We start from the raw sequence: 72,089 nt of genomic DNA on the forward strand, positions 1-72,089 counted from the left end.
CAAGGCCTTTATCGCTGTAGTGATGAAACACGGTGGGCGAAAAAGGTTTTCGGCAGTCGTCGACCATACTGATTTCCGAAAAAGTGTCCGTACGATTTTAAATATAACTCTGAACAAAATTGTTTCCCTCGTGACTCCACGACAAAAAAAATTTCCCCCTGGTAACTGCAATTCATTAAGGCTGCGAACTGGGCAAGTTGGTACTGATTCATACTTGAAGAACGCAATAAACCTTAACAAAAAAAGAGAAGTTTGTGCTGGTGCCTTCCACACATGGTGTGGGCCATGGTTTAAAGAATGTGGCGGCGAGATACGATGTTGATGTGGTGTTTTCAGCGCCAACGAAACTTAGAGATGTGTGGGCCATGGTTTAAAGAATGTGGCGGCGAGATACGATGTTGATGTGGTGTTTTCAGCGCCAAGAGAACTTAGAGGTGTGTGCAGGCATGTGGAAGCGAAGGCAAAAGCAACAACCGCGAAGAAAAAGAGTAGAGGCGGTCAGACCAACCATAAGATCCCTTTTGTGCTCTGTAATGTCGGTGTTGTCTACACGACACCGTGCACTTGCGGGGTGAATTATATTGGCCAGACTGGACGTTGCGTTAACGCTTGTCTAAGTAAGTGAGCACCTCCAGTCCCGAGATAATGGGTAATCTTGAAACCTCGCCCGTTGAAGGTACCTGCACCCCTCTGTTTTCTAACACCGTCATCCTAGGTAAACATAATGACAGCCTAACGCGTGAAATACTGGAGGCTTTTCACATCCGCTAAGAATGAGGTAGGTGCGTTAGTGATCCTTCTGTCGCACTAACTGATAAAAAGATAATGTACTTGTCCGGCCAAGATCTGTAGCTTTCGGCTCGTGTCGATTGTCACCGTTGTGACCATGATGATTAGGTTTTGTGTTTTTCTTTTGTTTTTCCATTGGTTTGTGTTTGGTGTTCTTAGTATTTAAGATACCTTTGACGTGCATAAAAATCTAGTTGCGAGTTAGCGCTCGTGCTGTCTTTCTTGGTTTTCTTGGTTTTATTGCGCTGTTCAAATATAAACTGCAATTATACCTGAAATTCAAGCAACCTGGCATTAAGCGCAGCTGCCAGTCGGAAATATTTCTTGCAGTCTAGATAACAAGTCCAGATAAGAAGCCGCTGGTGCTACTGTGGCGCCATATAAGAACCGCAGTGTATGACACCCGCAGCGACTAGCCCAGCGGGTTATCGTTCAATATTTTGTTGAATCGGTGTTTATTGCCTCAGGGCATAAAAACTATGAAGTGAGAGATGAGTAAGATGCTTAAATAATTGAAAAAATGTGGGTTGATTTCATGAAATCAAGAAGTGAACGATGATATGGACCCTGTGTCCAGGCAATATAGGAATTCGGATTGTCCGGTGAGAGACCCACTGCCGCCAGGTGCCGAATTCTTGTCGGCTTCAGCGCCGGGAAGTCCCTCAACAGCTGGCGGATATCCGCCTCACAGTCTCTGATCTTGCAGACTGGACACCCGGGGCCGGATATAAATCTTTTAAATGCGGCCGCCTGCGTGTCACAGCTGGAGTTCGGGCAACCCCGACCCGTATCCTCCGAAGCGCGACCTCTGAACTGGTAAGAGCACGGGGGAGGGTTACCGCACACATAGGATTAGAGCACGCGTGCGGTGCCGGATATGTTCCTTTCTTGTTAATAGGAGGGTTTTGTCATCCAGAGTGAAGACTCGAGGCAAAGACGAGGTTGGGGTCGAAAGGCGGTTCGCAGAATCTGCGCGGCTTTGTGCGCTCAGGAGGTGACGCGGCACCCACTCAATACGGATTTGCTAAGGGATGCATGCCGCTAGACGATGGATGTCTTGGCAGACTTCTGGGGTGTGACTGACTCGTCGTAGTATACGTGTAACTTGAACGCGTCGGTGGGAATGACAATGTGGGCCGTGGGTAGCATGGGAACAGCGGCCACAGAGCAAAGTGCCTCAGGAACCGCTAGCATCTCCGCACAAAAGTAGGAAGGAGGTGCTTTTAGGCGAAACCTTGACGTTTTCTTCAGAGCAGGCTTGCAAGGACAATAAACTGCCGTTGTTTCGCAGGCCTGGATGTTTGCGCCAACGTACATAACGATGGAGCCATGCGGCTGATTGGCATCTTGCTCTGTAATTCCGTCGCGAAACGACGCTGCCGCGCGGGTAGATGATGGTCGACGTAGATCAGTTGGTTTGTTGTCGCTTAGTTGCACAAAACGCCAGGGATTAATAAAAGACGGGGCGGCTGTAGAATGGAGTGCGTTGAAGCATATGCCCTTAGTGCACACGTTGTGTGTGTAAGGTTTGACTTAAGGCGGCAAGCATCGCGTTGTTGCTGCACCTGCTCATCTAGTGTATTCAGCTGCGCATGTTCTTGGAGCCCCACGATCGGCGTAATGCGGGAACGCATGTGATGAACCTCATTTCCTCTCGATTAACAGCTTCTAGACGATCCCATTGAGCACTCGTAAAATGCAGGAATTTGGCTTGGTAAACGAGGCGCGTTTGCACAACCGCCCTCCCCAACTGTCGTGCAACATGAGAGAGGACTCTGCCTTTGTTAGGATCAATGCATGTAATCAGACCAAACGCCTGAATTCCTTGCTTTTTAGCCCGAGAAAGCCAAGCAGTACCTTTTCCTGAGTCTTGTATTGTCAAGCCCAAGATTTTTACGGCCGAACTTTCTTGAATTAGAGTTCCAGATAGATGGAGACGAATTGATGTTGCAGCCAGTTTACGGCGCTCCCAGCGGTTGGCGACTGACACGTTCCTGGTTTTGCTCACTGAAAGTTGCAGACTAATTGAAGAAGAAAAAGTCGACATAATATCTATGGCTGGTTGCCCATACAAAAATGTCCTATGGTCGGCTATAGAATTTTGGCTCAAATAGCTATAGAGCTTTCCTATTTCTGTCTATAGCTGTCTATACAGGCTGATATATTTTTCTATAGAGAGCTTAAGACAATTGTATGGTTCCAAAGCTGTAGGTTTAGTGGCATATATTTTTCAATAGCTGGCAATAAGCACCTCTATGGGTGCTTATATAGATTCATAAAAGGCCATAGACGGACGTAGCTTTTTCTATAGACGCCCATAGGACTTTTTTGTATGGGTCTAGGCCTGCTGCTTGAGTCATAAGTTCATTGTGAGTGCTACACACGGTTATGTCATCAGCATACAATACGAACTTAATCTCAGAGACATCATGTAAGCGCCAAGCAAAAGGGATAAAAACAATATAAATAAAGTTGGCGATAACACCGATCCCTGGGAAACGCCGTGAAGAGGCACAAATGAACCGACGGCCTCACTACTGAGACGTAAGGTAAAGTGTCGGCCTTCAAGGAAGAATTTAACAAAATTGCGCGCGCTACCTGGGAAATGAAGCATGTCAAGCGATTCCAGGATGGCAGCATGACTGATATTATCGTGCGCCTTTTCAACGTCCATGACCAGTGCAGTACGTACATTGTGGCTACGAGTTGAGGCCAGAGCTGCTGACGCCAAGACAGCCATTCCATCTTCTGTGCCTATGGAGGTATGAAAGCCAATTTTGGCGGGATGGTAGAAATCATGGTGCTCTAGCCACCACGAGAGTCGTGCGGCAAGCATTTTTTCGGTAAGCTTGCATAATGTTGGCGCAAGCGATATAGGCCGGAAATTTCCGTGGTCTGTCGGCGGCTTCCCCGGCTTCAGTATGGGGACCACAATCGCCAATTTCCAGGTTTCTGGTACAACGCCTTCTATCCATACCTTGTTAATGGTGGCGAGGAGTTGAGGCAGTACAGCGGAACTTAAGTTCCTGTAAAACTCGCACGAAATAGAGTCCGGACCGGGCGCAGTCTTCCGACGGGCCTCGTCTGTTGCTGCAAGCAACTCGGGCATTGAAAATGGGATTGCAATTCCCTCGGCGTCGGCTGTAGATTGGAGCTTATCGACATATGCTGGAATGGAAGCCAAGGGGTCCTCTCTGGCGAAATCATCCGGAGCTAAGTTAGCTGCGAAGCATAATGTGGCCGCTGCGTCAGGGCGAAGGGAACTATGTTCCATTGCCCGAAACGTTCGCCAGAGAGCAGCATTCGATGACTTTGTCAAGAACTGCTCACACCACGCATGCCACTGCCGTCGCGAGAGATCGCGTTCATATCTGCGTGCCATGGCAGTAAGGTAATTCAGCCTTGTCCGTGCTTGCGCAGAAGTTGGGTCTTGGGAAGCTGCCATCTCCGCTTGTCGGCGAGCAGCCCACAGGTTAAGCAGAGACAACATCCGGCGCCGGGCGATTCACGTCCGTCCAGGTGACAGCAGTAGCCTTATTCAGCGCAGTTTGTATGCAGTCCACAAGTAGTGTAGATGATTGCAGACAGAGATCTTCGACGGCGGTGTGAAACGTGTCCCAATCGACCACAGAACACCTACGGCATAATCGGCGGGCCCTTGTTGGATGGAGACCGATGATGATAGGCTGATGGTCACTACCCCAGCAGTCTGGCTCCAATTGCCACGGTGGAGTCCCGGGTCCTGACCACCATGTAAGGTCCAGAGCACACATATGTTGGACTGCGAGCATGGCGCACAGTCCGCGTTGCTAAATCTGGATGGTTGAGTAAAACAAACAGCGCATCCGTGAATGCATCCCGCACACGCCACCACGGGGGCTTGAAGTGGGGTATCTCCAGTCCGGATGAGGGGCGTTAAAGTCATTACTGACTAAAATAGGCAACCCGTGTGCTGTCGTCGTAGAGTAAACAATCAACCCAGATTAATGCTGGAGAGAGCTCCACCGGTGGGTCTTACATAGTATGACATGACCACAACAGTTGCCGTGGGAAGCTTCACAGCCACTGCGACTACCTCTTGATATGAGGTGCACTATATTTTTCTGGAGAGAGGTGAACTTGAGGAAAATGCGCATCAACGTACACCGCCGCCTTTCCCGGATTGGCAGCAGTGTGCACACGACGGTCGCTCAATGAAGGAGACAAGTATCAATTAAAGCCCGAAATGGATGGCACAGCATTGGTCTCCTGCAGTACCAGGGCCCACACTTGGAGCTTGTTCATGGGAAGTCGAGATTCAAGCTATCCCAGCTTTGTGGAGAGGCCTCTGCAGCTCCATTGGAGCACACCACATCAACGTGTACTCGTCATTTTCGATTAGGCTTCCAAGCGTTGTTATAGAACTGATGTCATTTAGATAACTGGTTTACCATAAATCGAAGGAGGAAAGTTGTTGAGTTTTCCTGCAGTGCTGCAGATGACCTGGTAGAGTCTGCGAAAAACGCATGAGGGCTGGGCGTAGTCGAAGGCGCTGCAGCATTGATTGGCGTGGATTGGGATTCCGCTGGTTGTCTACGGCGAGCAAGCAGTTCACGGCATGGCGTACCTTAGAGACCTCTGCTAAAAGGCGTGCACTTTGGTCGTCAACTGCTGCCATGTCCTCACGCAGAGGTTCCAGTATGCTGTGCTTTTGCGTAGTTTGAAGGCGACGGCGATACTTGCGCACTTTATCAGTGTACGACTGCTGGGCAGGGGCTGCAGGTGGATTGGGCTCAGAAAGCTCCGGCCAGTCGTCCCTCTGAATTGCCGCAAACCTGTTGGATGTCTATCTCGGGTCCCTGTTTTCTTTCGGAGGCACTTGCTTGCGGATCCAACGTCGAACCTGCTCAGTTGCTTTCTGTTTTGTTGAAAAAGTTGGAGAGGTGATCTCGTGGTCGTCTGTCTTGCAAAGTCCGCACCTGTAAGACGGTGTGCCTTGTGGCCGAGCCTCATCTTGCGTTGCAAAAGGGCATGATCGGCGCATGCGGCTAGGTCTGAAACAGCAGTAGCAATAGACAGCACTCGGTTTGTAAGCACGACGCCGCAGAATACAGCCATAGCAGTCATGTCGTTCTCGGAGAATTGGTGGGCCTTGTAGTGTGACGATGCACGAGCGACCGTTTCCCATATACCGCGCTTGGATGACACAGTGGGTTGGGCAGTACAACTCACGCTGGAGGGTGGTCTGGTCTTCGGCAACGTCGACGTTGTAAACAACACAGCGTTGCAGGTCCGAACCTTCTACTAAGCGCGCCTGGACCGGCACCGAGATCTCGCTTGTAATCGATATGCTATTAAGCGTTTGCAGATGCTCGACCGCAGCCAAACTCGGCAGCCTCACAACGATGATATTAGGTTTCGCTCTAGACGTGAAGCCACGAAAACCTTTGGTCCCAAGACACGCGTCCTGGTTCGCCTGAAGAATGCTGTTCGGAATGTCTGTCAGGCTTTTCGCTTGACAGAGCTTTAATGGCCGCTTTATACGATACCGATCCCAAAGTCGGAACAGCCACCTGGCTGGAATACGCTGGGCAGGAACGCTTGCCTTGCGGACTGCAGTTGGCAGAAGACGAATTATGTGCAGTGTCCCCTGATGGGCGCTTTTGAGAACTGCGGGAAGCCGGTGGCACGGATCGAGGTGCTGAAGAAAGGTCCATTGGAGAGCTCTACTCCTCACGCTCCACGGTTGAAGCCCCACCCAGCAGTGGAGGCTGGGCAGCCATTGCCGAGTTCTGCCCAGAAGGCAGATCGCTCAAGGGCTGAGGTGCATTTGGAGAAGGCGGGATGTGCGCTGCCGCTGATGGACCGGGAGCAGGAACCAAGAGCTGGGACCCAGGCTCAGTTGTCAAAGGAGGTGTTGCTGAAGCCGTGATGACCGACGCCGGCGAAGCCACCTCTGCCAGCGCGTCACCGGTGGCTTTAGGCATAGCCTGGGAGCCGAGTCCAGCTGCCGGGATGACTGAAGGATATTTGCTTACTGCCACCCAGTCAGACGGCGCATGAGCTTTGGTGGCTTCTTCAGATGGTGTTAAGTCAGTTCTCTTGATATAAGGAACGTATTTATGCGGATGGCGAGATTTTTCACTTGAGCGATGTGCACCCACCCTAGCAGGGACACTTAGCCTTCCTGCCACTCAATTGCTTGTGAGTCTCGCTCTTGGTACGTTTGGTTCCCGCTTGTGACCGCCTTTTTCTTCTTTCATTTTACGTCGCACAAACTCTTGGATCATGACAACGAATCCTCATTGCTTCATCTTTTGAGACACTCGACGCAAGGTCTTCTCACCGCATTTCCTTGGTGGCCTTTGCGTCACAGATTGCCCAGTGTTCATGGCAGCGTGTTCTTCGCTGTTTGAACATCGTGTTCTTGGCTGCACAAAAAGTGGAACTTGGCATGGTTTCCTTGCCTTGGGGTCATCCTCTATTCTTGAGAAGAAATTTTTCTTTTCTCTGGCCGTGCGGCCAGGAAAGTCTACTGAGGAGAGCAGTGAAAAGGATGTGAACGAAAAGACGCGTTCGCAGGTGCACAGTGCCGCGAATTGGTAGCCCGTCTCCGACTTTCCCAAAGGGAAAGCTATCCCGTGCAGATACGAAGAAGTGAACAAGAGAACAAAGATATAAAAAAAAGAAAATGAAGCAGTATTTATAATTTATAAGGATGAGGGCCAATTGGAAACTCGCACGCCAACAAAAAAACACACACTCAACACGCGTACAATACAACAAAATAAAAGAAAAGAGTTCACCAGGTGCTGAGCGTCCCAGGTGAAGCAGGGATGTCTTGCAGACAGGGCGTACGGGGGTCGATCTAGTGCGATGCGTCGAAGGGAGCGGAAGAAGGGAGCCAGGTGCTACTAGGGGCGGAGAGGAAGACAGGGAGACGCCGCTGGTTTCCCGTCAGAAGCCCGAGAATCTTGGCAGCATCAGAAAAACCATAGCCACGTCTCGTCTACGGCGTCACGCAGCGCCGGAGGCTTCAAGTAGGCTATCCAAGAGTTCCTTTTGGCAGCACGGACCCTCAATTCATCGGCTACCACCTCCACACTTGGAAAGAACGCAGGAGGCTTGCGTCGGTGATCCAAGGGAAGTCCACAACAGCACGGACCCAACGTTCGACGGCTGCCACCTACACGCTGGAATGGCCCCACCTCCGCTGCGCTGTCACCCTTCGCACCTCAGTTTTCTGACACATCATCTCTCCGCTACTCGTGCTCGCCACGGTCTTTGTCGCCGTTGCCTCGCACACCCCTTTCGCACGTGCACGCGCGCAACACTAGGCTGGCAAGTGCAGCACTCTGCTGTCCGACGCACCACTCTCGACGCACCGTGTTCACAAATCCTCCGAGGGTCTTTTGTGCCCTTCACACACAGCATTCAGCAGTGGGCACCGCCTTCGCGCCCGTTGCTGGCGGTCCAATAGTGTGCCGTTCTTCACACTTTCCTGGATTCTTTAGATGCCAGGGACGGAATCAGTATATCAAAAAATAAAGCACTAATTCCTGTCACTGGAAAATATGCTATTTGACCAGTCAAGAATTAAAATGCTAGCTTCAGAGCACCAGTAGAAGGCGAGAGTGCCCCCGATTGCCGTTTCTGATGCATATAAAGAAACCACGGTAGATGTCTATTTCCAAAAACAGCGAGCTAGTTAATTTCATCGCAAGTTATAAGCATCAATTCGGGAGAGGTCTTGGTGGTTCTTTAACACGAAATATGTCCATTACAGGTCAATTCGGAGTTTATAATTGAGTACGAGCCGTTTGTTTAGCAAGTTATCGATAACGAGACGTCCATAGATAGCGCGACTTGCATCATGAAAAATGGCAGTCTTTGATGAGAGCATACTTGGTGTCTCTGATAAAACTTAGAAACATTCGCCAACTTACCATTGACAATCTCAAGCGGAGAAAGCTCTTCATCTATTGCTCCGTGCACAATACTCGTCGTGAGCGCCAAGGCTAGCAGAAGAAGCCTTATACAAACTTTCGACATTTCTTCACTCTCCTGGAAAAGGGAAATTATTTGAAATTTGTGACAAATTATTTTCCTTGTTTTCAAAGGTTTACTCAAAATACCCCGTCGTTTATTGCAGTTATCAGCACCGCTGGTAAATAACACTTTAGTATCGGTTTATTTCTCTCCACAAAAACAAAACTGGTATGAAGAGAGTGATACAAGGGTCTCAAAACAGAAGTTTTGCATAATTTTAATTACGAAACAACATATCTGGTGTCACCTGGAGCACACATGAATTCTAAACAATGCCACATCTAATAATTCACCCGCTTAAACATAACTTTAGGCTTGGAGCGTCGTGTATTCAGACACTGGGGCCAATGTAAATTACTTCGGCGTAACTAATTATTTCAGACGTGGCTTAATTCGCTCCTGCCCCAGCCCTAGCCATTCTAGTTAGCTTAGTTGGTACAGCGACGTTCGAGGTGAGCCGGCAGTCCCGGATTCGAATTTCGGATAGCGACAAATTTCAGTTCACCTATCATGTCTCTGTGAAAGTTATATAGGCTTCTTTTGTAGCCTTATGAGTGCGCTTGGTTGGTTGTCTTTGAGTAATTATCTTTTATCAAAAACGAAAGCCTCCTGGAGAGTTTTCGTAAACATTGCGCCAATACCCACTACTATGTAACCGCTAACCAAGAATGCAGGATGCATTTCCTACACTACCTGATGGATGGATCATTTTGTAGGCCAGAAATTTGGTTTGTATGAAACTCGAAACCGCTACTATGTGAAATTTCCACCGCGGGGGCTCAGTTGTCAACGCACTCGTCTACTGAGGCGGAGTACTGGGGTTGGAATCCGATCGTGGCAGCCTTATTTCGATAAAGCGAAAAACATAAGGCGCCCGTTTGCTTTGCTATGTTAGTGCTCGTTAAAATCTTCATGTCATCGGAATTATTCCAGAAACCTCCACTACGGCACCTCTTTTTTGCTTTCCTTCGCTCCCTTCTTTATCTCTTCCCTTACGACACGGTTCGGATGTCCACTGAAAAAAGTGAATCAGGTATTGAGCAATTTCCTTTTCTCAAAAACCAATTTTCAATTCGCTATGCCAGCCAAAGGGCAACCGAATAGAAGAATACAACTGTAGGTATGCCTCTCTGCTTTAGCCGCTCGAGAGAAATCATTGCTTTTTCATTGCTTCTTATGTCCACCCCCAGTTTAATAGGTGCCTATAAGTTTCGCAAACTAAAGACGCAATGTTTTCCACCGAAGATTTGAGTATATGCATTCGCATCGTGCAAAACACTTTCTCTGGTAAGCAGTTTCCAGCGTTTCTGTTTTAGCGGACTATTCATTTCAACTTGCCAAGTTTCTGTCACATGAGCATGTTAAACATTTACCATGGATGCAACGCAGATGGGAAAAACGATGTGTATCCGGAGCAGCTAGTGCCGCCAGATTCCCTACTATCAGTGCTGTTCTTAAACTGCAGAGAAACTTTCGCTCGCCTTGAGCTACCGGCAGATACGAGAATCCGCCTCGGAAGTGTTCGTAAAGTTATACACTACACGTAGATTTAATTAGACCACAATCTTCGAGGCATATATCAGGGAAATTATGATGACCGGTCACAGCCAGTTTGAAGGAATGTGCGCTTGTAATATGTGCGTCAGGCTATTTTCTGCTCAAGTATATCTTATGTTTTAATTACGCTTTGAAAACTGAACTGAACAGTTGAAAATAATTTAAGAGGCACTGGGCACTCTTATTTCTAATGACCTCACGCAGATGGCGCAAAGTTCGTTTAAGCAGCACTAAAGAACGTCGTCATATGCTATACACCTCAATAGAGATATCTTTGAAGAAAAGTACATTTGTTGCACGGTAAGAAAAATTATCTTTGTCTAGCACTGCTTATGAATTCCTGAAAAGGAAATGTAATACTGCAATCGCAATTGTAGAAAGAAATACGATGCGATCTTTCAAAGTAATTGGAGATAATTGAATGTGTTTAGGCCTCTTAATTGCGAGAGGTTTGTTAGTATAAATGCGTACAACTTCACAGCGCATCGGTCACGGGCCGGTGGGTCGAACGTAGCTGCCGGAAACGAATAGTCTTGTTGGAAGGGTATTCCAGAAGCAGAGCGAAAGATAGCACTTAAGAAACAGACAGTAATCACCTAATAAAAAAACACACACGTTCAATGAATAACTAGTTCAAATAGATTACTTCTAAACTGCTGTGCACTGGTAGAGCCGCCTTGTTGCGACATCTAACCTGCTTTTCGGTAGCGCTGTGGGTGCTAAAATTTGTAAAAGTTTTAACAATGGAACCAAAAATTGCACGTGTAACAAAATTAGGAATATTTAGAGGCCAAAGAGTACTCACCCGTCAAGCGGCGAGATATTTTTCAAACTGTAGCTGTGGTGCACCGCAGCGGTGTAAATGTTGCCTCGAAGCACCGTTTATATATATTAGTTACTAAACGTACTGCAGTGTTTGAAATTCTAGTGACGGCATGCATACGTTTCGAATCTGACAGCCACTACTTATAACATTTTGAAAGGGTAAGCAAGTCATCACCCTTTACGACTCTAAAAAGAAGGAATAGGTCACATGAAATTCCGGTAGCGAATTTAGTTCAGTCTCGGCGGTATAGTAACGGCACAATCATTGCTTACGACACCCTTATGTGACTTGCTACAGCTGATATGACGTGGTAACTGAACTTTTGGTTTGGAACAGCAGTAGAAGCGCTAAAATTTCTAATGACTAAGCCATCATAGGTCGCGGGCTGAAAAGTGAAAAAAAGAACTTCAACAGAGGAGTTTGAACCAGTACAACAAATGCTGCCGTCTTTCTTGCACCGCTTTTTACAATACTATATTCTTTTTTTCGGCGGCATGCTTTCAGAGTGACTTGTTAACCTGTTTTCTAGATTTCATTTTGCAACTACACCAGTACGAAAAATAATCCTAGTGTTCATGAGGTATTTCTAAGCTCTTCGATACCGTATTTGTACGCAGTGCACTGACCACAATGAGAGGAGTGAAAACCAATACTAGATAACTTGCGATAACAAATAGAGGGCAGTCTGCATTATAAAAGGACCGTTAATAATGACGCTATCGCAGACATTAGGTGGAGGAAGGAAGGTTCAGCAGGCGGAGCATTTACTGCGCAGGCAAAATCAATTTAAAAGGCGGAAAACGACCGCCAGATAGGCTGTGGTTGCGCAATTTTTGCATTGTGGACACGGAACAACTGGGCCAAATCTTTTCTGTAAGGCCGAATACAACGATTTTATAGGGACAGCAATGTGCTAAAAAAATGATGTGTCGGGACGGGTGGAAACAACTAGTCGGCCTCAAAAAACTCAGCTTTTGAGTTAGAATTCAGTCCCTCCGCTGGCCCAAGAGAATGCCTTCTGTAGACCAATGGGGAATTCTTTGCTCCTTCAGGGAAAGTAAACTCCCTGATACATAGGATGCTGTGGCTGTTGCTGATGTAGTTATTTGCACGACGAACAAGCAGAAAAATCAAATGGCAATTCAAATAAAAAGCGTGACGTGAGCATTTAAAAAAGAAAAAAAAAGATGTGGAGATTCTTCTTGGCTCATCGAGCTAGATATTTCTTATCCGGTGTGGTGCATGCGATTTCATATTCGAAGGCACTTGTGGAAAAACCGCACAAAAATACCGCAATCGCAAGCTTTTGTTATCTAAATAACTCAGCAAATCATATATATCTGAAAGGCTATACTAACTGAAGTGCATGCATTCTTACGCTAAACCAATCTCGTTTCAGAATTTTTATCCATAGCCGCGGCGATCGAATTTCAAATGAGGTGAAATTCTAGAGGCCCGTTCATTGTGCGATGCCAGTGAACGTTAAAGAACTCCAAGAGGTCGAAATTCACGGAGACCTTCCCTATGGCATCCCATATATCCTGAGTCGCTTCGGGACGTTAAACCCCCCTAAACCAAACCAAACCATTTTATGCATTAAATTTTTTTCTCTCTCACTCAGAAGATACTTGCTGGGAAGCCGTTTACTTTTATTTCAGACGCCTCTCAAAGCTTACTAGAAACTTGTTTTAGTCAGAATGATTAGGTTCTCGTTCTGGGTCGAATTATAAAGTGTCGACAGTCCCTATGAATTATAGTAGATCTACACTGCTAACACTCCGCCGGCGTCACCATGTGGCCAAACCTTTTATTTTAGCGCGTGGCCGAGCGCCTTCGTCTCCAATTAGCACGGCTGTTCGGCAGCCCTCGACCCAGTAATCGCCTGTGCTCTCCTTATTCTCGCTACGTTTGTCGCTGAAATTTTGTGTAAGCGTGCTGAGTACCATATCATGTAGGCTGGCCACGACGATATCCTTGAGGCTCGTGGCCGACGCGCGGAAGCCAAACCCCACAAAGTGAGCCGTCTCTTGCAACGCCCGCAACTCGAGTTTAAGCCACTGCCAACGCCGGTGCGGGCCCTCACGCCCACCACGGGCAGCTTGATAGGCCAATACTCCGGCAGTGCACCGTCGTTCGTCTTTCTCCCACCTCTGTCGCCACCGTCCTCCCACGGTGGTAGGTTCGAGAACGTCGAAGATTGGCTGGTCAGTTTTCACCGTGTGGCCGCAATCAAGCAATGGGACAATGACTGGTAGCTGCTGAACACGCATTTCGTGCTGCAAGGCTCGGTGAAGATGTTTGTGGACAATGAGGCGTCTTTTTCCAACTGGGCATTTTTCCACTGAGAGTTACTCGCCACATTCAGTTCGAGAGAGATAAAGGGATACGGCGAAATTGCCCTTCGCTCCAGGTGACCGCACTTTAAAGTGATAGTAACTTCGTTTATAGGGAACATGACACAACTCTTCATTCAGGCAGAACCTGCCATGCCTTAGGAGACTAAAGTATGGCACTTACGCGCGGGGCCAAGGAACACCTGTTTTCTGTACTCATTCTGGACCCTGCGTCTACGCCTTCGTTAAGGATGACACGAGCATAGAACATGCATTGCAGGAATGGTGTGCACACTACGGCTGTCAGCAAGCGTAGCAGACACCAGTGCGCGATCCTGTCAGGCCTAGGAGATGAGGCGCCGCAAGAGCTTGTGCGGAGCATTGTCCGCGTAAAACTGCGAAACTTCCGCTTGAGTGTTTCGTCGGCAAGAATTGCTTCTACAGGAGACGCCGTCCGTTACGAAATCTGGCGAGCGATGCAGCCATCTTCATCACTGCTACAGAAGCAGTACGTCATGTATCATGGCGATGCCCAACGCTTGCATGCCTCCTCGCCGCAAGCGTACCGCCCTGTTGCCGCACCACCCCACCGTTACCTACTCCCCGTCGAGCAGCAGCAGGACACGCGCCCTGCTACAAGCAAAGCGCACGTATGAATAACGTCTAACAAATGAGCGCACAGCTACCACTGCTGACCGCCCAGCCATAGTCTTGGGAATTTCCCGTACCGGAGGGTGTGTTTGAGAGGATTCCCACCGGTCGCAGCTCGGCGCAGCTATGGTGAAGGACCATAGGACATTGAATAGTACCTAACCGCTAAAGTGCTGCCTCCATCCTCGCAGCAACGCTAATCCCTATCACCACCTCTGAGGCGCTTTGGTTCGCCCAGCGGGCCATCATCCTTGGTCAATTCAGAGGCACGTCTCCTCACCGGCAGAACTGAAGACGACATCCTCCGGGGGTAGGGCCGTCGCTACTTTGCAGTCACCAGCCTCTACCCGCTGTTTTCACGCAACGGCCCGAGCGGTGACGACCCGATCCGACTTCCTCACAGACATGCTGCGAACGATTAGTTTCTGCTGCAGCTTTAGTAACCCATTAGAAGTATGTACCGCGGTGGCTGAGTGGTTATGGCGCTCGGCTGCTGGCCCGAAAGACGTGGGTGCGATCCAGGGCCGCGACGGTCGAATTTCGATGGAGGCGAAATTCTAGATGCCCGTGTACTGTGCGATGTCAGTGCACGTTAAAGAACCCCAGGTGGTCGAAATTTCCGGAGCCCTTCAATACGGCGTCCCTCATAGCCTGAGTCGATTTGGGACGTTAAACCCTCATAAACCAGAAGTATGTAGTAACGGCACTCGTGGATACCGGCACTTATTGCTTTTTTTGTGAAGAGCAGCAAACTAGCCGCGACCCTCAAAGTTTCTTCGTCTGAACCAATGATCCGCACTGCTGGTGGATATGTCATGATGCCTATCTGCACCTGCAGATCCTGCCTATTCAGATCTGCGGTCTCACTTTCACTGGTGTCTTTGCCGTAATGCACGAGTCATCAAAAGATCTGGTACTGCGCATAGATTTCGTTTAAGAGTAAGGTGCAGTCATCGACCTTCCGGAGGTTACGGTATCGTTTTCCCCCCAGCGAGCCTTTGGTAACGACACCGAGCCCCGCAGAACACTGTTGCGCATATGTGACAACCTCATAATGATACCAGCCGCCGCGATGGCTGAGTCGTTACGGCGCTCGGCAGCTGGCCCGAAAGACGCGGGTTCAATCCCGGCCGTGGCGGTCGAATTTCGATGGAGGCGAAATTCTAGAGGCCGGTGTACTGTGCGATGTCAGTGAACGTTAAAGAACCCCAGGTGGTCGAAATTTCCGGAGCCCTCCACTACAGCGTCCCTCATAGCCTGAGTCGCTTTGGGACGCTAAACCTCCATAAACCAAACCAATCAGAACGATACCTCAGCAAGCTAGGGGGTTCCTCACATTCGAGTGTGATCACAGCACTGGCACTCAAGGCATCGCTGAAGCGAACATGCCGCTGCTACTTCCTCGGCAAGTTTGTGCAGCTCGAGGCCTTGTACAACTTTCCGATATTCGCACCGAGATCTTATTGACAAACCCCTCCTGTATATCTCAACAATTCACGAAGAAAGCGGCGGCCGATTATTCTGAAGCGCGGTGAGAGTGTAGCGGCGAGAGCTGTTTATACAACACGTCGGACCTTGACGAGGCGAATGCTACAGCCAGTATTACCGACGTGAACCCGCAGCTCTTCACAAGCACGAAACGCGGTGTGGAAAGCACTATCCGTTCCTTCCACGACTGCTTTGCGACAACTCCGAAGGTTCGACAGACGCCGCTCAGCAACCACCGATTTATAGTTGACGGCGACCAAAATCTCAGCGCCCTCATGGGGTGTGTTGACAAGAACGTGATGCCAAGGGCCATAAGTCCCACATTGTCAGCGCTAGAGGCGTTCTCCAAGCAATAAACGGTGCCTGCGACCGTTTCTGTGCCTCTGCACGTACGATCACCAGTTTGCTCACAATTTCTCTGAGCTTGCTGAGCCCCTGACTTGCCTGAAGAAAGGCGCCAAACCGTTCTGCTGAGGCCAGGACTAGGATTAAGTCTTCACGGAACTCAAATACCGCTTCCAATACATGCCTGCATTTGGCCATTCGGCGAGAAGGCCGCCCCGGAAATGCACAGAGAGGCCAGAAACGGTGGCCTCGGTGCCGTCGTTGCCCAGTGGCAAGACTGTATAGAAATCGTGATTGCTTACGCCAGTCATACTTCTTAAAGCGAAAGCTTTACCGGTCTAGCGATGCCGATTTCGCCGTAGGCTGCCGTTTGACCGTCACTTCACCGCGCCGCCGAGCCGAGTCTTCAATGTCGCTGTGCCGGGGAGCTGCTGCGGCCTGACCTAGTGATTTAGCCGAGCAGATGCGGCTTGGCGTCTGTAACATTGAGTGCGTTCCGCACACTGGATAGGCAGTGCGCCCACCCTGCCGCTCTATCAGGTTGCAGTTAATGGTTGATCACGAGAGGTTGGCCACCCAACGAACGCTGTGGCCTATTGCTGCAGTGCCGCGTGTCTGCCACAACGTTGTCAGCGCTTATGAAAGCAGCCCAGCTCTCTTTCTCACCACCACCACGTACTCTTGGAAGCTCGACTTGAAGCTTCCACTGACCCAGGGAGCTAATTATGCGCCCTTCATTTCCTCAAAATCATCGCCCTCTGAACGCTGTCAACGCCAAGGCCAATTAGCACAATGAAAGCTGACTGCTTTCGCTTTGTATATCGTAGATTAGCTGAGCTAATCTATATTAATTTTTGTTTGTAGGTGACAGTACTAAACAATTCGTCTCAACTATGACTTTCCAGTAATTCAAGGCTAACTGCCTATTAATGCTTCTTCCTCAAAATGATTCTCCCAGGCAACAGTGTATTTGATTCAAAAGCTGGTTTCAGGGCAATAGACATTGCAGTATTGGCATGAGTGGCCCTTCAGAATGAAGTTCCAGGGCTTCAATAGAGTTTGTAAAGTGTTGTCTGCTCTCATGGCCTTGGCAGAGTCGTATATTTATGTTATTCGAGTAAAATGTTCAGTTTTTAATCAGTGCTCGTGCCCTGAGTGTTTCTTCTGCCCGTTTTGTGTTGCGGTGTTTCATCTTCTGAAACTGTCTGAGCCGGTTTTTATTAGATGTTTACCCCGCTGGTAATTTCTCTATCAGTGCTGGTAACTGGTGTAAGTAATTAGCCAAATTACTTCTTTAGAGTATTGATCACAGTATGAGAATACACACGAAACACTTTGATATTTGTGTGACACTTTTTTTTTCATTCTGGAACCAAGTGGGGACATCAAATCCGACAAGCTTCTCTCAAAGTTCAATGGTCCGAAGTAACATTGTCTCAGGGAAATATTTTATCGCATGCGCGAACCTTGCCAGTTCATCGTCTTTAATGTCATTTTAATGTCAAGAGTATTTTAATGTCAAGCAGTAGAGCATTTTTCTTCTGTCCGCTTGAAATCGTCCAAGATACAGACGTCAGTATACTAACTTCGTCTTGAATTTAAGAACGCAGCTATTTAAAAAGGGCGGACATTTTAGACAGCAAGCAGTCACTGACAGGCCACGATTGCACAAATTGTCTATAAATTCGCTCTTCATAAGCTCCTTGAACAGTGCTGTTGAACCGGCCACAATTTGAGCAAGGGCCTGAAATAGTGTAAGTGAATTCTCCTTAAGGGGTGCTAGTATATTCCGTTCTTAGATTTAGTGAGATTTTTGTAAATGCTAGAGCCATGTAGAAAAATTCGTGTTTTACGTTAAGGTGCTCTTCATAAAATGGCGCTAGCTTATTGATAAATCGTCAATAAGACTTACGCAAAGGTGACAAAGGTCCCTAGGAACTACCTACTGTTGACGTTATTGACACGTTGGCGTAAGAAGACCACATCAGCTAACTATTATTCATTGCGGTATTTTCGCCCTAATTATGTTTTAGGTAGCTTCCAATATTTTAAGCTCTAGGTCTAAGAAGATGACCGGCTATCAGTGTAATAGAAGCACTCTAGATATTATAGCTAATATTAGCCCCTATGACTCTTCCTCGCTGTATTGTCCAGAAGGGTAATATATAAAGAACAGTGTATAGCAGTATTTACTATTGCAATGTAGGAAATAAAAATCATCAATGTTATCTATATTAATTACGCACGACATCATTTTACCCACTTTATCAGACGGAAGTGACATGCGACTTTTTGCACTTACGATCCGAAAGTTCAAAACAGCAGGCATTGAGGAGCGCAGCAAGAAAAGAGAACCTCATAACCTACAGCGTCCCGAAAATAATCATGGGATTATACCTTGAAGCACAAGGATAATGTAACGAGAACAGAGGAAAATTTGTGTTTTCTATAGCCCAACAAGCTTGATGTAGGAAGTGATCAAACGAGTGTGCGCTCGGCACAGCATTCAAATGCAAAAAATATAGTTCCCACACGAATTGAAAGAATATCTAAAAATCACAACAAACCTAGCAATTTTTTATAAAAATCGAGTCCAAATTAGGACATATTGGAGTAGAAGGTGCATAGAAACATTGGTAATACTAGCTTTCCCTGGTTCTTGAAAGAACCCGAACGTCCTGTTATTGTTCTCACAGGTCATAAATTTTTCTTAGCTGATTGAAACCTCTTTAAATGCATTGTGTGCGGCGCGTCATGACGTGATATTAGTATCTGGATAAAACTCTGCCATTTTACGAACATTATAAATTTAAGAACTGGCAGTGTCCATTGATTGTTAAGTTCTGAGAAGTACAGACGGAATCATATGTTATACAAAAAGCCGGCCAAGTTGTATATAAACATTATAAACAATCTGGCACTTAGCACGGGGATTCAGAATTGTAAGCTGTAAAGCGCGCCATTATCGCGCGTCCTGTCTATTTTTTAGTCTCTGTTCTCACCGCTACTCCTTTTATATTATGTGAAATGAATTATGGCAATCCCGAAGATCTGGCGCAGCGCGTGTGCCTTTCTCTTTTCTGAGATTGAAGAAACATTTAGAATGCTTAGACTCTAAAGAAGCTGTTTTTCTGGTGCATAAAAAGTCTGAATTATTAAAGTGTGAGATATCTGAAGTCTCGTGTAAATAGAAAGGTGCTGAAATTAAGGTCTTCGCTAAGAGCTCTCTTATATAATTTTTAAATGATAGATGTCTAGGTGCTTAATTTCAAATCAGTACTCCATGCTATGAAGCGGCGATTGTGCAGAAGTAGTGCGCATGCATCGCCCGCAAGAGGTCTGGGGTTCGAATCCCGGTGCCGCTCAATTCTCCACCGGGTTTGAAAAAAAATTGGCGGCGATTGAGCTCTGGTTAAACCTGGAGTGATGCGATAGCTTCAGCTCTCCGAGTGGAACTTGCTCAGTTGAATTGCAAAATCTGTTTTTCGTCGCTCTGTTTCGCTGGGCGTTCCTTCATATCTGTCCCACTTGACACGGCGCATGCGCACAGCTGTGGCAGCTCGGTTTCGCCGGCGAGCCGTGCCGCCGGAAGCAGCAGCTGCTCCGCACCACGTGATCATCCATGCCGCCGTGCCGACGGAAGCTGCTCCACACCACATGGCCAACCTGTGGCGGCGCTGCCACGCTCAAGGCTCGAAATGCTACCGTATTGTGGCCATCATTACAAAAAAAAATTGGCGGTGGTTTAGTTTTCCTTAAACTTTGAGTGACGCAATAGCTACATTTGGCCGAGTGGAACTTGGTCAAGAGACTAACCACGTGACGAACCACGTGATCAGCCATGGCGCCGCGCCACCGGCAGCTGCGGCAGGACTAAGGTTCTCTGGTTTCGGACAGGCCGCCATCAGAATCTGAATCTGGCAACGTTTAACGCTACAAAATGGCATTCCTCTGCACCAGTAGGTATGAATAAGTTTGGGTCAGCATGAACCTTGGGACGCACCAACGTAGATAGACATATTGAAACACGGAACAGAGCTGACTAAGAACTTCAATGAAAAAGCGCGAAACGCGACGAAAATTATACAGTGGGTAAAGGCGGACATAAGGATGGAGAGAGGGCAAAGCACATGAACAAATTTGCCGCAACAAAAGCAAATATAACAACAAGACCTTGAAAAAGATGACGGAACAGCCGTCAACGGGAATGCGAAACCAGTGACAGCAGACAATCTGAGGCCGCGTTGCAAATAAAATCAGTCCTTAGAGCAGTTACAACATAAGATCTAGGCCACAGACCAGACAGCGGAAGAACCGAAGCCGCGTCATAAAAACAAAAACACGAGAACAATAATACCAAATAAATAATAATTCAAAATACAGCGCCAACAAAACACGCCGAAACAAAGCTAAGTGTTTAAGCATGGAGATTTACATGAGGCTGAGAAAATTTTAAAATACCTTCCTCGCTTTCGAGTGAGACGAGAGTCGAGTTAAAACCAATAAATGCCAAAATTAACACGGCTAAACACTGCTAAAAAGACTAAAACTTGTTGTGGCAGATAAAAACACAAAAAACGGTGGCGAACAGGATTTTAAGAACAAACGGGGCGAAAAAATTGGTTAGTTCATGGGACAGGGCGAACATCATGGAAGTACGCTGTTTCTTTCGTTGACAGTGTAACTGATGTGGTGCTTACATAGACCTGTCCTTTCTTATGGATGGCAACAGCTTCGCTCAAATCCCTGGCCAGCATATCTTTTTTTTTTCTTCCGAGGATCAAGATGTTGTCCAAGTTGGCCTTTAATGGGTGCTCAGGCTGGCGGTAACGAAGAGCCAGGAAACCTAATGAGGCAGTTGCTCCTAATTAATTTGCGTGTTCTCTAGCTCTTCTATTGACGCACCTGCTTGTGTGCGCGATATAAGAATTACCTCGTGCTACAGGGAAATGGTACATGACACCCTCGTCGCAATCTGCGTATCTTGTCTGGTGGTTTACTGCGCAGGTCATCCTTCGCTCTTCGTTGCTGACTTGGCGGCACCATCTGAATGCTTTGTTGGGCGCATAGCAAACCACCTTGACTGCTTGTTTTGCGGCGATCTTTTTGAGAATGCGAGTGAAGCTATGTACGTAAGGTACAACAACAGTGTTCTTGCTGGTCCAAGTTTGTTTCCCCGTGGTGGCTGATTTCATGCGCGGCAGGTGGTGAAGCAACGCCTCACTCACCGTGGTCACCATTTCTTGGGAATAACCAGCTTCCCTTAATCCCCTAGAAATCTTGCCATGGTAAGCGAGGCGTTGCTTCACCACCTGCCGCGCAAGGAATCTGCAACCACGAAAAAAAAACTTCGACAAGCAAGAACACAGTTGTTGTACCTTACGTGCATGGCTTCACTCAAAATGTGAAAAAGATCGCCGCAAAACTAGCAATGTCTCAAACTGACCCTGTGCCTCCAAACTTCTTAATCTCCTCCGCACAGCTCCCGAAAGAGAGGGTCAGTTGGAGACACATTGGAGAGCCCTTTTCACTGCAGTGAACGTAGGATGATGGGGTTACGATGATCCCCCCAAGGAAAATTTAATGATCAAAGGCCACTTTTCCCGCACACTGAAATACGTAGAAAATCACGTGCATCCCTTTTCAGTACAGTTCGTGTGCAAAATATTTGACCATTGATTTCGATAATGTCATATCTTGAAATAAGCAGGTTGAAACTGTATGTCAGAATCTAGGGGTTTTGTCGGAACAGCTCTATAAACATGTGAAGCTGCAAAACCCTAGAGATAAAAAAATAGCTATATGACTTAGTGAAAATGTATTACGTTGTGTCATTACGCTGCATGAATTTTGAGTGGGCACTTTGAAGAATAAAATATATAGAATCATTGACATAGGTATAAATACTTGACATATAGTGTTTCAATGGGTGTCATAGATAAAAAGAACACAGCCAAGCTTATAGATGTTATACCCAAAGAGGAGTTACATGTTTACGCAATGCATACAAAACAATTTGTAATCCTTAGGTTTAGAGCTCTGAAAGAGAAAAGAAAATTTAACATAAGAAACCATACTTTTACACACTCAAAAATATACACGAAATATGTTAACAGGCGGACAAATTTTTGTGATTTTTCGTCAGTTATTCATCTGAGCACAAATTATGTTTTTCTTCGATTGCATGGGCAAAGACAGCACTAAGAAACATGTGCTTTTTACGATTTTTTTTTAAATTCCAAAGGGAACAATACTGATGCCAAGAATACGTTTTTCATCTTTTTTTCTAAAGGCTATAAAAAATTTAGAGCTGCGCATTACTTGTGTACGTAGCTGTCTTATGCTGGGTTGCAAAATATGTGCCACTGTGAGGAAGCTGTATATCCACAATTTTTTCTTCGTTGAAAAGTTTTTTTTTACTTGTTTGGAATGAAGAACCACTTACGTATGTTGCTGGCTGACAGTGCCCTACGTAAGCACAACATATTTAATCGACGCAGGACTGCGTAAACGTAAAACGGGGGAAATAAAGCGGTAACAATTAAAAGTATGACCCTCAGCAAATATAAAAGCATTAGTGAGTAAAATGTAGAAAACGGAACGCAACTTTACATGGTCTTTTACGGGACACTACACAACACTGACGTTTCGCAATTGTTCGCTTAACACGAGCAAAGTGCTACATTGTGAAAATAGGTATGGTGCTTGATTTTCTGCATGTGGTTTGGTTTGTTACGCTCTGCAGAGTCCAGAAAGTCCAACATGCGCCAGCTGCTTTTATTCTTTGCCCTATTCGGAGCCTTAGGAGCAGTCACAGCAAGACGATATTCCGTGTTGCGCGATCAGTCACTGCACACTCAAGACGGTAAGTTCACGTTTCTTTTGATATTGCATGGCTAATACACAGTTCGAGAAAGTTTATGCATACTCGCGACCTCTTCATTTAGCTCTAAATATCTCGCTCTACACCCAGTCAGGCATATGTTTTTTTTTATACCACATAGTTAATTTCATCACAGGTAACTGTGATAAAATAAATTTGTGTTACGCCGATGCGCTGACAGTGATTCCGCTTATATAAAAAACATGCTATTCGCTAGCAGGTGACTTCGTCAGTGTTCTCTGGCTGCTGGATGTTGAATTGTCTGACGGGAGAATGATATCTGCCACTCGCTCTCGCACTTTGGGTTGTTGGTGTCGGACACGAGAGACTTCTGCTTGTTGGCGTTCTCTCGTAGAACGCTTTGGCTACGGTATACGTGGATCATTTACAGCTACAGCGGCTCCATTTGGGTAGGGTGGAGGGAGAGGGAAAGAGTTTAAGTTCGGTTCAGATGCATTTTTACGAGTATATGCCCGGATGTGCGCCCACAGCAGTGTACATCAGGGGCGGAGGCTTTGCATGTGAACGCATGCACGCTTATACACACGGACACACGAACATACGCACGCGCACACACAGACACACAGGCCACGGCAATTTTTGAGAAAGAAGGCTATAATGCTAACGCAGTATAGAAAACAATTTTCATACTCTAATTCCCAGTGGTATTCCAACCAGTGACGACGTGAGAGAAACATCGTTTACATTTGGTTTAGGCTACCTGGTCGTCTGCGAAGCTTACTTTTGTTGTAGTTAGATATAATAACAGCAACCTCCATGACCCTTTTCGTGCCTTACTTGATCGGGTCAATTTCAGCGATCTCGAAATAAGGCCTCACACCACCATCACTCACTTACTCCGCCACTCATCAAAATTCTGGAAGGCGCACTTGTCAAGAAAGGGCAACCAGACAGGAGGTTAAATTTGCGCAGCGTGTACCTCCTGCGCTAAACCTTACTGTTCTCATGATAGAGTCCTCGTTGAACTCGGTGGCTTTGCGCCTTAGAGTGAAAGCAATACTTTACCTGGTCAGACCGGCTCACTTATTTTGTGTGAAGCTTGACCTTGAGGGTGACCTTAGCCAACTCCTAAGTAATTAAGAAAATACAATAAATATTGCCTCGACTGGGATTCGAACTCACGGCGGCTTCATCATGTGGCACTGCAGGAGAGCAAAATGCCATCGATGCAGCCGATCACGCCTTGTGTTCAACTGCAGCACAGTCTCGTGAACTTCATCAACTAATTTTACAATCGAACTAATATCCAGACTCTCGCTCTGTGTATTCCGCATGTCTTCTTCATAAAATCATGGTACAACGTCGCGAGACGTACCGACGGCCTAGCAAAGCAAAATTATGAGGCAACCATTCTAAACGCGTGGTTTTCAAAGTCTACCCGATTTCACTACCTTAAAACCCTACCACTTTTTTTATCCATGCTGTTTTTCCACACTCTAAGCACTACTTTTAAAATGAAAAGTTCACACGGTATTCGGAATTCTTTCATCGCAGGCAAAACTGCTGTAGCGTAGAGCTTTATCTTACTGTCCCATTCATGAGCCTGCAGAAGTAGGTCCTAAAAGAACACTGCATCACAACACAACGCTAATAATTTCATTGATCAATATAGTCGTTGATCGCACTGAACACGACAGAAACGTCCTATAGCGCGAAGGTATGTCCTTTCCTAACGCGTATGGTCCACATTTGAGCCCTAAAAGAGCTTCTCATGGCGTATTGAATCTATATATGCTGAACTCATTCTAATACACCGGTGTCAAAGAAGGCTGGCATAGCCAACAAGAGGTAGGGCGGCGATCGCCGTTACAAAGTATCGGGCAGATCAGAAGGGTTGCGGTGGCGTCGCGGCGGCGGCGACTGCGTATGCGATTCAGAGGTACAACTGCCAGCTGCGTGGAATGGGGTACACTACGCCGCTGCGCGCGGCGCCTGCTTTCACGAAGTGAGCGGTCGGGATTGCGGCTTCTCACCCGAAAGCTGCCTTAGCTGTCTCTGCCGACTTTATTTCATCACACTCTTCCATGATTACAAAAAAAATGGTGACCACATGATCATAGATAAAAATCTGGACCTTACACTTTAGTAGCGAGGAGGCATGATGAGCTGTATTTTTGAAGATATACGGAGTCGAGGTATATAACACGAGTTAAGAGTCAATGTCCAGCAGGAGATTTAAACAGAATACCTTTAGTAAGCACTTCTTTGTTAAGGAGAGCCAGTTTTCCAAGTAGGCTATTGTCTGGTAAAAGGTTAGGGAGAGTATGTGTGTTTGGGAGGGGGGGAAGGAGGAGGATAGTACTCTAAACTGTATATTGGAGGTATGCCGGCCGAGGAGGAGTGACTGCAAAATTGGTTTGGGGGTGATGGAAACGTGTCTTGCCTATACATACCTGCCGATACAGCACACCTTCCTATCTGAGTGGTGTGCGGTAACTTAGATAGCGCACTTGATAATCCTGACGGCGGCCGCGTAAGTACATTGCTTAGCAGAAATTCGCAATTGACACGAGCCGGAGGGGAAACGTATCACTCCCGCGACGGGCCGTTTGAAACTAGTGAAGCTTCGGGGTTTTATAAATTCAAAATCCACCAGCTTTTCACATTTACCTCATCATACGGATTCTGGCGTGTACATAGCCAATTTACACTAGCTTTCAGTTCATTTCATTTTCGGGCTCTTGATGGAAATTCCCATCTTTCTGCGCGAAGAGTAAATTAAAATGAGTAAAGGGAAAACACCTGGCATTGAGCCAATGTTGACATATTATGTTATTATATTACATAAAACGTGTTATATTTTAACATATATATATAGCAATGTCATCCAGAAATGTAAACATAATATTACGGTTGATGAAAGCCCATCCAAGTTCAGGATTTTTTTTTCTGCGTGGGGGGGGGGGGGGGGGGGGGTGCTGGACCCGTCTAAACCTGGTTTGAACCGGTTGGGTCCGTCAGAACTGTTTCGAGTGTCGATCCGGAGCCGATTCTGGAACTTAACCCGAAAGGCGTGAACCCGAATCCGAAGTGAACTAAAAAATATCCTGTTCGACACCCTGCAGACGGTTCTTGTTTTTTTCTCCTTTGGAGACTAGGGGTGAACTGGGACCAAGAAACTAAATTTTAAAATCAGAGTAGAAAAAGACAAGAATCCTACTTTACACCAGATAATTCAGAGCACCGAGTAAAATAGGTAATTTGACACATTTTACTCTATAGTGACGGAGTTAATAGTTCCACATATGGAGTCCAGAACCGCACACCAACCATTTAAAATCCCAGTTGGGGTGATTCTTGTTTCCAGAGGAGACCACGTAACTAGTACGAAAAGCCAAATTTTCTCCAGCTACAGAGCTGAGGGTAACATAGTTAAGAAATCTTTATTAATTCAACTGGCTATTACTAACCACCGACTGCAAATATCAGATTGCAACCAGACGCCCAAATCTAATAGTTAAAAGGTGACTATTGGAATCTAGGTGATGACCAGCGCACTAGTTATGACGATGAACCAGTTTGCTGGTTTCCGTCAGCACTGCTAATACTAATAAACAAGTCATTTTCATCTAAAAAAGCTTACTTTTAATAATTACCTCGAACCTTTTCAGAAACACATGATATATCAACATGAACGTGGAGCGCTAAGCTTGCATGCCAATGAAATTGGTGACATTGCATGCATTTCCAAAAAAGAAAGGCAGAATTTTCTGATATGTTAATCTTACATCTTGAACCGGTCGCGCATCTCTTTTCGAGCAACTTCGCATAATAATCGACAAATGAGTGCCAACTTGCGGAATCCAATTTCAGCTCGCAAATAACCTGCTTCCGCAGCTATCAGCATGTTTGGCAGTTAACTTCCGAGCACCCAATGATATCTAAGGGTTCCTTCGTGGTGAATACAATAAAAATGACGTGAATTGAGAATTACAAACCCTTCGGTTCATGCCGATATTCCTAAACACTGCCATATTTAAAGGGCATTTCAAAGCCGTTCGGAAGTCTTCATAGATGAATGAATGCCCAAAATTTTGCTCCAGTTTGTTCAGGAAAAGACGGAGGATCTCTATTAACCAGAGGAAGAGGAGGAATATGGGAAAAAAACAGAATGAAGCCTCAGAGCATCAGCAACCGTTTGAACTAAGAACTTATCTGAGTCTCTTGTTTTCCTTGTTCTTGTGCTCTGGCCCCCTGTCTGCTGGTCCCTGTCGGCATGACGATATATGCGCCACATATTTGCCTTTATGAGGTTTCACTACAGTCGATGCTGGCGGTGTTCATAGCTCGAGGAGCGTGCACAAACTTTTTATTAAACACTTTTAGCTCAATACAAGCCTGCATGAGTGTGCGTCAAAATAAATGTTAGAAATATCTTTAGGCGACAAACTAGGGAGTTGCTAATTGCATGAAGTAAAGAGCTGATCGAGACAAAGCAATGGACCTTGAAAGCTCCACTGAAGACGACTCTTCGTAAAAAATTCGGAAGTACCTCCTAGATCAGACCACAATGTTTACTATGATAATTTCAAAGGCGTTAAAGTGCAGAACTGGCGTGTTTTAGGAACTTCGACATAAAAAGATGTGATTATACTGTATGTTGGGAAGGAATATGCGCTAGGTACAATCGGGAGCAATAAGAAATGAAACAAAGTGTGATCATTTATTTATTGATTACTCTGTAATTTTGTGTGACCAGCATTGTCTTTAGTCTTCTAAGTAGTTTTTGTACTGCGTGTAATAACGAAAAGTCAAGCTCAATTTTCGTCAAGCTTCAAAAGGCGCATTTCTGCCGAGAAACGTATATCTCTCCCATATTATCCACACGACTGCACTTCGCTACCGCCTGATGTACATTCCTGCTTTTTTAGGGGCGAAATGAGTTGCCTATTTATAACAGCGCGAGATATAAAAGAACAAAGTTTTTCGAGAAGGAAACATATTGAAACGGCGTTAAGGAGGAAAAGACAACAAGAAATACAGACAGCACAAGAATGTTGTTAGATTTATTTCATTTCATTTCTTTTTATTACCTTAAAGGCCCCAAAAGAGGGGTGTTACATAAGGGGTGGCAACAATTAAAAAGCACAGATTCACAATAACAGGAAAGTTTTTACATTTTCAGCGAAAAGACTTGGGCAAGTGATGATGGCAACGTTGTTTGGAAGGCTGTTCCAGTCTGCGGCTGCACGAGGAAAGAAGGAATTAGAAAAAGTGACGGTTACTAGTTCAAGAGTGCACATTTACTTCATTGCACAATAATTTCCTGCTACATTGAAACCTGATTTCTGAATTCTGCCCATGCCTGAATGTTCTATAGCTAGCCCTATCACCCTATCGCTAACGGCATGATTGAATGGTTTCCCTCCGGACACAGGAAATCCCTCCGAGAGCAAAGCGATAGGAGGTATTGAATATTTACCCTACCACCGCTTGAACTTAGCCTTCATACTTCACTGAAGGAGCATATGAGCTGCGCTTTTGGAGAACATGTAATTGACTATAAAAAAAAAAACGTTGCTGATGTAGGCTGGCCGCAGCTTCTGGAAATCAGGACTACCCAGGTAAAAAATTAAAAATATTAGTTTGGCAGAGGTTTGTCTCTTGATTTTCTGTGGTAAAAAAAGCCTATTTTAGAAGCAAAGAAACAGAAACGAGCGTTGCTGCATTAGGTCATTCTTGCACGTCGCCTTAAAATCAGAGACCTGGCGGATACTGCAACGTTTAGCTATCCGTTCTTATCAGGACAAATGAAAGACCAACTCATCTATTTTCCTGATAATTACGGTCGGATAGCCTATGCATCCGATGACTACAGTTTAAGGTATGAATCGTACTCGGGCTCATTTATCGTTATCTTAATCAAACACAACATTTTTGCTGGAATATTTGTGCACAATACTTCATGACTTGGAGAGAGTTTGAGGTATGTATGTGCACCCAAAAACATTATAAACATACTTTCCTTAGCTATATTGGAAAATGGTGAGGGCTTCCTCGCTAATGAGCCCTGAGTGACCGTGCATGAGAATGACAATAGGGCTGACAGATAGTGGACTCGAATTGTTGCCTTTCAGATGGCCTCACCTATGGGGAAGAAATAAGGTAACGAAGAAGATTCAATGTATATTAAGAGCAAAAGCGCTAGGTAGGGAAAGAAAAATGAGAGGTGTAATTTTAAAGAAAAGGGGTAGGCAAAAACTTTTAGAAGTATTAATTTTTTTTACCAAATTTGAATTCGCAATCATTCCATCACGGTTTCCAATGGGTCACTTGCATGTGCACGAATTATTTACTCCGAAATTTTACCTTTCACGAAACCTTGGTGTTGACCGACCACGGCTCCTTTCACATCTATGCGAGATTTGTAGGCCTCTTATGTTGATAAAACAAATGTAAAAAACGCCTATTTTCTCCATATTTAGCAGAATAGTTACTGATCGTCTGGCAACAGCAATAAATACATAAAGTTTTGTTTTTAGCCAAAAGAATCCTCAGACGCTGCCGGTATCTCTCGCGACGCGCGTTGTTTTGCTTCTCTTAAGCCTTGTTTCATGGCCAAAGTCGGTTTTTTATTGGTTTGAGGCTACGTTCTAAGCGTCCATGGTAAGACGAAGACGAAGAAGTTATTTCAAAAGCGTCGTTTTCACGGCAATCGGCATAAGTTCGTTCCTTGTGGCACCAACTCCCCGTAACGCATTCCGACGCTGGACGCAGCTGCACCCACGTGCGCTTCTTCAGAGCTGTCGCACTCGGCAGCACGCATGAAGGACCTAAACGCAAGTGTTTGTGACCGTAGCTATGCTCTGATTGATACTGACATGCTGTCGTGTGCCATCGTTGGAAGCTTTGCGTGTAACGTGTGCGGTGGGGACTTTTCAGCTGCTCGAAAAGGCAGCGCGAAGAGCTGACGTTGCTTGCACTTACTCTCTCTACGGCGTAAGGTGCTCTTCTTCACACCAATTTCAGACGCCAAACAGAACACCATGGGGCCTCTATGAAGCCAACGTGATGGATGTGTATGCCTTACGATGCATAGGAAAAGGTGCAGCTGCTGGGAGCACTTTGTGTGCCATGCTTATCCTCCCGAAACCACCCACAAAGTTTTAGGGGTACAATGCGGAACTGCTCACCCGTGTCACTGCTGCCGCAAAAGAATCAATGAAACGTGCAGCAAAAGAAGCAGTTGAGCTCAATGACGAGGATAACGATATTGCCGTTGCTCTAGAGGGAAGCTAGCAAAAGCGCGGGCACACCTCCAATAATGGCAGAGTTTCTGCCACCAGCGTTGACTCCGGAAAGGTTCTCGACGTAGAAGTGACGACAAAGTATTGTTCTATGTGCGTCCACATCAGAAGGCACCTCTTCTGATGTGGACCACGAACATAAATGCCAGCGGAACTATGAAGGTGCTAGTGGTGGCACGGAGACTGTAGGAGCACTGTGTACATTTCGACGAAGTCAGGAGCTACATGGTGTTCAGTACGTAAGGTACCTAGGTGACAGTGACAGCAAAGGCTTCCTCGCAGTGGAAGCAGCGAAGCCATATGGGAATGGCGTCAATATTTGGAAACTGGAATGTATTGGCCATGTTCAAAAGAGAATGAGCACCCAGTCGCGAAAATTTAAAAAGAAATGAAGGGGAAGACGCTGTCCAATGGCAAATCAATGTCTTGTCGGAGGGGCTTGACTGGTGCTTTATTAGACAAAATTCAGACCTATTATGGCTTGCCATCAGAAAACATGTTGGCTGCTTGGACAGACAGACAGACAGACAGACAGACAGACAGACAGACAGACAGACAGACAGACAGACAGACAGACAGACAGACAGACAGACAGACAGACAGACAGACAGACAGACAGACAGACAGACAGACAGACAGACAGACAGACAGACAGACAGACAGACAGACAGACAGACAGACAGACAGACAGACAGACAGACAGACAGACAGACAGACAGACAGACAGACAGACAGACAGACAGACAGACAGACAGACAGACAGACGGACGGACGGACGGACGGACGGACGGACGGACGGACGGACGGACGGACGGACGGACGGACGGACGGACGGACGGACGGACGGACGGACGGACGGACGGACGGACAGACAGACACAGACACAGGCGGGCGGGCAGGCAGGTAGGCAGACCTTTTATTTATGTCGATTTTCATACATGACATGCGAAAGGCCGAGTGGGCCACATATTTCCACATGGCGTCCACTGGTGTACATCCATCTCACGGTCTCTGTTTAAATGGACACGGCACGTGGTGCCAGTTCAACAAGAGTGAGATGAATGGCGAGCCCTACTTCCACAAGGAGTAGTTCCCACCAGCAGTCCTTGTGGCTGTGAAGCCAATCTTCAAGCAGCTTTCAAAACCTGAGCTTTTGAAAAATGCCTCCTAGAAAAGACTTCGGAACCCGAAAGGGTCTTTCAACTGCGTCGTCCGGGAGCTCGCCCCAAAGAATGTGCTCGTCGGTGTCGAGGCGTTGAGAAAAGCCACCATGGATGCTCTCCTAACGTTTACCGGTGGTAGCGATGCCAGGGCCGACATTTGGAGAGCGTTTAGTGTTTCTCCGGGTTGCTTCAATGTACAACTGCTGCAGGATGCTGAACGGAGACGACTGTACTTTGCAAACAGGGCTGCACAGCTGGCTACAAAAGAGGTCCTAAAAGCAAGGCAGCAAACGAAGAAAATAAAGACTCACTCTGGAGGTGACTAACAGGCTGATGGTTATTAATTTGATGCATCCCCATGCATTTGTAGCGTGGAGGGTTGGAAAAAAGTGCATTTATTTACTTAAATACTACTTCTCTCGAAATTTTAATTTCCGCAACGGTTGCCCCCTCTTATCTGGAACCGCAGCAGCTAGAAACATCGATTTCTCGCCAACAATAATGCAGCGTAAAGGGCAAGCCACTGTACTAGAATATAAAAATTAGTTCAAAAAATTTTGTTTCACAAGGTATTCATTGCCTATTTTTGCCTGAAAAATGAGTGGCTCACTAAAAACAAAAGCAAAGAAGCCTTTTCATATTACATTAAACTTGAGGCTCAGTAAAGAGAAAGTAGAAAGGTAATTTCAACGATATCAATGTGACTGTTTTGACTAAAACACACTCGTGAGAAAACGGGTCACTAACTTAAGCTAAAATATATGGGAGGTTTAGGACCTACCCTGTCCCCTTAAAGCCGAGGAAAACAGCACAGTGGGTCAAGGAACAAACGCGGGGTTTTGACACCCTAGGCGCAATCTAGAGGAAGAAATGGGCTACGGCAGGGCTCTCTAATGCGAAGGCAAGAAAACCAATGGTCGTTAAGAATAACGGAGGGGACACCAATACCTGGCAAGCGTAGAACGCGACGGCAGAAAGTTAGGCGGGCGGATCAGATTACGAAGTCTTCGGTGATAAGGTAGCTGAAACTGGCAAAGGACAGTGTTAAATAGAAAGATATAGGAGAAGCCTTTGTGATGCACTGGGCCTAGTCAAGTGGATGATGATGAACATGCAGAAATAACATAAAGCGAGCGTAAGGGCATCTTTGCTATTAGGTGCATACATTAAGGCAGCAAGGGTAGGTATTGTAGTGGAGTGCTTCTACTGATAAACATAACTATGTTGACGAACAGACAGCTGGTATCTAGCAGCAAGGTTTAAAGGAAGCTGTGAGGTCCTAGGTAGAAAATAAACCACCCGTCTACATGCAGGATACTGCAGGGAATAAGGCTGCCTTTCGCGACCTTTTCACTTATCCCTGGCATTACCTCTCAGCCCTTAGGTTTGGAGATCATTTCTGGGCTTTATTGTAAACTACACTTATTTTATTGCACAAATGTCTAATATACTCAATTGTCGACTTATCCACAAAACCATTGTCGCATCTTTTTGATTTCCAGGAGTTTTCTGGTTTCGTGGATACGCGCTTTCCGAAGAGGGACAGAAAATGGAAAATCCGTGCGAAGGATGGGAGCGGAGCACAGTTGGCGATATCCCGCAAGTTAGAGTGAAAGGGTAAGACGAAAATCAGAGTACAGACTTCAGTTTAATTGCAACTTTAGCTTATGAGCGAAAAATGGCGGGGTTGGATATTATGCACTTTCATGTCTTAGCAGCGACATTAGTGCGAAATCCCTGAAATTGTAAACAACTTTTTCGAATCGCGGGGCTGAAATGTCTGCTGGCGTTCTTCCTTAAGCATAATCACTTCATTGCACATAAAATAATTAAACCAAAGCAATTTTATTTATTGTAGACAACAGTGAGGCTACAAAATATTGTGCCTTAAAGAGATAGCTAAATATATACGGTTAGTATTTACAGGCTATTCAAATAATCAGCAAATAACATTTCCACCGTCAGCACGCTTAACACGAACGCTCGAGCGCGTGTCTTCCACTGACATTAGCGCCACTGGGCGTCGGCTGCTGTGCCTGAGAGAATATTTTGGTGGAAGCAGGGCACGAGCTGTCTTTGACCGCTGCAAACACGCCATGCATCATGTCTCGGACGCAGCGCCTAACGCTCAGGGGTTGTAATATCCGCGCAGGATGCGCAATCGAGCGTTTGTGTTAAGTGTGCTGACGGCGGTAGTAAGAAAACAGCAGTTAGTAAAGCGCAGACATTGGGGAGGAAATCAATGAATTGTTATAAACACTACACCTTAACCTGCAGTTCCCTAAGGTGCACCAAAATGAAGGCTTCTAAGCAAAATCGTTTTTCGCAGTCTAATAAAATTTCTTTTGGTATCGTCTTTTGACGATTAAGGTTCTCCGAGAATCGCTTGCTCGAAAAAACAGCCCTTCCTTTCGGAAGAAATTTTGGTCCGTCTAGGAGTCTACGCCATATCCACAAAAAGATTTGCGCTGTCGATTCATTGTTGTCATTTTTTCTACACAGGTCTAGAAACAGCGTTGTACATTTTCGAACAAGTGTACTCAGTGGGTTAATCATTTGTGGAACTCGGCTGGAGAAAAATAAAATATACCTAGTCACAAGGTGTCGGTTCTTGATATTTTATGTAGCAAACCAATTTCAGACGCAGAATTCATTTTTAAGGTTAAAGGTTAAAAACCGTTCCTTTTATAGAGGTAGTATTTTTGTATTCTCTGGTGGCGTGGATAGTAAGAGGCTAACGGAAATGCTTCAAATTAGATAAAGACACCACAGCAAGACATCTCAGTCATGAACCAGGGTGATAACCGTAGAAGGAGAAGGCGGGTTGCCGTGGAAGTAAAATATGGCGAAAGCGGAGGAGTGCATAACATGAAGGTGGTTACCAAGAGAGCAATACGAAAAACAGTTACGAGGAAGGAGGAGGCGACGGTACGAGAGCCCGAATGCGGAGTCGGAGAGTGGGGGCCACTGGAAAACCCTGGAGGAAGTTGACTAAGGAATGAGAAGGGAGAGCACGGTGTGAGTGGATGAATATGGCACGCGCCGTTTTCGGGGGATCTGAGGCTTAGCGACGGCCCGCTGTGCGCACGGAATTGCAGATTATAAAGGAATGCTCTATGCAAAACGGGTATTTGCCGAAATCTAATAAAGGCCGCTTGTATATCGAAACTTATATGCATGTCACATTCAAATTCTTTCGCTCATTATACTTCGAAATGAAGGCCATGTGAGCTGCCGCTGAATCACGAGTAACACGTTAGCGACCATCTTGTGAACGATTTATTGTTTCGAATGGGAACTGCCTCCAATCGTGATATGTTGCACACTTATAAAAGAATAGCTTTGAGTTGTTCTCAAAAATTCAATTCTATGCTTTGGTGTATTTTTGTAGAAAATTCAAGAATATGTTTTTGTGTGCTGCAGAATCATTTTACGAAAAAAAAATTATAGAAATCTGCGTGACATGGTTAGCACTTAAGTCTATCTTTGGAAAATTATTGACCGTAGGCCCGCTGCATATGCGATTTACATTATTCTTGGGACGCAAACTGTTTTTTTTTCTGCAGATGTCCCGTCAACACCATCAGCGCAAGGTACATCGACGAAATCGAGCAGAACGAAACGAATTTATATCCTACATGTTGTACAAGGCCTTGAAGCACTCTTGTTTTTTTCTGCTGATTCACTGTTGCTTCGGACTACGTGTGGTGGTGTAATAAATAAAGTGCAGAAAAATATTACAGACAATTGCAAGGCATGCAAGTAAAGCAAACGCCTTAGTTGCGAGTCTTCTGTGTCTTCAACCAATGACACTTTATAAAAACTCACGTTCCATCACTGGGTAGATTTCACTGCACAAAAAAAAAACTGCTGCAGCACTGTTGCATTTACAGCTTAACATTTTCAGCGCAGTTACCTAACGTGTATGCGCTCAACGATGAAAACTAAATATATAAACACTCTATTTTGTTCTCGCAAAGTAGTTAAACTTTACAGTTTCTCATTTTTTTAATCGAGATTTATTCGGGCACGAACTTTTAGAACCGTTTAAGAAACAAAAGTGGCAGTGTTGGCATATCGATTTCGAAGTCCTAAAGATTTATGTAAAAACGCCTGTGTATAACTTTGAAAATATCTTAGTTTTTAACCCTCTCAATATCCTCCACTTGGGCATCCTGACGTTTAGCCTGCTTCGAGATGTGGCCACCGAGACCCTCAGTAAAACTCACGTGTCTAAGGCGGCCAACGCTTAGAGCATTTTAAACAAAAGCAATATCTGGCTGGCTATTGTTGCTGGCTTGCACAAATTTTTCAGGCCATGCTCAAACGATAGCATGGATTCCATTGACCATTTTATATTTCATTCAAGGCAAGGTTCAAAATTTGCTTTAATGGTGCAGGTAGACATTTCTTGGAAAGAGCCGGAATTCAGGCACTATGATCTTCTCTGCAATTGCGACTTTGAATGCAGGATATAGCTTGTTGTTTTGACCCCATCAGCCATGATGTTCGCCAGACGTGTAGCTCAAAGGAGCGCATTGTTGGGCGAATGGGTGTTTCAGTAAAACAAAGCTGTGCTTTATAAAAACAAATGGGGCTTGTTTTCTTTCTTTGTGTGAGCCATGAGGTAAGTAAGCTGTTTTAATGTCTAGTTCCGTGTTGTGCGCAAGCTGGAACAATGACTATGGTATGACGCAAGTGAAGAACGGAGTGCAATGACCCCTCGAAGGAGGAGCTCCAACCAATGGCCCCGCGTTATGGCGAAGTTGCAGCCGACCGCATTGCACCTACTTGAAGGGCGTCACCTGCAGGTGCGTCCGATCGATATAATATATCCTTAAGACACCAATGTTTAGCAAAAATAGTAACATTTTTAGCTCAGCTCCTAGTGTGGCCCCTAAACCCCACAGGTAACGTTGGTTGGTTTTTTATAGGATGAGCAAGTTGACAAAGAACAAGCATTTCATTTGTGGATGAACGCTCACGTTTCGGGAGGATGCTTTGCAAATCGTGCCGCTATGGCAAAGTAAAAAGTAGATTTTATCTCTTATGGATCTATTCACAGTCACATATTTATTGCTTGGAGTTACTGGCATCCGACGAAGGACCAAAACACCGAAGAAGTTCAGAGCAGCTTGCTTTTATTCATGGGTTATCGCAGCAAAGTTTTGCCGCTGCGGACGGTTTCGACCCTGAGCTGAGCGGCGTGCTTCAAGGATTCGTTTGCGAGGTCAGTCACTCGCATGATGCTAGAACTCGGGGCTTTGGGTTGCGACAGCTTCGTCTGTCTCGCCGTAATCGATGCGCGGCGGCTTCATCTTTCGTCATTGGCACGCACTGTGGCTACAGTTAACGAGCAGCATATTGTTTTAGGTCACTAATGTTGTCCGCTTACACACCCGCTAGATCGTAAGTGCTTGAAATCGCTATCAATCTATATTTTTAGCTACGATATCATACACACTCTCTCAGGATATGCCGTCATTTTAGGTGAGCAAAGAATAACATGGCTCTGCTTGCACTCTCTGCGAGTTCTGGTGACATTCAGTATGTAAAGGGGAGAAACGTCGCGTAGGGCATGTATTGTTCACCAACGCAACTGGCGGAGCGTCGACATTCAAAATACAAGGACTCCGCATATGTACTGAAGGTGCTGCACAGAACCCGCGCAGCAAATTTTCCGGCTACGCAGGTGTGCAGCTAAACCTTGTTACCTCACCGAATATTCCCGCCGCAGCTGTTTCTGCCCTATGGTCAGCCCTGCTGATAAAGCTTGTCATGCCGCTGTTTTTGGTATCATGCCTACATTTTTGTTTCCAGCACCGTCTAACGAAAAAAGCGCCTTGACATTCTAGTATAAAGCCTTCCATCCACTACAAGAGCTTCTGGCTAATCTATTGTAATTTTTCACATAAGGCCGAAAACAAAATGCGTCCCTGTAATTTCTGAAGCCAATACTGAAACTGCTGCCTCGATGAAGGCCGCAGAAAAGTGCTAACTAAACTGAGAAACATCATTTCGACTCAGAATACAGCGACACATGCTTCGCTCTCCTTTTAGTTGCTTTACGTTTATTGAAAAACCATAAGAAAATGTTTGCATTCTTTTCATGCTAGATTTAGGCTATAAGTTCTAGAGTTTTATTTTGCTGCTTTTACAGCGAAAGGCCTATTGCTCCGGTTCTTCATGGAGATGTCGGTATGCAAAACGACCTTTCGACGCAGTGGACTGCTAAATAGAAATAATAAACGACGAAACCAACAGGAAAACGACATAATAAAGTTTGGTTTATAGAGGTTAACGTCTCAAAGCGAAAACGACATAATAAAGTTTGGTTTATAGGGTTAACGTCCCAAAGCGACTCCGGCTACGAGGGATGCCGTAGCGATGGCCAACGGAAATAAAATAATAAAACAAAAAAAAATAAGCCCAACCATAATACGAGAAAAAAAAAAGCAAAAGCAAAGGAATAAAATAATCACAAAATAAAGAGCAAATAAAAGCAAGCAAAAAACAGCACGCTAACAAAAATAGGAAAAGAAGATCAGTGCAAACTAAAGAATACAAATTCCAGAAATAAAAACTGCAACTCAAATATTGCAGAAAGAAATCTACAAAGAATTGCAGAAAACCAGGTTTTGCTCTCCACTACGGTCCGGCAGAACTGCGACGAGCCTGCGTCGCTTTTTTCTTGATACATATTGACACGCAATACATGTTTCTGATCTCCGTTCAAAAATAGTTTGGTCACGTTTTAGGTTCTGAGTGTTGTATGGTGGGGCTCGGAGTCGCTCTCGACGGGACCACAGGTCAGGAACGACGTGTGCTCCGGCCACCACCACCACCACCATGGCAAGACTGCCAACGAGTTAAAAGAGTTGCGTAATGGGAGGAAGGTTACGCGATGGTTCATTACATATTTACATTTGTACAGAGTCAGAGATCAACAGTAAGCTTCTCTGCGAAGAGAGGATCTCAAACAATGATCTTAACGGAGGACGCAAAAGGAAGATGAAGGAGGATAACCTCGGCACTCGCTGACGAGTTTTTTACAGTTCTTCGTCCCTAGATTCCCCAGGTTGAGGACAACCACGCCAGGGTGGGAGTGGCCTCAAACTTGCATTTTCGCGCACATACTCGTACCTCCGCATTTAGGGACATGCCCACGTCGCATGTCGAGCCAGGGAGAGAGGAGCATGCCGTCGGGTCCATGACGACTGCGGAGGGAGATGTTTTCCGGCCAGCCGAAAGTTCCCACGCGGTGCTGACGCCTGTCTCTTCATTCGCAGAATCCGACGTGCAAGACCGGAGTTCGAGGTTGGCCTACTTGTCGCTAAAGTGGTTGCGCCATTAGCCGGGCCGGCGAAGGTATCGGACGACGACCGCCAGCCCGCCGCCGTATTCACACGCAGATCGTCCTCCACCGGGACCGAGGCCGCATTAGTTCCCCCAGCGTAGTCACAACCATTGGGGATTAGCTGCCGCTGGTTTACTGCGGCGGCCTCTCTGCTCTGCCCGGCCTAGGGTGCCTCGATGCCAGCGCCAGGTGGAGACAACTTATGCGACGCCGTCATATTGAAGGCCTCTCCATAGTACCGCGAAATGCTCGACTGGTAGCCCAGTGTAGCTCTTGCTGCTAAAGGCCGTTCAAGTTAAAGCACTTTGAAGCGCGCCGAGAGCATAAACGACGCCGTTACAAACGCTAGCGCCGCAGATCCTGTGTCATTCAATATGGCGGCGCCGCTAAGTTGTAAGGTAAAGAGTTGCTGTCTCCGTTGCTAGTGATGAGACCCGCTGGCGCCGATCTAAACTCCTCTGCTACTCGGAAAATCTCGACTGGTCAGCATTCCCAACTGCTGGGCATGTAGAGATAGGCTTGCATCCACTTGATTTCTTTGGTTGCAATATCAACACGAAAGACAAAACCGAAAGCACCCAACCACCAACAAAGGATAGCATAGATGGGACGTTCCGAACAACAAACACTGCCCCACGCGCAAGCGCCCGGAATTCACTCAAGACCCACCAGGCTTCCTTCTAACGCCGAACAAAATCCTGTTATAGAATATGGACCCCTCAATTTTGCCCGAATTTAGGGTCAAAGCGAGCGTTCGCGTCACATCTGAGGTCGCCAAGGACAGACTGCCACGTTATACGATAAGCGGTGGTGTGTCAAAGCCTGTAAACTTTGAAAATAAACCTCATCTTTTATTAATCAAAGGTCTGATCTTTTTAAACCGCATGAATAATGAAAGTCTGCTTAAAATTTGGCCTACGCTCAGGTTAATCTACGGGTTCTTCTCACAGAAGCTGGAACGCTCGAGACTGAGAATTAACGGTCTCAGTTTAACTCTCAAATAGGCGACTGAGCATTACAATCCATACTAAAGCCCGTACTTAAACGCAATGAGTCAATTATGCACCTCCTGACCTTTACCTGTACAGAAAGCTGCTACAGCTGTTCTCCACATAATTCTGCAGCCTTACATCATTCGTTTGAACTCCGAATATCCGAATAACACAAACGGCTAACTATTCACGCGCCGCTAAACACAAGTACTCCAATGCGCCCAAAAGCACATACCTTTATTGCATCCGCAATGCATAACCTACACTGTCGCTGATGTAGAAAAAAACTCTTCGTACCTAAACCAAGTGTGACACGCCCGAATTTACCGAGCACAAGAAAGCAAATAAGCGCTAAAATTAGGAGACAAAAACCGTCTGTCGCGAGTGGTTCCCATTGCGGACTCAACGTCTCATCTACACGACTGTAGCTTCATTCTTGAATGTGCCCTTGTCACTTGGTAGAACGGCAACTTGACACTTTTGATTGCTAAGACATTGGCCCCAATAATTGTTATCGAAGTTATAAGAAAACACAATGAAGTTCGATCAACACCGAATCGTTACCCAAAACAAAGTAGTCTTTCCTGCCCCGATTTCACAAACACAAAAAAGAGGAATAAAAAAAACGGCTACTTCGAATGGCTACACGGGAGTGAAGGCTGACTCACCTCCCCAGGTTTGAAATGATTAGCCTTTCAGACGCGCCCGCCGGGGTCGCGCTCTGGCTGATTGTACTTTCTGTCAACTCGTGATAAAAGGCAACTGAAAACCGCCATTCTTGACCGCCGCTGTCATCACCGCCCTTCGACGCGCTGCAAAGGCCTGGTAGCCCACGCAGTGCCGATAACCGAAACCTGGCGACGAACCGCGTCCAGCTCGAGAAGCTACCCTTTTTTTCGTCCGACATAAGCTCGCCTATGCTTTCGCCCTGCGCGCTTCCCGGAACGCTGTGCACGCCGAAATTGAAGGACCCATACTTCTCAAGTGCACGCGCGGAACTCGTCTGCATACCTGGTATCTGTTTCTCGAGGCCCGCGCTCGCCTCTCCAGAATGTCACGGAACATAGCACCTGCCGACCTGTCGGACAGCTTTGCTTTTTTTCTTAGCGCCTTACTGTCAGGTCGATGTGGTCTCGGTCTTCCCGCAGACCGATTCCTCTTGAAAACACCGCTCTTCTTCTGCTTACAAGATGCGGCCTTCCTTTTCTATTACAGCGGTCAGTTTTAGAATCATTTGCGCGTCGCCTGACCAGTAAGTTTAGCCGCTAATTTGCAAGGTTTAATGCGGGAAGCTTTTGCTTTTTCTTCTGCCGAATTTATAACTGGGCTATCGTTAGCACCCGTCGGCGCACCAGTATTTAGGGCCCGATGTTTCATCTCTTTTTTTCTTAGTCCTTGCCCTTTTCTTTTTTTCCGCCTAAGCTGTTCTTTGAGCGTTTCCTGATAACAAGCCTCCTTTAGCCCTTCCGTCGCACCTCGGAAACCTTTATAAATTATAAATTTAAGCTGTGCTCTTCGCCTTCGCAGCGAAGTGTCAGCTTCACACAGCTGCCCCCGAGTTTGGCAGTTCGCTCCCCTGAACGTAGTCCTCTGCTGCCTGCTTATAGCTCTGTGTGATTTCCTCTGCAACGCGCTGCTCAGCCACAATTGGGCTCTCGCCCTCTGCCTCGGCATGGCTTCCGCTGCCCACGAGTTGGGAAGTTCACTCCCCTGAACGTAGTCCTGTGCTCCCTGCTTATCGCTCTCAGTGATTTCCTCTGGAACGCGCTCCTCAGATACTACCGGGCTCTCGTCTTCTGCCTCAGCATTTCTTCCGCTGCCCCCGAGATGGGCAGTTCACTCCCCTGAACGAAGCCCCCTGCTGCCTGCTTGTCGCTCTGAGTGATTTCTTCTGAAACGCGCTGCTCAGCTACAATCGGGCTCTCGTCCTCTGCCGCAGCATGGCTTTCAATATTGATCTAATCCAACTGCAGCTCCACACTCCTCATGCACCAGCTTGACAGAGTTAGCCACTACTTGTTCACTGACGCCGCAGTGACACCACAACTCTAAGTTGCCCCAATTTACCATGCCAAAAGCGTTCCACTCTGTTTTCATTTGGATCCCTTTAAAAAGACGCGTATTTTCCGCCTCGGGTCTGACCTGCTCTAGCTCCTCTGCCAGTATCTGCATAGCCTCTTTGAGAACTTTTTTTTTCTCCTGCAGCTATGCCTCTTGTTTCTGCATCTCGGTTTACTCAGCTTTTTTACGCTCCAAATTTTCGCCCACCTTTGCATGTTATCCCAAGCAATTCCAAAATCATCTTATAATTCCGTTCCAAAGTTTTTGATTGCCTGGATAATGTCCAAACCTTTCGCACTTTCTTCCACATCCACGCCTAACACATCGCACAAAAGCCACAGTTCTGCCCTCGACAACCTCGTCAGGTCCACGGTCGCTGCCATTAAATATTGGTTTTGCTCACTCATAGTGATTCTGAGCTACTACCACTGTGCTGCAGACATACACCCGATCTACCAGCAGTTCATATTTTTAACCCAGAATTTGAAGCCTGGAAGATCCAAAGCAAAAACCAAGCACTCACCCGCAGATGCAGCACGATGTCATCCGGTCCATCACACCGCTGCCAACCAGTTGTTGAAGGTTGGGTTCGAGGTCGCTTTGGACGGTACCACAGGTAAATGAACGACGCATGTTCTGGCCATCGCCACCACCAGGACAAAACTGCCGACGAGTTAAAGGAGTGGTGTGATGGAAGGAAAGTTACGAGAGGGTTCATTACATATTTACATTTGTGCACATTGAGAGATCAAAAGTGAGCTGCTCTCCGAAGAGAGGATCTCAAGGTAGGATCACAATAGAGGCCGCAAAAGAGGGATGAAGGAGGATGACCACTGCACTCGCTGACCAGTTTTATACAGCTCTTCGTCCCTAGATTCCCCAGGTTGAGAACGCACACGCCAGGGTGGGGTGGCTTCAAACTTGGATTTTCGCGCACAAACTCGCACCACCCCACATAGAGACGCGCCCCCGTCACATGTCTAGCCAGGGAGACAGGAAGATGCCACCGAGTCCACACCGACTGCGGAGGGAGATGTTTTCCGGACAGCCGAAAGTTTCCGCGCTGTGCTCACACCTGTCTCTTCATTCATAAAATTCGACGTGCAAGACCGGAGCTCCAGGTCGGCCTACTTGACGCGAAAGTCGTTGTGCCATTAGCCGAGTCCGGCGAAGGTATCGGACGACGACCACGAGCCAGCCGTCTTATTCCGACACTGAACATCCTCCACCGGGACCGAGGCCGCATTAGTTTCCCCAACTTAGTCACGACCATTTGGGGTTAGCTGCCGCTCGATCACTGCGGCGGCCTCTCCTCTTCGCCCGGAGTCCGCCCGGGCGACGCTCTGTGGGGTAGTCGGGTCGGGAACGTGGGAGCGATTTTTATCGCACGGCTCGGGACCATCGCGAAGAAGCTTAGTGTTGGCTTCTAGCCGGTAAGGGTTGCTGTCTCCGTTGCTAATGATGACACCCGCTGATGTCGATCTTGACATTCTCTTACTTGAGAGCATGGTGATGTTCATTGCAGCTAGGTAGAAATTTTTTATAAATTGAAAAACCTCCCACATTTTCACAACAAACGATTTGGCATTAAACTACTTAATGGAAACACAATTTAAAAAAACATTATGTTGACATTTCCTGATAGGAAGGTTTTAAACTTTTCTTGCTTCTTTCTATGTACCGGTGTAAGTAGAAATAAGCTATAAAGCGAAAAATTTGGCCACACAAAAAAAAAGTCACTAAAATAATTACGTACTATAGCCGAACATCTCAAGGAATCTACATAAAGCAACCTTGAAAAGGATACAAATATTAGGGTGACATTAATTTAGCCGAATATAACCACCATGGTTGTTCCAGCAATTTAGTTTCAATGATCTCAATCTCTGCCGCACTTGCTTTCGTATTAAAGAGTGAGTGAAAAAGGGAAACTTCACAGCAGAACATTTACACCCGAGGCCGTAAACGCGCCTAGAGGTGAAGACATTTATTCGCATTTGCTCTTAGGAAGTTTGTTAAATTTATACTTCTTGCTTGAACTGATGTTAAAAGAGTGTTACTGGCAAACGAGATCATTCTGGTGCAAAGAATAAACATTCCTCCAATCTTCAAGGATTATTTACTCGTACTTCGAAGATATTCAAGAACCTTCAAGGCACTAAAGCGAGCGAAAGAGTTATTTTATTACACGAGCCTAGTGATGAGTTTCTTACATCATATACATTTCGGCAATGATTAATTCAATGCGAAAAAGTGCTTTCTGCCTCATATTCAGCCTTAATTTTTATACTCAGGCCTTACAGCAAAAATGAAATATTTCACATTTTATAGATAGTAGATATTTTCAGCAGAACCGGATAGCCGGTTGGTCATTGCGGTAATTAACGCATTGCGGTTACTAGCCTTGCAACGCTTGCGAGGCCAAATTTTACCGTACAGCCGTAGTTGCCGTAGTTAGCGTATTCACAGTGCGATCGTGCGAAGCTTTCTAATGCGACTGGCGTCTCGCCATCGGGTGCTCTTTTTTTTTAGAGTGATTATTTCTGTAGGCTCGATAAAAACCTTTTGAATTCCGGCGGCAAACCAAAGTATTACTGCTGCTCTTAATGACAGGCTCACTCAAGTTCGAAAGACGAATATAAACAATGCCACCTACAGACGATCTATTTACTGGAACTCATCCAACGCAACCACAACTTATTTCCCTCACAAAACACCACGCACTGCCCGTGGTGCAACCGCGCATCTTTCACCGTGATGTTCGCTTAACTTTCCGGGGTGTCATTCAGTCTCTTGGTGGCCATGAATACGGCGTTTGTGGAGCAACTTACCCCCGAGTGCAGAAATGTAACTTGTCTCTAACTTGACTTGCTTTGGCGTCAAGACAGCTGCATTATATGCCATTAATATACTCGACTTGGAAGGAATCTTGCGCCCCTACTTGATTTCACTGAAGATGGCCAAGTTTCAAGTCGGTGTATCAGCTATCTTGCGACTGACTTTGTGGGTCTTTCCAACATTGCAGCTCGCCGGAGCGACGTTGCGCGCAGAATCGCGTCCTTGGAATTAGCATGCTACGCCATGGATATTGCATTTTCAGAGGCGCGTTCAATGTCCAAGACTCTGCGACCGGCCTTGCGTGATCGGGGAAACCCGATGGAAATTTATAACGAAGATTAGTTCCTCGCTCGCTACCGCTTCTGCAAGAACGCCGTGCGGAAGCTACTCGCTATGCTGCCTCTCCGTGAAAGCGCAGGCAACCGGGGACAGCCTGTGCCCACGATGCTGCAGCTCCTAATGGCGTTGCGGTTTTATGGCGCTGGCACCTGTCAAACCGTCACCGGAGACCTTGTTCGAATTCCTCAGTCGACGGTGTGCCGCGCTGTTGACAAGGTGAGTGTTCTTATAGCAAAGCACATGCGCCCGATGCTGGTGCACTACTTCAATGCGTCCCAGTTGGCACGAGTGATGCGGGACTTTTGCGAACTCACAGAGTTCCCTGGTATAACAGGTTGCATAGACTGCACGCACGTGCGAATCATAAGCCCTGGCGGTGAAGATGCTGAAGTGTACCGTAACCGCAAGGGCTTCTTTTCCATGAACGTGCAGGTTAGTAATAGAAATTGTAGCGCCGCAAATTTTTTTCTCGCAACGCGCGTGCTGTCTTTTTTTTCCGCGGCTCTCCGAACTAACAACCGTTATCTTGCTTGTCTCGAGCGCTGGCGTAATATGTCTCTAAAGCGAAATATGTATGCTTACATTCACAGCGCAAAGACGAACACGGACACGTAGGGAGACACCACAATGTGCTGACTTCAACAACGTTTATTGCTGCGCGCAGCGAATACGTATAGAGTACAGCGGGCATGCGCAGCAAAGAAAAGGAAAGTTATGTAAGACTGGTAGCAGCGCCAAACCGCAAGGGAAGCACATCATCATAGGTACAAGAAAGAAAACATAAAGCTAAAACGTAAAAGTCAGGACGCAAAAAAACATAATACCATACCCTAGTTGGAAACTCCGAAGACACGACGTTCCTTATCACTTAACAACACCGATGGGGTGCTGACACAGTAATCTCCTTTTTCTGTAATCTCATCAGCTTCAGCTATCTTCCTGGCAGTTTTGCTGACATACTTATGAAGGACTGTTGTTCTTCCCAAAAAGGGACCACGTTCCTTACACTGTTAGCAAACACGGCAGTGTATGCCTAGATGACGGGATGCCCCGATGACACTATTGCTGTGTTTCATGAGCCTCTCGTTGAGACAAATGCCAGTTTGGCCAATGTAGGCTCGGCCACAGGGCAAAGGTATATTGTAGACTACGTCTTTCGCGCGCTCTATAAATGGTTGCCTGTGCTTAACAGTGCAGGAACCGCTCCCAGTAAAGGTGGAATTTACCTTCTTGCACAGTTTCCACAGCTTCTCTGGAGCGGAAAACACCACATGCACAGCTGCTCTTTTTCCTATTTCCTTGAGCTGGTGGGCGATGGTGTGCATGTAAGACAGTACCGCCACATTTTTCCTCCAATTTGCGTCAGCCCCGCCGATGTCTGGTACTACTTCCCTGCTTTCTTTGAGCATATTCTCGGCAACCGATAACAAGAGCGTACATAGGTAGCCAAAGCCGCTCAACCGGGTCACCTAGCTAGAGATCGCTGAATCCAGTCGATGCTCACATGATTTCGTGAGAGCACTGCAAAAGCAATATTTTACAATTTTCCGTTTCACTAGTTTTGAGTGGGCTGAACCAAAAGGAAGAACAGGTTTGTTTCTTCGCGGTTGATAAGCCCAACACACATGATCAGCAGAAAAATAAATTCCCACATCAAGAAATCTGATGAATTTGTTCACAGCCACTTCATGCGTCAGGATTACTAGATGAAAATATAGTCAAGATACTGAACATGTTAGCATGATCGGACATATCTTGTGCGTTGGTAGAAACGAGAAAATTATCAACATATCTGAAAATGCCTGCAACACTGGAACCTTCACTTCTGCGTTTCAACTCGCGGTCCCGCTCCGCTAGAAAAATGTCGCTCAAAACTAGAGCGACGCAGGAGCTTGTGCATATGGGCTCGGCATCGCTGCAACGATGTCCACGTACGCTCACCTGCATCGCCATTTTGTCGTGCAGGTGCTGGCGCTTGCGCTCGTGCCTTTCAGTCCGCCGGCTGGTGCTTGTGCTGACGCGAGCTCGGCCATCGGCAACACCCTCCTGCCGCTACCATCGCCATATCATCCATGGAGCACCAACACCTTGTTCTGCATCCCGGCCGGAACCCAGTCGGCCGTATCGCTCGAGTCGACTCAGTGCCATCTACGCCCTCCCTCAAGCAGGCCTACCTAGGGATACTTCCCAAACGCCAGCTTTGGTTCCTGTCCGAGTACAGCGCATGTGCCACTCTACCCACCCACCCTCCCTCCAACGATGATAGCCAGCATGTCTATGTCACCGCATTGTCCACACTACTTAAGGACAGCACCAACGCCCACCCCGCTTAATGGGCTCGGCAGCACTGCAACGATGTCCACGTACGCTCACCTGCGTCGCCTTTTTGTCGTGCAGGTAAACTACGAATACTCATGATTAGCTTGGCGTACCCGTTATGCGGCATTGCTAGTGCTGCTGAGCCCTCAGTGTTGTGTCGCGACTGCCTTTGAATGCCTCGGTGTCATCCGTCAACTGGTGATTTTGGCAGGTGATGTTGAATTAAACCCCGATCCCAGCACCCGTGGTGCTGCTCCGCAAGATTCTTCCGACATAATGGAAGTTTTGAATGAACTTTGATCTGAGCAAGCCTCTTTGCTGGCCGAAATGAAAACAATTTGCAGCACGTTAAACCAAAATTACAAAGCGCTAGTTGAAATAACAAGCAGACTAACGAAAATTGAAGGTTGCGCATCATTTGGCGCCATAAAGGATGATATAGGCGAAGTTCGGGAGCTTGTGGAGCTGAATGCGGGTGAAAAATCGAACCTTATGTCTAAGCTGGCCGTCTCCGAAGACAGGGCACGTCGATCCAATTTATTGTTTCTTGGCTTAAAAGACACTAACCAAGAAACCTGAGCTCAAGCTGAAAAAATAGTCACTTAGGTTAGCAAAGAAAAACTATAGACATCACAATCAACCCAACAGACATTGAAAGAGCTCACAAACTTGGAAATTTGATCCTAACAAAAACAGACCGATTATTGTTAATTTTGCTCACTATAAAAAAAGGAGAAATTCTTTCCTGTGCTTACAAACTAAAGGTCTGTGGCTATAGTGTTTCAGAGGACTACTCTAAAAATACTCTCTTTGCAAAGAAGCAGCTACTTGCATTTAGAAAATCGCAAACCGAAAAATACAAGCTCCGGTATAATAAGCTCATCATCCGTACCACCACGTACACTTATGACCATGTTACAAACAAAGTCGTTCCCCGCAATCCGTAGCTACACAAATACCCTTTCGTAAAGTCTAAGCTCCGTACCTTAGCCAATCTTTACACTAACATCCGCAGCCTTCCATCTAAGCTTGACACCCTCGACAGTCTTCTACGCACGACGGAGAGCAACATATTTGTACTAACTGAAACGTGGATAAATTCGTCCATAGGTGACTCCGATATACTTTCCGTATTTCGAGAATTCGATTTCTCCGACGTGACAAGAAAAATAGGCGAGGAGGAGGCGTACTGCTCGGTGCTCATCATTTATGTCGTTGTTCCGAGATTAACCATGCATCCCCTCTAGAATTGCATTTCATTCAATGTCATGCTTTGTTCCCTCCAGTTATCCTCGGCGTCTGCTATCGACCACCTGATCTAACAGATTTCTTTGTGGCTCACTTCCACGAAGCAGTCCGCATCATAACTACGTCACATCAGCACATTCCCATTTTTCTTTATGGTGACTAATTTTCCTGATATTAACTGGTCCGACCTCCCTGCCATTACATCCAAAGATAGCATCGAAAGTGACTTTGTTAACACATGCCTAACCTTTGGGTTGTCCCAGCTCGTATCTAACCATAGCAGGAAAACTGATCGTTCTTCTAATATTCTTGATCTTGTTTTCACTTCCCACCCAGATAACCTGTCACCTCTGCTTCATTTACGCGGGCTTAGAGACCATTCCGTAATACTAAGCACATTCTCCTAAAAACTGCCATGCCTGAAAAAGCAAAAAAAGACACTAACCTTATATGACAAAGGGAACTACACAGCCATGAGCGCAGAACTGTCCGAATTTCGGGCGTGGCTGGTCCTTGATTTCTCAAGCCGGTCTTTTGAAACTAACTGGTCTCTCTTCAAACACAAAATGCATCAACTGATCGATAAGCACATCCCTACTATCACCTTCACAGAAAAAGTACCGTCACCGTGGTTTAATAACGAACTGAAGTGCCTCAACAACAAAAAGAAAAGACGTTTTCGAACAGCCAAACGCCTGAATAGGGCTTGCGCGTGAAAAAGGTATCAGTGTGCAGAAAAAATACTGAATCTTTAGCAAGCCAAACCAAACGTTCCTTTTTTTCATTAGTGTTACCGTTTATGCTACGCACCAATCATAAAAAGTTTTGGAAAACTATTAACCCTACACGCCACAAACCTATAACATTACAAAAAGATGGTAACATTCTCATACCGGAACAAGACGTCTGTAGCACTCTTAACTCCTTTTTTCGCTCAGCTTTTACTAAAGAACCTGAAGGCGAATTACCATACTTCCCAGTCTTTGATCACCCTGTTATGCCAGACATTCTGTTCGATACCAGTAGAATTATGAAACTAATCGAATCATTGAAAGTGTCCTCATCATCTGGTATTGATGGCTTGAACTCTAAAGCCCTAAATATAATAAGAACGTTGTAAATGTCATCTCATGCCACCTTTTCAACAGTCTCTAACATCAGGTGTGCTGCCACAAGACTGAAAAATAGGTGAGATCGTCCATGTCTCGAAAAAAGGTCCATATTTTTCTTGTAAAAACGACCGCCTTATTTCCCTCACAAGCATTTGTTCAAAGTTCTTGAAATATTTTATTTGTACTCACATCAATAAATTCCTAGTCGCAGTCAACTCTTTTCACCCTAACCAACATGGTTCCTAAAAGGATTTTCCTGTGATTCCCAACTAATCTTTTTAAGCAATGACCTTAGTTCGCATCTTGACTTAAATATACCTCTTGACGCGCTGTTCATTGACATTGAAAAAGCCTTCGATAAAGTACTGCACAAAAGATTACTACTAAAACTCTCACGTCTAAACCTCGATCATTTAGTGACGAACTGGATTCAAAATTTTTTGACTAACAGAGAGCAATTCGTCTACGCTAAAAAATCGTCGTCCCCTCGTTCTCCGGTTACTTCAGGATTTCCACAAGGCACAGTGCTCGGACCCTTGCTTTTTCTCATTTACATTAACGATCTTCCTTCCAACGTTTCCTCTAACATCCGGCTATTTGCAGATGATCGCCTAATATACCGCCCGATTTCTACAAGAACTGACGCCGACACCCTTCAACGATATTTAACCCGAATTAAAACTTGGTTCAAGCATTGGTTAATGTCCCTTAATATTGCTAAAACATGTATGATTTATTTACATCGCAGGCAATCCACCATTCCCTCTATATATGTTCTTTTTTGGATCTGAAGGGCGTTCTGTTCTTAGCTGTAAGTATTTAGGCATTAATTTAACTCATACGCTAACCTGCTCTTCACATATAACGAACATCGCTAATGACGCTAACCGCACCCTTGGCTTCCTACGTCAAAATCTTCGTTTTGCTGCCTCTTCATAAAATTATTAGCTTACCAAACTTTCGTCCCACCTAAATTAGAATTCGCTTCAGCAGTAGGGACCCTCATCAGTCAAAGCTCTCGCTATCACTTCCAAAAATACAAAAGCGTGCTATCCGCTTTATTTACTGTGATTATTCATATTATACTAGTGTGTCTTCTTTAAAATCTAGAGCCTCTTTGTCTAGTCTACAAACAAGAAGAAAAATATTGCGACGAAGAAGACGACGAACTGCGCAGTGGCGCGGGCAGGAGCGCTCGCGCTAGGCCGGCAGCCATTAAATCATCTCATTGCCATCGATCATCGTGTCTCTTTCTTCGGCTGGCCGCCACGTAACATTTGGTGGAGCTTGCGGGGTACCGTCGACATCCTGGTCCAAGGAGCTTCGGCGTCCTGCGTCAGCCGTGGTCGTCAGCCGTGAGTTCTTGGTGTGCGTCGCTCTGTCGTGCCCCAGCCTTTGAGACCCGAACCAACCTCGCCGTTGTTGCCCCCCCCCCCCCCGCCCCGTACCCCGCCCTGACCACTCAACACGACGAACTGAACACGACGCAAGGATTGACCTACCGACCCCACCGACCCGAGACCGCGCTTACATCTGAAGACATCGTTCCCCTGCCCAGGCCGTTCGGCGTGCCCTGGGGCCTCGACCGTCGGCTCTTGGCGACCTGCGGACCGGAAGCTTCAAGACCAGGAATCATTCAGACATCTCATTCATCGTGGCGGCCAGCACCTCACCCCTTTCTCGTTCCTGTCCATCCATCATCCATGCTCTTTAGCCCGTAACCACTTCGCGCGACTCTGTCGCCGATCGGGACGCTCGCTGGGTGGCCCCGAGTAGTGTGACAACGAAGACGACGAACTGCGCAGTGGCGCGGGCAGGAGCGCTCGCGCTAGGCCGGCAGCCATTAAATCATCTCATTGCCATCGATCATCGTGTCTCTTTCTTCGGCTGGCCGCCACGTAACAATATCTCGATTATGCTTGTTCCAACAAACTACAAAATACAAAATCGTGCTATCTGCTTTATTTACAGTGATTATTCATATTATACTAGTGTGTCTTCTTTAAAATCTAGAGCCTCTTTATCTAGTCTTGAAACAAGAAGAAAAATATCTCGATTATGCTTGTTCCATAAGTTTTATCATTCATCTTTAGGAGCATCGATCATATCAGCAGCACATCGTCTGTCCAGCCGCAATCACCAGAGCAAGACAGCGTACCCTCCCCCTGCAAGAGCTGCATCTCTTTTCCGATCTTTTTTGTCAAATCATCTCGGGACTGGAACGATCTACCGCCGGAAGCCATACACCTTACCAACCCCACCAAATTCAAGAAAAAGATTGAGGCCATCGTCTTGTAGTCTGTCATGCCCATCCCTCATTTAATGCCCATATACGGGGTGTTTGAGGTAATAAATAAATAAATAAATAAATAAATAAATAATAATTAATTAATTAATTTAAATAAATAAATAAATAAATCAATATTCCGTTTTCTTGAGTGACGATATTACCTTCCCAAACTGCGAATGTAGGCTTGAGGTAAATTGAAAGCAATTCCAGAAAGTTATCTACATACAAACCACAACTGTTCGGAGACGAAATCACTCCGTGTCTGTCAATGCAGTTCCTGACACTGATCAATAGATTTTCCTGTGGAATAGAATAATAAAGGTCTTTAATGTCGACTGTGAAAGCCGACAGGTTCACCTTGGGCGTTTTCTTAAGAAATCGGATCACCTCGTGAGAGTTCTTCACCTTGAAAGGGCCGTCAGTTGTGAGACTATTTAAATTTTGCTGCAGAAACCTTGCAAGCGACTTCTGCCATGTCCCATTCTGTCACATATATTAAGGAGCCTAAATTAAATCTTTAAAGGAAAGAGGTGTGAAGAAGACGAAGTGGATTAACCGAAGAATAAAGAAGAGGAAGAAGCATTCGGTGAAGTGGAGAGAGATGATTGGTGAAGAGAAGAAGCCGACGACAAGGCTTACGTGGACTAACACCGAGGCTATAAAAGGGCGAGTGAGAGCGAGAGACGGGGGGAACAGCAGAGAAGCGGAGGCTCCGGCGGGTCAGGGACGCATCGGCTGGAAGAGAGCGACTCCGGCTACTGCTCCGGTGAGCTCGCGTTCTACGGCATCGCAGCGTGGACTTCCTGCCGTAGCTGAGCCCGTTCCCGGGAGTCATCCGAGGACGCTACCACCTGCTACGGCCAGGGGTATCTCCAGCGCTGTTGCCACCCATATGGGTGGTGCCCCCGACGCCAACAACACCGGCATCACCTCCACGGGCGTTTGGACGGGGAGCTTGTACTACGCAGCCAGCGACGCCGCCAGCGACGCCAGCCCAAGCACGCCGAACGCCGCCTCGACGCCGGCTACGGGATCCATACAACGCCGCAGCCGCACCGAACCAACCGTGAGCACGAACGCCGACCACGAATAGTAGAACGCTAGTAGTAGACGCTGGTAGCAGTGTGCCCGGGTCTTGTGTATTTATAGCCTTTGCGTGTTGTGTTAGTATTGTGTTCTAGTGTGTGTGTCACGTAGGTTGTATTAAATGTGCGTTTGAAGGGGTACGCCCGTCGCCTTGTCCATTCTTTCGGTCCAATTGTTCTCCGGAGAGATCCGTAACACATTCTCAGAAATATTTACCAGCAGAGGGCAGTCCAATTTATGAGTTTTTGCAGCGAAGACAAGTTCTAAGGCGACCTTTTCCGCCTTGTCTATGGACTTAACAAGTTTATTGAAATTCATGGAGCTGTATTATCTTTTTGCCGCACTTTTTATACGGTCTCGACGTACCTCATTTCTTCTATCGAACACCGAGAACACCGCTTCCTCCGCTTTTGCTTTATACGTGACCTCCGAAAGCACCACAAAGCCTCCATCCTTGTCGGCGGTTAGAAGCGCTAAAGAATTATCCCGCAAATAAGAGAGAGTTCTCTGGATGGGCAATCTATGACAATAGATTTTTACAACGAGAGACAACGTCTACACCCTCCGAAAGGCATCTCCTACTCTCCGAGCCAGGAGCAAGACCTGACACTTGCCTCACCATAGCCAAACGTTCGGCGGCTGTCTTATTTCGCTCCACGGCGAACTTGGGTCAGCAGCTGAGCACCTGTCACACATAAGATGGTTGTTGGACATCACCGACGATGACGACCCTGTTTCTGTGATGCGGCGTACTTGGCGGAAGCATCCGGCGAAGCGCAAGAATCTCTTGCTGCCATAAAAATTATGTTGTCCTGTCAACTTCGAGGGAAAGTTTCCGCCAACGGAAAGCAGTGCTCGCAGGGCTCCCGCCTGAGCCAGCCCACAGCCGTAGATGGTCTTTGTGAAGACGGGCTTGTCGCTGCCATTCCGAGCGCAAAAGTTTGCACACCCTAACGCTATGGCTATTCGTCGGTGCCGAGACGCCGAACGGTGCCACAAGATCGGGAGGGGTTATCCTGTGGCGGATGCAGAATCCGAGTGACCTGGCCTTGCACGAGGCCAGCGCTACCAAAGATGCAATGCGACATTGGTCGCTGAGAGAGACAGAGCCCTGAGAAAAAATTAACTTGCTTAAAATCAGTTGCTGGGCGAGTTGCTACTTCATGCTTACATTCACAGCGCAAAGACGAACACGGACACGCAGGGAGACACCACAATGCACCGACTTCAACAACGTTTATTGCTGCGCGCAGCGAATACATATAGAGTACAGCGGACATGCGCAGCATCGAAAAGGAAAGTCATGTGTGACTGGTAGCAGCGCCAAACCTTAAGAAAACACATCATCATAGGTACAAGAAAGAAAGCATAAAGCTATAACCTTAAAGTCAGGACGCAAAAAAAAACATAATACCATACCCTAGTTGGAAATTCCTAAAACACGACGTTCCTTATCACTTAACAACACCGATAGGGTGCTGACACAGTAAAATCCTTTTTCTGCAATCTCACCAGCCTCAGCTATCTCCCTGGCAGTTGTGCGGACATACTTATGAAGGACTGTTGTTCTTTTCAAAAAGGGATCACGTTCCTTACACTGTTGGCAATCACGGCAGTGTATGCCTAGACGACGGGATGCCCCGATGACACTATTGCTGTGTTCCATGAGCCTCTCGTTGAGACATCTGCATGTTTGGGCAATGTTGGCTCGGCCACATGGAAAAGGTATAGAGTAAACTACGTCTTTCGCGCACTCTACAAATGGTTGTTGCCTGTGCCTGACAGTGCAGGAACCGCTCCCAGTATTGGTGGAATTTATCTTTTTGTACAGTTTCCACAGCTTCTCTCTGCTCTTTTTCCTATTCTCTTGAGCTGGTAGGTGATGGTGTGCATGTAAAGTAGTACCGCCACATTTTTCCTCCAATTTGTGTCAGCCCCGCCGATGTCTGGTACTACTTCCCTGCTTTCTTTGAGCATGTTCTCGGCAACCGATAATAGGAAAGTACATGGGTAGCCAGAGCCGCTCAACCGGGTCACCTGGCTAGAGAACGCTGAATCTAGTCGATGCTCACAAGATTTCGTGAGAACACTGCAAAAGCAAGACTTTACAATTGCCCGTTTAACTATTTTTGAGTGGGCTGAACCAAAAGGAAGGACAGGCTTGTTTCCTCGCGGTTCATAAGCCGAACACACATGGTCAGCAGAAAAATAAATGGCCAGATAAAAAAAATCGAATGAATTTGTTAGCCTGATTGGACATATCTTGTGCGTTGGTAAAAGCGAGACAATTATCAACATATCTGGAAATGCCTGCAACACTGGAACCTTCAGTTTTGCGTTTCAACTCCCGGTCCCACTCCGCTAGAAAAATTTCGCTCAAACAGGAGCAACGCAGGAGCCAATGCATATTCCGTTTTTTTTTTTTTGAGTGACGATGTTACCTTCGCAAACTGCGAATGTAGACTTGAGGTAAATTGAAAGCAACTCCAGAAAGTTATCTACGGGCTAACCACAACTGTTCTGAAACGAAATCACTACGTGTCTGTCAATGCAGTTCCTGACACTGATCAATAGATTGTCCTGTGGAATATAATTTTAAAGGTCTTTAATGTCGACTGAGAAAGCCGACAGCTTCGCCTTGGGCTTTTCCTTAAGAAATCGGATCACCTCGTCAGAGGTCTTCACCTTGAAAGTGTCCACAATTGTAAGACTACTTAAATTTTGCTGCAGTAACCTTGCAAGCGACTTCTGCCATGTCCCATTCTCAGAAATAATTACCTGCAGAGGGCAGTGCACTTTATGAATTTTTGCAGCGATGAAAAATTCCAAGCCGACCTTTTCCGCCTTGTCTATGGACTTAACAAGTTTATCCAAATTCATGGAGCTGCATAATCTTTTTGCCGCACTTTTTATACACTCCAGACGTACCTCATTCCTTTTATCGAACACCGCTTCCTCTGCTAGTGAAACGGGCATTTGTAAACTCTTGCTTTTGCAGTGCTCTCACAAATAATGTGAGCATCGACTGGATTCAGCGTTCTCTAGCCAGGTGACCCGGTTCCCTAGTCAGGTGACCCATGCGAGCGGCACTGGCTAGCCCGTGTACACTCTTGTTATCGGTTGCCAAGAACATGCTCAAAGAAAGCAGCGAAGTAGTACCAGACATCGGCGGGGCTGACACAAATTGGAGGAAAAATGTGGTGGTACTACCTTACATGCACATCATCGCCCACCCGCTCAAGAAAATAGGGAAACGAGCAGGTGTGGATGTGATGTTTTCCACACCAGAGAAGCTGTGGAAACTGTGCAAAAAGGTAAATCCCACCACCATTACTGGGTCTCCGCCGCGGTGGCTCAGTGGTTAGGGCGCTCGACTACTGATCCGGAGTTCCCGGGCTCGAACCCGACCGCGGCGGCTGCGTTTTTATGGAGGAAAAACGCTAAGGCGCCCGTGTGCTGTGCGATGTCAGTGCACGTTAAAGACCCCAGGTGGCCGAAATTATTCCGGAGCCCTCCACTACGGACCTATTTATTCCTCTCTTCTTTCACTCCCTCCTTTATCCCTTTCCTTACGGCGCGGTTCAGGTGTCCAACGATATATGAGACAGATACTGCGCCATTTCGTTTCCACCAAAAACCAATGACCAATTACACCATTACTGGGAGCGGCTCCTGCACTGTTAGGCACAGGCAACCATTTGTAGAGTGCGCGAAAGAGGTAGGCTACTCTATACCTTTGCCCTGCGGCCGAGCCTACATTGGCCAAACTGGCAGATGTCTCAACGAGAGGCTGATGGAACACAGCAATAGTGTCATCGGGGCATCCCGTCATCTAGGCATACACTGCTGTGATTGCCACAGTGTAAGGAACATGGTTCCTTTTTGGGAAGGACAACAGTCCTTCATAAGTATGTCAGCAAAACTGCCAGAGAGATAGCTGAAGCTGGTGATATTGCAGGAAAAGGAGATTACTGTGTCAGCATCCCATCGGTGTTGTTAAGTGATAAGAAACGTCGTGTCGTAAAAATTTCCAACTAGGGTATGGTATTATGTTTTTTTTTGCGTCCTGACTTTTAGGTTTTAGCTTTATGTTTTCTTTCTTGTACCTATGATGATGTGTTTTCCTTGCGGTTTGGCGCTGCTACTAGTCTCAGATGACTTTCCTTTTCGTTTCTGCGCATGTCCGCTTTACTCTATATGTATTCGCTGCGCACAGCAAAAACATCGTTGAAATCGGCGCATTGCGGTATCTCCCCTCGTGTCTGTGTTCGTCTTTGAGCTCTGAATGTATGCATGAAGTACCAACTCGCCCAGCAAGTGATTTTAGGCGAAATATGTATCTAAGTGCAGATTGCTGCGCTCGAGGCTGAGCCTTTTCCTTTGAACCGAGTTATTGTTCAAGTGTAGCTGCATTTACCATGTGGACCACAAATCGAGTGCTGCAATACATTTATTGTGTTGTGCTTCTACTGCTCGAGAACGAATGTCAAAGAACTGTGTTTTCTTAGTGGTGCACTGCCGTATCAGCAGCGACTGAGCTCTACAGATAGCTTCCTTTATATATTGGTAGTTTATCCCAAGTCCTGGAGTAAAAAGCATTGTTCGAGACCCCAGATTTCCTGACTAATATTTCGCTGACTTGATGCAGGCTCTTACTGGACCACAACTTCAGTTTTGGATATCGTTGCCAGCTGGCTAGGCTCGGTGCACGATAGCCGAATATTTGACCATTCCCGCCTGCATGTGTTATACGAGGAAAGACGAGTGCCTGGCGTGCTGCTGGGAGACGCTCGGTATGGATGCCAGGTGTACCTCATCACACGCTCTGAGACCCTGGCCCGGCAAACACACACAAGGAATCCAAGTTAAAATGTTGGCACTGGCTTTGCATGACTATTTGACCACACCTCTGAGATGTGGCATGTTATAGCAACCTGTACAGGGCACTGTAATATGCGTTTGCCCACGCAGGTACCAGAAACCCATATCAAGACACGGAATAGTGTTGAAAGGGCATTTGGGATTTAGAAACATCGCTTCCCCTGCCTAGACATGGGGTTGCAGCATAAACCAAAGCAAGCTGCCTGCTTTATAACAGCGCGTGCAGTACTGCACAACTCTGGCTGTTTGATGAAGGAGCCGCAGCCTCCTGTTGACAGTGCTGTACTCAACTGCACCACCATGACAGCAGCAAGGCGGTCGCCGTACCTTCCACCTGTAGATGGCCTCATTGACAGTACATCGGGCATACAGGCTCAGAAGCTGCTTATACAGAAGAGCTTTATTTGAGTAATAAACGCTGAATTCTGTACACTGTGTCGTGCATGCTTGAAAATTGCACCTACATTTGTGCAGGGATTAATAAAATATTCCGATTTCTTCTGTTTGGAGGGCCGTTTAATTGCCAGCTGGTTGCACCTTACAAAGCTGCGGTTCCTTGTCCGAGCAGCTGCATTTGTGGATAGAGTGTCCATTTTTCTAATGCCATTCTTCGCGTTGTATTTATCTTGCAGGAGTTGCATACAAGCACGCTGCTCCCACACGAGAGCAGCTTCTCCAAAAGGGCCACCTACCGTATGGGCGTCCCATACGCAATGGCCAATGCTAGAGCGGGAATAAGACCGCTATTGCATGTTTCTGCAGTTGAATTGAGGGCAGCTTCAGTCTGTACATTGTTAAAGTAGCTTTTAGGCTCATGTTTTAAGGGGTTGAAAGTTCCAAAGTGACTCAGGTTATGAGGATGCCATCGTTAGGGCTGTGGATAATTTTGGCTGCCTGGGGTTCTTTAACATGCACTGGCATCAGACCGTACACTGGCCGCTAACATTTCACCTCCATTGAAATACGACCACCGCAGCCAGAAAAGCATTTATGGTATGGGCTTCCGTTTTACGTTGTTTTTATATTTTATTAGAGGTCAAGTAATTGTGATCGAACCCTCGTGTTTCGATTAGCAGCCGGACATCATAATCACTGAGCCATTGCAGAGGCTTCATCGCGGAAATGTGCTGCGGTTCTGTGCGGTTTCTGTGGTAGCCGTAGCTTCCGCAGCCGCGTGTTTTAGTTTTCTCTGTATTATTACATATGAGGGACTGCATTGGAAAGACGCATTATGTGGAGAAGGTCATTTGAAATGAAGTCTTTAATCAAGGTAGAGCTGTACATCATATTACATAGCTGGTACTACCTTCTGTGATCTATGTTAGGCGAGAGAGTGAAGCTGTTGTTTTTGAAGAGCTCCACTGCCTCACCAAAACTACACCTCTTCGGCAAGTAAAACCTGTTCAGAGTTGCTTGCAGCAAACTTCAAATGGGAAGGGCTCGATTATTATATGCTTCTATTTTCGTTCACTCATGCGGTGCTCGTAAGAAGGCAGCTGCTACTGCTAGTTTCTCTGCAATGTGGGTCAGAGTAGTGGTGTTATACTGAAAGCGAAGTTATAACCTATGAAATTAGGTGAACAGTTTCTTCTCCAGGCCAAGCATTGGTCTGTGATTTAAGTACACATAACTTGCAAGCAGGTTTTGTACTTATATATTTCACACACAGAGACTTTGGGTAGAAGCTTCTTTTCAGTTAGCACGTGCTTCGTCTGTGTGTCTGTCAAGTGGAGCTGAGTCGTAGTTCATTGGTCTGTTTTTTGTAGCAATTCTGATCTGATCACTCATTAAACAGCATTAGCTAGAATTGTTGCTGTGGCTATGGCTCTTATGTGCGTCCAATCAACCCGACAGTCAGTTAGCGGCGGTCACAATATGGTGAACCCAGTCACATTAGGTCTGAAACTCGCTTCCAACATGGTCCACATGCCTTTTCCAACTCGTCCTCGTATTTCAAAAGATGTATTGTGGACATCGATTAGTGCATGTACCCGGCATTCCCTTTCACAGCTAAACTTCTTTGTGAATACACTGCGTTCATGTTGGAATGAGTGCTCTTTTCCTTTCTACTTGGATGTTTTAAATTGCCTGTCTGGCAATTCGTCGCAGTGATGTGGGTGGAATACACTGCTCATTTCAGTCGTGTTCCGAAAAGGTGCTTAGAGGGGTCTGTTGTTTACAATGACGCCAGCCCCTAAAAAGGTCGGTCGGCAGCGGTAGCAACCGTCACAACCAACCATGGGGACGAGATAGCCAGTGCCACAGTTCAAAGCTGCAACAGTATAGCGGACGCTGAGGAAGTCGCAATCGCGCTTGCCATCAAGCACGCTCACGCCACCGAGCAAATGACTACAATTATGAGCGACTCGCAGCAAACTTGCAAGGCATACCTCGGTAGGGAACTCTGCCATGCGGCCGCCCACATCATGAAGAATCGCACTCCCGGTACACACACCCGTCACAGTATATTGTGTATCCCTGCCCATCCAAGGCACAGAGGGCAATGAAGGCGGCTGAAAGGATAGCTCGAGGTCATACATTCGAAGCCCCGTCGCCATTGACGTTCGAATCTTCGTCTCCAGTAAGATACAGTGGAATTATAGACTACCACCACCATTGTCGCAGGAAATACGCAGCCCCTCACAAATACCTCGCTCGTCAGGAAGCCACTATATGGCGAAACATGTAAGACCGCACACTACCAAATTTAGCCCGACACAATAAGAATTGGCCCACGCAATACCCAACAAAGGCATGCCCGGCCTGTGGAGAGATTTTCGATATCCTCCACATGGTTTGGAACTTCCCGGAGCAACGCAAAGCGTACAGTTTACAGGAACTCAGCCATGAGCAGTGGGAGGCGGTGTTGGCTCACACAGAGCTCCCTCTTCAGCGCCAGCTGATCGGTCAGGCCTGGAGGGCCGTATTCGACAATGGTTTCCCGGCGTGGTGAACCACCCGCTTAATTACCTTGTGTCAATAAAGTTTATTCTCTCTCTCTCTATTTTTTCTGGAGTGCTTGTTAGGATATGTTCTTCCACCAGGCTGTATGAAGAGTTCACTTGTACTGTGCAGCTTTTCAACGCAATCATTGAAGCGCCCTTTTCAAGTCGCGGCACTCGAGCATGTAATGCTAGGTGCTGAGAAGAAAATAGCGGAGGTACTAGTGGCGACTGTTATCTGCTGTTCCCACTGCTACGGCTTTGCAATCTGCAAGTAGTTGTGCTCACTAGTAGTCGCAGTGCTTGTGCCAAATGCCACAACTGAATAGTTAAATAGTCAGCACTTTGGAGCCAATACGCAGGTCAAGCTGAGGATGCAGGAGTTTCTCTTACGGCAGCAAAGCATACTTTCATCGACCCAGTCATGCACTTTGAACAATTCATGCATGCATACATGCAGTGTGGGGCGCCATAGGATCACATTCATACTCGTCACATTTAACAATAATATTAAGTAATGATTTATTTGAATCAAGCAGGATACACAGGACGCCTGCTATACACCCAGAATTTGCATTTATTCAACCTTGTGGTGTTTTTCTGCACAGCGCCTTGCAAGGCTGCTGCTCTTTAATGTTTTTAGATGTGCAGGAATGCAATATCTGCTTCTTGTTTTAAAAGTACATATTTTTAGTTTGAGGAGCTCGAGCTCTTAATCTTGCTCAAAAAAACTTTTGCTTTCTGGTCCATTCATGCATCCTGATGTCATGGTCTTCCTGGAGGAGTTTTAGGCGAAGTGTGTGGTCCTCCCTCAGAAGCCCCGCGTGCACCTCGTTCTCTCAACTAGTGTCTTTTCCAAAAGGGCCATCCGCCCCCTTGTAGCCCCGGAGCTGTCACCACTGGCTAATGCAGCAGCAGTGGTGCACCCCGTTTCAGCTCCAGAAGCAAGTGGAACTATGTTGGAGGTGGAGGAGGTACTGGGCTGCACAACTGGCGAGGATATGGTCATTTATTTCTGGAGCTGATGCAGGTTCTCCACTTTTATTGACAGTAGCGGCTGGTGGCTGTGATTGGTCAGCGGGGCTGGCATCTTCCCACGGGTAATCTGCAGTAAGCAAAAGGAGTTGTGAAATAAGGGGAATCCAAGTTGCTAGTATGCGATGAACTCATTAGTTCCACATACTTTGTAGTCCGGGCACTTCGTCTGACTTCACATTGCTCTCCTGCACTACAAAACAAAACTGCCCAAATGTTCTCGGCCTCCACCACCTCGGAGATGGCATTTCCTGTAATGAGCATTGCAACTGCCCGCACAGGAACCTTTCTTTTCACATGCTGTGCATTGTAAAGAAATAAAGTATGTAAAACTGGCAAGTGAGTATTGCGACATGCTTACATCGCAACACAATAGACTCGAGAAAGGCACTGACGATGCTCCGTTCACTGTGAGCACTTCTGTTCCATTTTTCGTGCCCATGCTGCCTTCATGCAAGTTGTTGCAGTCTGCCTGTTTTCTAAAATGTTGTTATGAGTGGTGCTACTTTCGAAATCCCCCAAATTTTTCTAAGGTCATGCTAGATATGCAAAGTACACAGCAGCGTACTTCAGTAGAACACAAAAGAGAAAAGCCAGAAATGAGCATCAAAATGAAGTACAATACAAATGCCAAATGTTTACTACTTTTGCAAATAAAATTATCAAATGTGATAGAAGTTAGTGGCTGCATGATGAACAAACGTTAAGCGCTGCAGACATGCAAGCATGAAAATGTCCTGAGTGGGTACAGTTAAAGAAAAAGAAACTCAAAATTAAGGTTGCATGTTTACTTCTTTGCTGATATGTACAAGACACGTACAAGGAGTCGTCTAATTGGGTTGTGCAAAATCCTGAGTACCTCCAGCACCACTATCAATGCATGCCACGATAGGCACTTCCAACTTTTTATACACTTTGCTTTTGAGCTCATTTCACTATGTTTGCTTTTAGCAGCCTCTTTCACTACACAACCAGTCGTAATAAAAGATATTTGGCATTTGTTATTGCATCAGTTAAGGATCATTGCACACACACGTACCCTTTTGTGGATCTAAGCGAGGCAGGAAAAGAAGGGAGCCAATACGCTTGGGGTTTTTCAGAGCGTTTCGAGCAGAGGGTGTTCAAAAGAAACAGAAATGCAGTTATATTGTGAAATTGCTTGCTGCCTGCGACACTACAAGAAGTGAGCCGGGAAGGAAATGTCTTTCCTAATATTCCAGCACATTCCACAGACACAACACCTTAGCAGCATAGCCAAACTCCATGTCAACAGGCTCGTCAATCATCGGCTGCAGGAGCCTCACGACAGGAAAACTTTTGACGGGGGGCTGATATGCCCCATTGCTGTCAAACTCGTTGAGGATTCTGGTGGCCATGTGGCTAGCAATGGCCCGAACCTGCTCGCTCACGGGGTTCATAGAGGCAGGCTGTGATCCTTCTCCTAAACAACAATGAAGTGTATTTATCAGTCAATTATACAATTTTCAATTTTTCACAGACTGTTCCAACTAAACTCGCGCTCCGCCTCTATATCATCTTTAGTTGTATTAAACTAGTCCCGAACAAACAAAAAATACGGCAAATACGCCAGCCCGTGCTGCTGTCGCTTTCGATGAAGGACTGCTCATACCTGCTCGAAATCATGTAAACAACCATTAAAGGCCAGCTGCTCTTTGTGCATGCCACTGCTTGAATACTGTTTGCACTGATTACACAGTTGGCACTTAGTACACTCGTACTGCCTGCCAACTGCTCGAAATGAAACGCAAACACACATATGTAGCGCCTGTTACTTGGCTGCCTTAGGAACATATGATAAATATGCACTTCAGTAAACTCTTTAGCCAGAAGTATGTATTATGCTAGCTGCATACAGTAGTAAGGACACAGGGAAATTATTTTTTCGCATAATATCACGTTTTATTACGGCCGCGCTGTACGTGTAATCGTAAAGTAACTAATAACATAGGTCGCGAAAAGCATCACTTCGAGCTTATTTTCTTGTGCTTGTCGCACAGATCCCCTCCCAATGTTTTCCGTAACGCTTACGACCGCAGTTACGCTCAGTAAACCGAACTGTTATCCATAGAATACAAAACATGCGGGCGAGTGAAATGTAAGCACGCCCCAAATGCACCAGCCATGCAGAACTTTCAATGCGAGCTTACCGGTCTTGTGCCGCTCCCGCTTTTCTTTAGCGATTGCTTCTTTCCATTTTTGCTTCAGGTTCATCCAACATTTCTTCAATTGTAGATGATCGCGGCGCGTAATCTCATGGGTAGAACTGTACATTTTTGCAATTTCCAACCACATTGCATTTTTTTTCACCAACGACGAGACGTCGGTCTTCTTGTTTTCGATGATGTGCTTGAACCTGTCCACAAGCGATGAGAGGAGCTGCTTCTCTTCGACGGTGAAGGGGTGTGCTGGCTTATGCTGAGGCGTGCTTTCTTCCGAAGACAAAGGTGTCTGCGACATTTTTACCAGCGCTAAACCCAACGAATGCACAGGGCAAAAAATAGGCTGCTGCTCTCGTAAACTGTGACAGCGGCTGTGATGCATGTTGCCAGCTGAAAGCATGATCTGTGCCAAGAGGCGGAGAACACTTTATTTTAGCGCCCGCTAGTAGCATTTTTCTCCAAAAAGCTTGCATAGAAAGTATGCGTTTACGAAAGCTTAGCAAAACTTATACTTTTTTTGTCATGCGATGTGCGATAAAGTAAAAAATTGTCCGTTACTCTCGTTCAAGGACGAGCAAAGTGCTCTCCCGTTCAAGCGCCCACTTGACTTAACGAACTAAGTCGGTCTGAGCTTCTATGAAACGCGAAAGCAGTCTCGATCGCTTTGAGGTCGCCGCTGTGCTTCAATCCTACTTCTTGTAGTGAAGTCCAAGCGCGACACAAGTTAGATTTCTGTATTCGGGGATTAGCCCAAGAGGAACACCCGATGGGGACTTCGCGGCTGATGCATTGTAGTCGGCGCGTCGGCAACAAAGGGACCCGTCCCGTCCGCTTGTCGCCTTCTTGCAGCGAAAGTCTTTGTGTACTTCGTACGGTCAAGGGAATAAGCCTCCTTAAGGAAACTTCGAAAGGTACGGTGGTCGACATGTGTGCGGAACCAAAGCATTGCGGAGAACTTCGGGCATGCGGGAGAGGCACCTCGTAGCGTCAAGCTACCGTGAAGCGCTTATTTCCTTTTTGTATTGTAGGTGTGTTTGAATGCTATCTCTCCTTTAAGGATTGTTTGGCTGGTAGAGGGGAATTAAAGGGTTTTGACATTCCTTTCGCCGACCATTGCTTGGCCGAAATTACATCCCCCATCGGATATTAGTTAGCGGACACCTTATTACCATTCTCAATGCATTGATTGGTAAGGAGGGTCGCGTGTTACCTTACTGGTTTCTGTCCCCGTTAAGAGCGAAACAGAGGGGTTAGAAGTAAGCGCTCTGGATTCAACCAAGGCTGAATTTTTATGATCAACGGTTTAGTCCTGTTGTAAATAGTTTTCCCCTTGCTCGTTTCGTCTTGTGTTATTTATGTTTTAAATAAATAGTTAACCTTCTTCTTTCCTCGAGTAACTTGAGTGTTTGCGAGTTAAAGCCACCAATTAAGTCGTCAAGAAACCCCGATTTCATCATCAACAACGTGTTTCCGCTCATCTCCATGAGGAGGGGAAGCGCAACTGGCGCAGTGGAGACAGGGTCGCAACGTCTTTCTACTGGAGGCATTGCTCGGACGGTGCGAAGAACAAGTTGGTAGACAAGCTGAAGTGCAGTTTGCCTCAAGGACAAAACGTGAAGCTGCGCCAAAAGACTGACGTCGAGTGCTTCAGGTCGAGTTTGAGAGGACGTCAGAGGCTCAAATCAGCGAGGAGCTGAAGGAGCCAGGCATATACAAGCCATCAAGGGTTAGAGTCAGTGAGCTGCTGAAAAGGACCGGGCGATCAAGTCAAATTAGGTAGAAATCAGCAAACTGCTGGGGTTGAAGTCAGCGAGCTGCTCAGAGATCCAGGGCTCAAGTCGTCCGCATCGAGGAGCCTGTCGTCGTCACTGAGGACGGCGAGATCATCGTGGCAGAGGTGAGGAACAAGTGAGTTACGAGACCTTTCTGCTTTCTCTGAATTCACCATGTCGGTGTAGCGTTTACGTGCTAGAAACGATAGCACGGAAAACTGAGATGCCTGCTGTATGGTATGATCGGGAGGGCATAATGCGACGTGTTGAGCAGGAGGAGGCAGAGAAGCTGCTTGAAATTGAGATTTTGAAGCTCCTAATTGAGCTTGTAAAGACAAAGCTTGCACAGGTGCAGTTGAAGCTAAGGCATCGCACGAAAGTCTCATATTTTTGAGGCGAGGTCCTATTTGCGGCAGTTCAGTGCTTTTACTGCATGTAATTAGCGCATTCAATGATCCACTGTCCGTACTGAAGGCAAGCACAAGACGTTCCCGCGCTGAGGAGAGATGTGTGCGAGCTACTAGCTCAGGTACTGGCACCTGATAGCTACGTTCCCAGTCGGAGCTGACTGTTAATAAGGTTAGTCAATCAGGAGGGACGAAGGATCTGGCATACGGAGAGCTGTGTACCGAAGGTCAGTGTTCTGAAGCCTGCGTGGATTCAGGGACCGAAATAGCGCTAACAGGAGAAACGATTCAGTCACTTTCTAGGGTTGACTGCTCCGATGAAACAGAATAGGAAGGACGGTTCTCTAGGCAGTGGACGCTGATCTGACGTGTGTTCCGCTGACTACAGCTGTGAAGGCTGCAGCGATTAGTCAGCAGGGCCTAACCTTCTGTGCCGTGAGAGAAGAGATAGACATAAGGGCGTTAGTCACTCTTGTGACGAACGTGCTGTGAGAGAAGCATAATATAGATCAGACGCACAACACACTTGACTGTATTGCTCGCGAAAAAGACTTCAGCATCGGGTCACTCTTGTGATGAACGGGCTGTCAGAGAAACCAAAAATAGATCAGACCCAGGAGACATTTAGTGTAATGCTCGCGAAAAGAGTTCAGCATCGTGTCCTAGCCTGTGCGCGCCAACTCTGACGCCGCAGTAAAGGTCGAGGACGAGGAGAAGGCGGAACTGATAGCAAGAACGCTCTTTGCAGTCGAGGGCAATCTAGCTGGGAAAGATGAGTTGTCTTACCAGCCTGTGCGCGCGCTGTGCGTTCTGACAGCAAATCTAGCTGAAGGTTAAGGCAGATGGTAACACCGAAAACACACTCGCTACTAGAGCAGCCAGAAAGAGACCACCTAGATGAATAAAATCAGAATTTTTCATGAATCTCCTCGAGACAAACCCAAGGCTCCAGAAGAGCTTCAGGTAGATCTAGAAGCTGCAAAAGTTTCTGCAGTAGTTTGTAAGCCGCCTGGGAAAGAGGAGGCTGCAGTTGATGCCGAGGAAGGGGAAAATGCACATTTAATCACTGCAACTGTTTCGGCAGCAGGTAGGGAATTGGAGGCGGTAGACAATGCATCCACATCTGTAGATTTCAACATGGAGCAACATGCTTTAATATCAAAATTGCGGAAGCAAGCCATTGAAGATAATCGCGAGAAGAGAACGAATGAGAGTATAATTTGTTTTTCATGAGAACGTCGGCTGCAAGCTGTGCAAACAGCTACCATCACCTGAAGCCAGATGTGAAGCTGCATGCGAAGTAGCCGATCCCCGGCGTAGCCCTACTGTGAGATTCAGAGAAGGAGAGAACGAGGACGCGATAGCAACCGATATCTTCGTGGCATGTAGGGAATCTGTGTGATGTATTGATTTTCAAAAAAGCGACAAGGAAGATTTGATTGCGTCGTCAGCCTTTCCAGTGGGCGCTGTGCTGGATAATCCAGAATTTTTGTCCAATCTTGCGGAAAAAGCTAGAAAGAAACATGGTCTTCTGTTTCGAGATTTGGGCGGCTAGAAATTTTTTTTGTCAGTTTGATGCACCGACCGGACGTGGTGGATTCTAGAATGGGCAGATTGGTTTCCGATCTAGATTGAACACCAATGTGCCCGCGTGTGTGCGTGTTTGTGGACAAATTGAACACCCGAGCATGCGTGTGCGTGCGTGCGTGCGTGCGTGTGTGTGTGTGTGTGTGTGTGTGCGTGCGTGCGTGCGTGCGTGCGTGCGTGTGTGTGTGTGTGTGCGTGCGTGCGTGCGTGCGTGTGTGTGTGTGTGTGTGTGTGTGTGTGTGTGTGTGTGTGTGTGTGTGTGTGTGTGTGTGTGTGTGTGTGTGTGTGTGTGTGTGTGTGTGTGTGTGTGTGTGTGTGTCCAGCAACGAGTGTCCGTGTCCCATTCTTGCTTGAGAGGTGTCGAGTTCGTTGAACTTTCTCTGACGCCATTCGGTTTTTTGGTCGCAAAAAATATCGTGGAGCCACTCAGCCTCAGAGGGACACCGACCGGGGACTCGGCGTCGCCAACAGAGGGACTCGTCCCGTCCCCGTCGGTCCTCCTTGCAGCCGGATGTCTTCGTGTCCTTCCTGCCGACAAGGGAATAACCCGCCTTACGAAACTCAGACAGGTACGGCGGTCGACATGTGTTCGGCACCGATCGGCTGCGAAGAACTTCGGGCATGCGGGAGAGCCACTTCGTAGGGTCCAGTGACCATGAAGCGGTTATTCCCCTGACGACTGTTTTTTTCTGTAGAGAACCGAACCTCTTGAGCGATAGTCCTTCTTCATACGCTTGTCGCACATGCACGTGTGCGAAGACAAAGCAGATATCAAGGTTAGGAATGTAGTAATTTCAGTGCGGTGGGAAATGGGAGTGGTGTCTGTGCTGTTGGTGTGTTTGGGTGCAACCTCTACTTCCCGAATGTTTGGCTGTTGGAGGGATTTGCAGAGTTTTTGCGTTCCTTTCGCCGAGCATTCTTTAGTCGATATTCTTTTCCCAATCTCTAATTGTAGTTGGCCGAAACCTTACGTTCATTTCCCTAACCAGTTATTGGTTAGGAGGGCTGCTTGTTAGCTAATTGGTTGCGGTCCCCGCTAAGGGCGGAGACACAGGGGTTAAAAGTAAGCTCTCTGAGTTGAACCGGGGCTAAATTCGTCTGATCAACAGTTTAGTCATGCTGTAATGTTTTTTTGCTCGTTTCTGTTTTTATTCATGTATAAACTGAATAGTTAACCTTCTCATTTCCTCAAAGAACATGAATGTTTGCGAGTTAGAATCACCAAGTGATCAAAGAACCGTGATTTTATTATCAACAAGCTGTTTCTTTTCATCGCCACCATAAGGTGAAACGCGACTCCCACCCAAAACTACTCAGAGCGGGAGAGCTCAAGTCCCTTCACCTGCCCTCCCGGAAGCTTCTACGCCATGTTAACACCTCCTTATGGGGAGCTTCTTTGTCCTGCTAAAACGTGAGCGATCAGCACCTTGCTGATCACACGAGCCCGCACGTAAGCAGAAGCCTTCGGATTCTTGAATTGAAGGGCCCACCAGCAAGGATGGTTCCTTCCATATAGTCACTCTTCCTAAAATTGTTTTTCTCCAGCACAACCATTGGCCGCGCTGCTTTACACGCCAAGAAAATTATTAGACTCGTGCGCAAGCTTACAGCTGCCAAAAACGAAGTTTCTTTTTTTCCTTAGCGACCGCATACAAATTGGCGGCAAGGCAATTTTATTTTGTTTTTTTCTTTTGCCCCTATCAAATAAGAATTTTACATCGAAAATTAAGCTCAAAAGTGTAGCAGGGATGGGCTACACGATAGAACTTCATTGGTTCTTTCGGCCGTTATAACCTACTGCTGGGGGTAGGTCAGTTTCTGAGGACATCTTATATGAGAAGTGCAGGGAAACTAAACAAATAGCAGCAGTGCACTGAAGTCAGCTTCAGCAGCAAGGGCTGTGATTGAGAATTGGAGGACGTTGCTTGAACGCTGGGCCCCGTTCTTCAACACTGTTCGCGCTCCAGCGACAGAGAGCTTCGAGTATGAAAAATGCTTAATTTAAGAGCTCTAGATCGATAATCTAGGATGTTAGTAGCCCCCACTCTGAGCAACGCTAAAGCACCGGCAGAGTAACTCCAGAGCATCTGCAGTTGCATTCTCTAAATTGCAAACAAGGTACGACACACTGGCGAGGAAAGGCGCGGCAGTAATATCAGGTTGTGGGCGATATCGGGCGGCGAACAGTGGAAGGCTAGATTCACCGAATGCGATAGACTCGAACATAAAGGCGGTGCAGTTGCAGCGCCCAAATACCGATTCATTTGGCGACGTGCGCAAAGGCCCGACTCGCTCACACAAGAGAAGCGCTGCCACCGGCTACGTTCTGGCTGAGGTAGCATGAACTCCCAGGGGCTCGGCCAAAGCACGGACTCCAGTAATGTGCGCTGGTGTGGCAGTACGGCGCGAGAATTATCAGAGGTGCAGGCACCTAACTTTAGAAGCTTTGATATTAACTATATTAGAAATCGCGCGTATAAAAACCTATGCGATTGATGGAAAATAATATTGGCTCTAAAATGCAACATTTGTTTACATATGGCATGGAACACCTCAATTGCAATAGTATGTAGTAATCATAGGAGACCTATATTTACGTATGTAATGGTTTGGAAACAAGCCAATATTTTCTTGTAGCAGTGATCTTATCCACAAAATAAATTACTATATTCCAATTCTTCACGTTTAAACCATATATTGACACAGTTTGACAGAATTTGTTCCAGAGTTTAAGTGTACCATAAATAATTTTTCGCCTCTCATTGATTATGAAGGCATTCATTTCATATAACTGTACTTTCAATAGCTTTCTTTGGCGTATATGCAGTAACCGTTGTGCTTCATTTCACCACAATATAATGAAAGGGGCACATGTTGCTGAAGGTGATGAACACTCTATTGACAAAGGGTCTACCTGTTTCTTCTGGCAATGCAGAGAAATAACGAATTGGAGGCTACCTACCATTGTGGACAAGCTAGAGAATGACGCGCCAAAAAACGCACCAACCACGTTTTTTTCATTTATTTATTTATAACAAATTAATTACAGATCTTAATTTGTGCATATTTGAGGTTTCCTCTCTAGATTTAGCACACTGGTTTCACTTTTATTTTCTAGTATTTGTAATCCTAATTGTTGAACTTCAGACAATACACGTAACCACTGTTTCAATATCAGCGCTTCTTGGGCAGTTACAGAAACAAAAATTGACATCATTTGAAATGTTGCGTCTGAATGTCTACATTACACTGCACTTGGCGGCTGAATGAAAAGCAGGCTGCGATTATGCTTCTCAAAGGTATTGTCACGCAACCTCACATCAAATGTTACGTGGTGGCCTGTCGAAGAATGAGACGAGGTCACTGACGGCAATCAGATGGTTTTATGGCCGCTGGTCTAGCGCGAGCGCTCTTTCCCGCGCCGCTTCAAGGTTCTTCGTGACACTGCCCGGGGCCACCGAGCGGTCATCCGGATCGTATATAGAAGACACCGAATAAGGGACGCGGGAAATGGTGAGGGGCTTCAGCAATGGCACAACATAAATGTCAAGCTGGTGAAGTGCTGTCCGCCACGATAAGAAAAATGAGTGAATCAATCCCGGTCCACGAAGCCTCCGGGCCGCATGTTGCCAGGAGCGGAAGGCAGAGGCACATTCTTCGGCTGGTCGCAACGTAACATTTGATTTGAGCAGCTGGGATCCTTCATCACCATCCTCGTCACGGAGCTTCGGCGTGCTGCGCCTGCCGTAGTCGTCGCCTGTGGGTACGTGGTCCGCACCGCCCGGCTGTGCCCCAGTCCGCCAGACCTGAACTGGCCTCGCCGATCAACCCCACCCCATCCCCCGCCCCGACCACAAGACATGACGAAATGACGACGCCGCCGCAACCAGAAGGTATGACCAGACCGACCCCAGACGCTGCCCACACGCGAGGACACCGCCCCCTGCCAATGCCGTTCGGTGCGTTCAATGGCCTCGGCCGTTGGCTCCTGGCAATCTGCGGCCCGGAGGCTTCGTGCATCGGGGCTCATTCGGCCATCCCTTTCACCGTGGTGGCCAGCACTTCACCACATTGCCATTTCTGTTGTGCCGTTGCTGAAGCCCATCATCATTGCCGGGGTCCCTTAGTCGGTGTCTTCTATTTACGACTGCGACGATTGTTCAGTGGCCGCGGGCCACAAAGCAATCAGCTTCACCTTCACGCTGGCAGCGGCGCGGGGTGGAGCGGCGCTAGGCCAGCAGTCATAAAATTATTTCATCGCCATCAGTCATCTCGTCGCAATCTTCGGCGGGCCACCACGTAACAATATAAG

The 72,089-nt window shown here is 46.6% G+C and overlaps 1 long non-coding RNA gene across 1 annotated transcript; it reads left to right on the plus strand.

Annotated features, from left to right (window-relative positions):
• The first annotated feature begins 17,633 nt into the window (after nt 1-17,633).
• On the plus strand, nt 17,634-35,068 carry LOC144112585 (uncharacterized). The gene is made up of 4 exons (XR_013310336.1): nt 17,634-17,771; nt 22,763-22,882; nt 32,834-32,948; nt 34,898-35,068. It is a non-coding gene; the product is annotated as an uncharacterized LOC144112585 (long non-coding RNA).
• The last annotated feature ends 37,021 nt before the right edge of the window (nt 35,069-72,089 follow it).

Source organism: Amblyomma americanum, unplaced genomic scaffold (assembly GCF_052857255.1).
Source record: "Amblyomma americanum isolate KBUSLIRL-KWMA unplaced genomic scaffold, ASM5285725v1 scaffold_427, whole genome shotgun sequence".
NCBI classification, from domain to species: Eukaryota; Metazoa; Arthropoda; class Arachnida; order Ixodida; family Ixodidae; genus Amblyomma; species Amblyomma americanum.